At 41.4% G+C, this 72,089-nt stretch overlaps 2 protein-coding genes across 2 annotated transcripts in view; one reads left to right on the top strand and one right to left on the bottom strand.

Moving 5' to 3' along the window:
- The window catches only part of LOC118103010, a 14,141-nt gene extending 10,044 nt beyond the window's left edge, over nucleotides 1-4,097 (top strand). Inside the window, exons 12-18 of the mRNA XM_035149652.2 lie at nucleotides 1-237; nucleotides 574-682; nucleotides 806-821; nucleotides 914-1,005; nucleotides 1,130-1,174; nucleotides 1,644-1,706; nucleotides 1,944-4,097. The exon at nucleotides 1-237 is cut by the window's left edge and continues 5 nt beyond it. Of these exons, the coding sequence (XP_035005543.2) occupies nucleotides 1-237; nucleotides 574-682; nucleotides 806-821; nucleotides 914-1,005; nucleotides 1,130-1,174; nucleotides 1,644-1,706; nucleotides 1,944-1,954 (573 nt within the window). The 3' untranslated portion in view covers nucleotides 1,955-4,097. The remainder of the gene's footprint in view (nucleotides 238-573; nucleotides 683-805; nucleotides 822-913; nucleotides 1,006-1,129; nucleotides 1,175-1,643; nucleotides 1,707-1,943) is intronic.
- An 18,614-nt stretch (nucleotides 4,098-22,711) lies between these two features.
- On the bottom strand, nucleotides 22,712-71,315 carry acox3 (acyl-CoA oxidase 3, pristanoyl). Its single transcript, XM_035148726.1, has 19 exons — nucleotides 71,176-71,315; nucleotides 69,761-69,894; nucleotides 62,483-62,580; nucleotides 62,177-62,312; nucleotides 51,857-51,931; nucleotides 44,599-44,688; nucleotides 43,164-43,307; nucleotides 41,490-41,578; nucleotides 41,091-41,187; nucleotides 38,720-38,902; nucleotides 37,192-37,314; nucleotides 36,842-36,962; nucleotides 36,492-36,614; nucleotides 35,837-35,950; nucleotides 35,295-35,410; nucleotides 31,710-31,884; nucleotides 31,539-31,606; nucleotides 29,143-29,229; nucleotides 22,712-23,921 (listed from the first exon to the last, which is right to left on the bottom strand). Exons 2-19 carry the CDS (start codon nucleotides 69,881-69,883, stop codon nucleotides 23,802-23,804), a joined length of 2,082 nt encoding a protein of 693 aa, XP_035004617.1. The 5' UTR covers nucleotides 69,884-69,894; nucleotides 71,176-71,315; the 3' UTR covers nucleotides 22,712-23,801.
- Between the last annotated feature and the right edge of the window lie 774 nt (nucleotides 71,316-72,089).

The raw sequence follows: 72,089 nt of genomic DNA, 5'->3' as shown, positions 1-72,089 counted from the left end.
GGTCCTGTTATCCTGGAGAGCCCTGTCCATCCTGTGACTGAGGGACAGTCCGTTACTCTCCGCTGCTCACCGTACAGAAGAAGAATCCTCTATTCCAGCTTCTCTTTCTACAAAAATGGTGAACTCCTCCAAAGTGATGTCAGAGAGAAACTGGAAATCTCAGCTGTGTCAAAGTCAGATGAAGGTTTCTACAAGTGTGAATATTCAGGAGACTTCTCACGGGAGAGTTGGATGTCAGTAAAATGTGAGTGTGATCAATATGAGGTAGAAAAGGAATCTCCAGGTTGAGAAGTAGATTAAAAACTTTTCTACTCATGCAGTATTTTCACTGAGACGGCTTCTAAACACCAGGTCCACTTGGTCAATTCACTTATAAAACTTTTTCACATATTTCTACAACTACAAACCTTTTTTGCACATATTAAAATATTCCTTCAAGTACAAAACTTATTCACAAAGTTATTTTTTTTCACGTCAAAATGTCTGCTGAAGTTTTGGTTCTATATATTTTTCCAGGTCATGGATCTGCCTTTGCTCCTCACTGCTCCTCGTCTGATCCAGTTAATCCTGCAGCACCTCCCCCCCTCGTCTCCTGTGCCGCTGGTCATTGGGCTGGTTGGTGGCATCACACTGATTCTCTTCCTCTCACTGCTACTGTTGTGTTGGTGCAGGAATTCAAAGAGTGAGAGCTGCTCTTGTTCATTTCATTTAAATCAAAATTATTCCAAACTATTGTCACGATAGTCATGGAGTAGAGGTTGAAAAATAAAATCATGTAACGTGATCATTATTGTCTTTTTCACAGATCTGTGTTGTGACAGGTTGGTTCCACTCTCTCTTGTTTCATCTTCAACAAAACAGCAAAACTTTACTTTTTCTTTTTCATTCACTTCTGATTGTTTGACTGTTTCAGGCTCAGCCAGTCTCTGAGAACCAATCAGAGCTCAGACCCAACTGTCCACCACGATGAAATCCAACTGCAAGTGTACTCATCTCTTCTCCACGGTCAGCCTTCCTTCTCCTACTGAATGCCTTCACAGCTATTTCTAAGTTGTTGCTTTTAAGAAGAACCTAGTCACAAAGTTTCCAATTACATTTCATGTTGATTTGATTTTTTATTGACTCGTAGGTGACAACTGCATCTATGAATCAATCAGAGGAGACACGGAGGAAGGTACTGTATAAAATGTGCCTCCTTCAGAGAAGTCCTAAATGAAAATCCTTCTGATTTCAGGTGGACGGGCAGATGAGTACAGAAATGTCTAACACGATGTCTTGACATCAATACACGCGCGTGGTTTTCCAACATCTCATTTTAGTCACATGGTCCCAAAGACAGACATTTGGAATTTTCAGTTTAGTCTGAAGCAGAGTTACAGGTGGAAAGGTGCCTCAGACCAGGCTCCAGACCAATGCACCAGAATGTAGTCAGACCCAGATCAAACTGAACCAGGGATCGGTTTTACTGCGCCCATATAATGTTTGAACAACAAGGACGTTCATTTGCATTGGAACACGTGTGGAGCACCTGAAGCTGGTGATGCTGGTTGTAATAGAGATATTAGAGTGGCAACGAAATCAACTAAATGAATAAAACAGTGGTTCTCAACCTTCTCAAGTCGTTTTCTGTCTGATCTTTACAGGAACCCGAGGTGATCCAGAGGAGAGGTCTGACTACGTTAATGAAAATCCACCTTCAGCTTCAGGTACAAATATTAACAACTGGCTGTTAAGCTACTGGCTCATGTGCATTTGAAATAAGCCTCAACTGAAACTCCATCATATCATTATTAAATAGTTCTTGTACGATAAGTATGCAGTTCAGTTGGTGTCTCAAATTTCAAATCCTTTGTGTAAAACTATGAACAGCCTTGATCATGTTGTAGGGTTGAAGTATCAAGTGTGTATTTTAGAAATTTGCAGTTATTGTCACTTTGTTTCAGGACCACTATGAATGGTGCATCCTCGAGAAAACAAGAATATGAAAATCAACATTCATCCTGAAACACCTTCACATATTAGACTCACCAGTTTTGTAACAGCTCATTGGAAAGAACGACATGATCTGGATTGAATTTCAGTATCAATGAAAAAATAAATGCTGTGATATTTGCTTTTGTGTTCAATATTTCAATTGGCTGATATGGGCCTTTTAAGATATGCGCCGATATGAAAAGGTTTATTTTACAGGATAAACAACGTGCATTATGATTATATTTTACATTGAACATTTTTTTGTCTAAATTCAAGTTCTATATATTCTGTCGTATTTGTGTTTTCTTTCAATTTATCTTTATTTCTTTAAAAAATATTGTTATACTTAAGCTTTATTGTCAATTTTATATATAAGTGATAGTTTTTTACTCCTTGATATCGGTATCGTCATTGGTCCCTAAAAAAAGCTTATTCTGTATATTTTTGCCGCAGTCATGCAACAAAAGTTTGAATGCAACCTGTGATGTTTTCTATTCGTACGTATATATATGTCTTTGTTATTATTCACCAATGACTCAATGGAGGACGATGTCAGAAAGGACATCGTCTGGCTGTGTGTTATGTTCCATATACAGTCTGTGGTTATGTGTGATTATTTCCATGGCTCGTAATTCTCTGTTTGATGAATACACTCGTCTGCAGACAGTTTAGCTTTTTGTTTTGAAATGTGATGAACTGTAACAGATTATAATTCAAATACATAATTGAATGTGTTCTTTCTTTTATCTTTATTTAACTGTGAAATCCCACCTGGACTCTGTCGATATGTCCTGTTTTATTTTGAAATCCCTCACCTTAAGTGTCCTCAGTTTGACTTCCTGTCTGTGTGGGAGCTTGTTTTCTTTTGGTCCCACCAGTGTCTCATCAGCCAGTTACTCATGTCTGCAGTTGTCAGCTGGTCTTTGCACAGTGAAGCTCTGCAGCTGCTGGATTTTTCCTCCACATGACGTCTCTGTTCTGACCGATGACTCCGGCTTTCAAGTGAAGACAAGAAGGTTTGTGTTTTATTGTGGCAGGAAACCCTTCTGTTGTAAATTTAAACCTTTGTCTCAGTGGGAATACTTTTCTCCCACCTGCAAGTCTACATCATCAGCCACATGGTGGCGCTGCAACTTTTGATTTTATCTATGAATTATCTTTTGCAATAATCTCATCAAACCCTGATGAAAAAGAAATGTAATTGGGGCGTTTAACCAGAAACTTTATCCTAAATAGCTATAAATGAAAAAACACAAATGCAGCCAAATATATAGAACATGAATGAATATGTTCTGCTTATTCTTTAAGATAAAAGTTTTTCTTCTGTGTGGATCAGCAAATAAACACTGATGCAACACGTCACTGAACTTCTGATATCTGCCAATTCTTATCCAACCAATAAATCAGTTGAGTACTTATTGTCTGCTGCAAATTAGCTTTTACCAACATGAGGACATTGTTTTGCTGCTGTTATGTTGGTGGGTTTTAAAAACCAGTCTAACCAGTGGTGAAGGGGCTTGAGACCAGGGAGAGTTGTTTCTCATCTGTTGTTAAAGCAACATTATGCAATTTTCTTAACCTTAAAGCAGCAGCTTGATTAAAGTGAGTCTGATGTTTGAGTGTGAACGTGTCAAAAAGAGTTAATCAACACATGTGGCTGCAGGGGGCGCTGTTCTTCAGTAACAGTTAGAAAGTGTTGCTTTAAGAGATCCTTTCTGAACTGTGTAGACTGTTGCAATGAGTTCAAACCAGGTCATTTCATATCTATATCTATATAGATATAAAGATATATATCGAGTGAGAAAGTTCCTTTTGCATCCAGCTGTTAGTTTTCACACTGATGGTTTTATCTTCCCTGCACATTTGTATTTTCAGCCACTGGATGGTGCTCTGTTGTTTTCCTCTCTGTTGATGTGTGAGGCAGCTCACTGTGCTTCAGTGGCTGTTTGCATGTGAGTGCATGTGATGCATGTTTATTATCACTGGATGATGTTGAAGTGGTTTTTCCTTCCTTTTGGAAGAAAGCTCTGTTTTTCCTGCTCAGTTCTTAGATCATGCAACGTCTGTGTGTTGTCTTTTGTTTCATTGTATTTTAAATACAGACAAATGTAAATTGAAAACTTGAAACCTGATTGTTAGAAATATTGTGATGAAATAAACACAGTTACAGTGTTGAACTCTTCTGGTTATTGCTCCACACACGTCTCTTAAACGTGTCGTCTCTGTCGTGGTTCTGTTGACTCACGAGATGAAGAAATCGGACTTTGAGTACAGGACGAGCTTCATCTGGAAAGAACTGAAAAATGGAAACGTCTCGTTAAGGATCTCCAACCTGAAGCTGTCTGATGCTGGGAGATACCAGTGCAAGAGGCTTTGGAAGAACGGCCCTCGAGACAGCACCACAGTGGAGCTGTTTGTGTGTATGTCCAGTCAAACCAATGTTTCTACAGTTAGAAAGGCTTTGCTCTGGTTCTATAGAGAACCTTAAACCTCCCTGTTGCTAACATGTTGGAGAGAACGGCCTGAACTTTGTTCCTAGTTCCAGTTGATTCAGGACCCGACCCAATCCAGCTCGACTCCGGCCCTAGATGTCTACCTGATAGTGCTGTAGCTAAATTTAAGGAAATAATTCCGATTACATTTAACCCCGTATTATCCGTCGATATAACCAACGAATTCTATAAAAACCCTAGCTCCACTGAGATTGACTATCTTGTCGATAGCTCTGTAAAGTCATTACGATTAACATTAGACTCAATAGCGCCTCTAAAAAAGAAACATGTAAAACATAGTAAATTAGCTCCGTGGTATAATTCCAAGACACATGAGTTAAAGGGGACATAGCATGCCCATTTTACCACAAGTTGATATGGTTCCTTGGGGTCTTAATGAAATGTCTGTAACATACTTTGGTCAAAATACCACAAGGATCATATAAAACAGCACCCTTTTTACCCTGTATAAAACAGCCCTCCACAGAGTGACCTGTTTTGACTGCCTGTTCCTTTAAATGCTAATGAGCCAGCTCCCCCCTCCCCCCCCATGATTTTAAACGATATAAATTACATATTTTATATGATATAAATTATCAAATATGCATCCCATACTTTGTATTCCCCTTGTTGTCCTGGAGTTTTAATTTTCCCAATCACATAATTAAATGTCCCCCTCTGCCCATCCACTACAAGCACACAAGCAGACAGACAGAGAGAGAAAGAGAGGGGGGGGGGGGGCTATGAAGACCATCATTTACCCCCGAACCCCGACATTCAACGGGTACAACAACAAGCGGAGAAAGCAGAATCGCGGGCTGACCTTATATGTACAGTCTATGGGGCTGACCAGCGGAGAAATGCTCGTCCCGTGTGAACAGCCAGGCGGCTGCGCGCTGGAGAACGGCGCTGCGCTGCCTCGCAGCGGCACTTCCGCGTCCGGTGTACCCCGGCGTAACTACTGTAACCCGGCGGAACTACTGTAACCCGGCGGAACTACTGTAACCCGGCATACAGTAGAGCTGAACACTGCGGAAGTCTTCCACACAGCTGGCAGTGTGGAAGACGCAGCAAGCAGCGCAGCGCCGTTCTCAAGCGCGCAGCCGCCTGGCTGTTCACACGGGACGAGCATTTCTCCGCTGGTCAGCCCCATAGACTGTACATATAAGGTCAGCCCGCGATTCTGCTTTCTCCGCTTGTTGTTGTACCCGTTGAATGTCGGGGTTCGGGGTTACAGTAGCGCTGAACACTGCGGAAGTCTTCCACACTGCTGTGCGCTGTGTGGCGCTGACACAAATTCCAGCTCACGCACGGGAGAGCGGCGGTCGCTCCCGAGCAGCTGCTGCAGCCTCCCAGTCCCAACGATCCAGACAAATGCCACATGTGAGTGAATCGCGGGCTGACCAGCGGAGAAATGCTCGTCCCGTGTGAACAGCCCGGCTGCGTGCTTGGGAACGGCGCTGCGCTGCCTCGCAGCCTCCGGTGTAAACACGGAAGTAACGAGTGTGGGGGGACGGTGTGGGGGGACGGTGGGGGGGTGGGCCAAGACCATGTAGGGAGACTTCCAGTGTATTGTTACGACACAATACCCAGGAAGCGCAATCGAGTCGCTCAAGCATGACGTTTCTGACTTAGAGGAACTATAACAAAACGCGCGAGTGTTTTTTCCCCAGAGTTTTTGGGTTGGTAGACATGCCAGATACCCACATTAACCTGTAGAAGCACTAACAAAGTGGAATTTGCATGCTATGTCCCCTTTAAAACAAGTATCAAGAAAGCTAGAAAGGAAGTGGCGCTCCAACAACCGTGTTGAAAATCTCCTAGACTGGAAAAATAGTGTTAAAGTTTATAAGAAGGCCCTCCACAAAACAAGAGCTGTCTACTACTCCACACTAATAGAAGAAAATAAAAACAACCCCAGGTTTCTCTTCAGCACTGTAGCCAGGCTGACAGAGAGTCACACCTCCACCAAACCCAGTATTCCTCAATCCCTAAATAGCAATATCTTTATGATCTTCTTTAATGATAAAATTTTAACTATTAGAACCAACCATCTCCTGCCCTCAATTGGCACTAATACCCCATCAAGAACAGAAATCTCAGAAACGGCTGAGAATCCTACCAATTATTTAGACAGCTTCTCCCTGATCACCCTCGATCAGCTGACCAAAATAATCTCATGTTGTAAACCAACAACTTGTATCTTAGATCCCATTCCTACAAAATTACTTAAAGAAATTCTGCCCCTAATTAATAGTACGTTACTAAACACAATCAATCTGTCATTATCATCAGGATATGTACCACAGTCCTTTAAACTAGCTGTAATCAAACCCCTTCTCAAAAAACCCACCCTAGACCCAGAGGTTTTAGCCAATTACAGACTAATATCCAACCTCCCCTTCCAGTCCTAGAAAAAGTTATAGCCAATCAGCTGTGCGAGTTTCTCCAGGAAAGTAATGTATATGAAGACTTTCAGTCGGGGTTTAGAGCTAATCACAGCACGGAGACAGCCTTGGCAAAAGACACTAATGACCTTCTAATAGCTTCAGATCAGGGATTTGTGTCTGTCCTCGTTCTGTTAGATCTTAGTGCAGCATTCAATTCAATTGACCATCAAATTTTAGTACAGAGACTAGAACAGTTAATTAGCATTAAAGGAACCGCCCTGAACTGGTTTAAATCATATTTTTCAGATCGATTCCAATTCGTGCAAATTAATGATGAGTCATCTGTGCGCACCAAAGTTAAGCATGGTGTTCCACAGGGCTCTGTGCTTGGCCCAATTGTATCCTCATTATATATGCTTCCATTAGGAAACATTATCAGGACACACTCGTTAAATTTCCACTGCTATGCGGATGACACCCAGTTATACTTGTCAATAAAACCTGAACAATGTAATCAATTAACTAAACTCCAAGCATGTCTCAAGGACATAAAAACCTGGATGACCCGCAATTTTCTCTTGTTAAACTCAGATAAAACAGAGGTTCTAATACTTGGCCCTAAACACCTTAGAGATACATTATCTAATGATATAGCTGCGCTAGACGACATTGCCCTTGCTTCCAATGAAACAGTCAGGAACTTGGGAGTGATCTTCGATCCTGATTTGTCCTTTAATTCACACTTAAAATAAATCTCTAGGACCGCCTTTTTCCATTTGCGTAATATCTCAAAAATCAGACATGTCCTCACTCAAAAAGATGCAGAAAAATGAGTCCACGCCTTTGTTACATCCAGACTTGATTATTGTAATTCCTTATTAAAAGGCTCCAGCAGGAAGTCGTTAAAGACTCTGCAGCTTGTCCAAAATGCCGCAGCACGTGTCCTGACAAGAACCAAGAAAAGAGACCACATTTCTCCAGTATTAGCTTCGCTACACTGGCTTCTGGTTAAATCTAGAATAGAATTTAAAACTCTCCTCCTCACCTCCAAGGCCCTTAATAATATGTCACCATCATACCTTAAAGAGCTCATAGTACCATATCAACCCACTAGAGCACTGCGCTCCCAGAATTCAGGCTTACTTGTCGTCCCTAAAGTCTCTAAAAGTAGAGTAGGAGCCAGAGCTTTCAGCTATCAAGCCCCTCTCCTATGGAATCATCTCCCACTCTCAGTTCGGGAGGCAGACACCATCTGTACGTTTAAGAGTAGTTAAAACCTTCCTTTACGGTAAAGCGTACAGTTAGAGCCGGTCCAGGCTTGTCCTAGACCTGCTCTTAGTTAGGCTGCTATAGGTCTAGAAGGTCGGGGGACACATGACACACGGAGCTTCTCTTTCCAGCTTCTCCTTCCTCTTCTCAATCCTTATCACAACAAATAATTTCATATCTCATCAATACATGTTACTGACTTGACTTCTTCCCCGGAGTCCCTTTGCCTTATCGTCCACAGATCCAGGGCCGCAGCTGTGGCCACATCGTGGATTAGGATCTGTGGATCGCGTATCAGAGGTCGTAATGGTGGATCCAGTATAGCGGATTCTGTATCGTGCTGGCTGATCGTGATAATAATGGCGGATCCTTTATCGTGTTGGCATCCGATCTTGATGGTGGATCATGATCGTGGTGGCAGCTGACCATAGACTATGATTGCAGCAGGACTGCTCGATATATAGTATTTCTCCTCAGACACTTGACCATTAATGACATTAATCCACCAATTCACTGACCTTCAGTTATACTTCAAAATGTTTACCCTTATCAATGCTGCTAAAACCTTTATCTTGATGTTCTCCTTTACACGTGACATCTATTGCACTTCTGTCCGTCCTGGGAGAGGGATCCCTCACATGTGGCTCTCTCTGAGGTTTCTACGTTCTTTTTACCCTGTTCAAAGGGTTTTTTAGTAGTTTTTCCTTACTCTTGTTGAGGGTTAAGGGCAGAGGATGTCACACCATGTTAAAGACCTATGAGACAAATTGTGATTTGTGAATATGGGCTATACAAATACAATTTGATTGATTGATTGATTGATATAAAGACCTTCAGTGACTGTATATAAAGACCATCAGTTACTGTATATAAAGACCATCAGTGACTGTATATATAGACAACCAACGTCTGTATATATAGACAACCAGTGTCTGTATATAAAGAGGCAACATTGCTTCCTGTCATCAAAAAGTCAAAGACATCTTCCACAACATGAAATGATCATAATCTACAAAGATATTTTACACTGAAGACATATTTGAGGGAAAACTACATTAAATTTTTTATTGTATTAAATTTCCATCATTGCTATCCCCATTATTTCAGTTATCATATAATTCAAAATGTTCAGTAACTATAAGGACGACAGTTCTGTCTCGTGCAGGGACGTGTGGTGATTTCTATCACGGTGGCTCGACAGCAACAGAAACGTATTAAAGTACAAGAAACCTTAGTGTTGGGGTGTGAGGTTCCTGTGAAGAAGGAAACTGACTCAGAAAACAGAAGTGCACAAACACCTTCCTCTCTCATATTGATAAGAGATGTGTTCCACTGATTCTCTACCTGTCTTGAAGTGTGTCTGAGTGGCGGTGCTGGATGGGACCATGGGGCACTCTTTGCTCGGTGTGCTGTCGTTATTCTGTGAGTACATCAGTAACTTTTATTCTGTGAATGCAAAGTGTTTATTAGATGTTTGTCCAACCACAGCAACAGCCACTGAAACTGAAATGTCTTTATCTATGTGCAGAGGTAACTAGCCGCATGTATTCTGTTACATGCACTTAAATAACTTTTATTTGAGACTAAATTGTGATTGTTGGAGAACCGTTACAAAGTGGAAATTATATTTTCTTTACACCCTCCGCTTGTTCCACTTGCCCGGCATCCAGTCTGGGTTGATCTCTCTCCATATCACGAAGGCGTTGTAGGAAGAGACGTCGAGAATGTTGTGAAAGACGACCAGGGGCCAGCGCGCGGTCATCCTCCCGCAGCTGTACGTTCCAATCACCTTGTCTAGGTTGTCCACGCCACCTTTGTTGCGGTTGTAGTCCAGGACGATGACCAGTTTCCCGGACGTTGGCCTCGGCGTGCCGTGTGCTGAGGAGCACCATGTTCCTGTTTTTCTTTGGGATGTAGGACACCAGAGTGGCGGTGGGCGTGAATGCGAACTTGGATGAGAACACCTCTCTTCCCTTGACTGCGAGCAGCCCGGTCGGGAGATCGGGCTTGTTCTTCCGAATCGTGCCGACCACGGTGAGCTTCCTCTCCAGGAGCTTCCGCGCGAGTTCGTAGGAGGTGAAGTAATTGTCGCACGTGACGTTACGACCGTGCAGTCCCTCCGTTACATCGAGCACTACCCGCAACCCCTGGTTCCGTTCTGGGCGTCCGCCGCTGGGTTTTCCGGTGTACACTTGCATCTTCCAAGCGTAGCTGGATTTCGCATCGCAGGCCACCCATGACTTGATTTCACCGGCTTGCTGGGCATGTACTGACGGAACGGACACCGGCCTAGGGAGAAAAACAGGAGGAGAAGAGATGAGAGGAGATGAGATGAGGACGAGGACTAGCAGCCGCTATCTACATAACATAACATAACATAACATAACATAACATAACAAAACATAACATAATAATAATAATATAAAACGAAAAAAAAGACTAACCTCTGAATGGAACCAGTTGCTTGTCCACGGTCACTTCGGGGCCCGGGTTGTAGAGGCACCTTTCGCAGGCCGCCAATTTGTCCGTGGCTCGTCTCGTGCGTCTCGTCTCGCGGTCGTTGAAGCGCAGCAGTCTGGAGTACGTGTGGAAGAGTTTTAGGGGCATCGTGGCACGAAATATCGCCCGGCTGCTCTCTGCGTCCCACAGGCTAGCGGCGGCCTCGCCCCGGGACCTGTACACGCCCACTAAGATCAGCAGCCCTACGTAGGCGCACAGGTCGGTCTCGTCCATCCCTTTCCATTTGTCGCCATTTTTTCGACGACCCTCCCGATTCGTCATCTCCAGGATGATGTTCTCTACCGCGGCCCTCCTCTCGGCCATACGCCCTCGAGGACCATGTTATTTCCCCGTTTCTTGACGGGAAGGTCTCTCTTTCCACGAGTCCGGTGGTGTCGCCGTGGTCTTGTCCTTCTTCTTCTTCTTCAAAGGATGACGAATCTGCAGAAGCATCACCCACTGGGTCGTAGTCTTCGTCATCGTCTTCGTAGTCACCGTCGTCGTCTTCGTCGCCGTCGTCGTCGCCGTCGTCATCGCCGTCGCCGTCGTCACCGTCCTCTCTGTCTTCTTCTCGGTCTGCTTTTCTGTCTGCTTCTCGGTCTGCTTCTCCATCTCCTTGTCCGGCCGCTTCTCGGTCTGGCTCTTTCGCGTCGTCTTCGGGTTCAGAGGATGGTTGCTGGGAGAATAGCTGTTGGAGAACCTGTTCTCTGGTGAAACGCTCCTGACGTGACATCGTGCCATGGTCCGGGAGGGTGGCACATGGAAAATGGCGCGCCGGCTTCTTTGTGGGTCTAATGTACCCCCCTAGATTACAATTGGAATCAGGTGTGGGTCTAAATGACCCCACAGAGCACCACAACGCACAACAGCGCCCTCTCTGGGGGTCTAAATGACCCCCCAGGAGAATCGAGAATGACAATCCTTGGGTCACCCTAACCCTAACCCTGACCGGCCAGGGCTTGCGGATGATCACACGCACGCACACACACACAGACACACACACTCTGGGTCAATCCGACCCAGGAACAACACGAGGGTTAAATTTATTATTTGATGCCCGACACATGAAAAAAGAGCAATTTTATACCTGATTCATTGATTTATTTGCCAAAAGATAATTTAATATAAGAAAAGTTGATTTAGAAACAAATCAAACATTGTGATGTTCTAATGGGAATTATAGACTTTAAAGTTACAGGCTGTGAATATTGTCCCGATGATTATCAGAGAAACAATCATGTAATCAGCATGAATTCAAATAAATGGATCAAAGACAGTAGATTACTGATATTTTTAACTTCTTTTATTCATTGAGTTATTGATTCTCAAGCCATTTCATACTTTTGAACAATTTCTTTGATGGGTAGTTTTAATACTACTGCTCATACTCACTTTTACAATATAACAGTACTTACTAATAGACTTATTACTAGTCTGTACTGTGTTTGATTATATACCAGGTTTAATAATGTCTGATGAGATACCAATGTTTCTTTCAGTGCTGAATACACTCCTCTCCTGTGGACACACTGAATGTGAGTCAACTTTTTCTTTATTGCTATCTATCTTCATTAATATGTGTATTTCATCCCATTTTCTTCGTGTATGTTGTTACTAAGATTTAGTGAATAAACTGCAAACTTATAGAACAAAACTCTGGTTGGTATTTCCTCTAACTATGTTCTGTTTGTGCGGGGGTAGATGCTGAGCTGACCAAGTAAGCTGTATACCAAGCTGGTATACAAGTAAAGCAGTTCACAATAAATGGGACAGTAGAAACATGAAACTTATTTTCCAAATCGTGTCGACAGCCGGACAAATCCACTTTTCTTCTTCTAAATATATGCGTCGTTCAGCATCAGCAGCAATATTAACCAGTTCTCTCTGTTGGTTTTATATTTGTGTTTGAATGTTCAGTGTCCAACAGAAGCTTTGTCGTACTGCAACACAACTGGACTCAGATATTCAGCGGTGAGACGATCTCTGTCAGGTGTGAGATCCAGGGAGGAGGAGACACCCAGTGGGAATATGAATGGAGGACAACAAGCTCCCACCAACCAGTCACTGGTACAAACACAGCTCCCACACACAGTGAATACAGGCTGGGCACTGCCTCTGTTTTCCACAATAGAGAGTACTGGTGTAAGGCCAGAGCGGACTTGTATTCCTTAACAGTGGAGTGACGCCTTCCAGCTGTTTAAGATTCTGAGAGTAACACGTTCAATAAATCCTTGCAACTGTAAATTACATTGAAACAGATGATGAAATCAGCATCTCAGAGGAAGGCATCTACAACTGCAGAGGAAGGAGAGGAGACACAACTTTCTTCACAGAGGACAGCGAGTCAGTCACAATAGAGAAAAGAGGAAGTTCAGTTTAGAAATCCAAAGACTAGTTACCTCTGGAGGTTATATTTTGTCCCTGTACGTTTCTTTCTTTATTTGTTTGTCAGCAGGATTACGCAAAAACTACTGGATGGATTTCCACGAAACTTGGGACAGAACCAATGAAATTTAGATGGAATCCAAACATCCAGACTTTCTTTAACACGATGTAACTTTTACTGAGCAACAGCGCCCTCTGCAGCCACACGTGCTATTTTTTAATAACTTCTGAGTGTTTTTAACTGATCCACAGTTCAGCTTCACTCTTCAACTGGAGCTGATTGTGACAGTTGAAGCTGTGACTCTCAGTCAGTTCTTCTCACAGGAGATGGAACCCACTCACCAGAGTTACAGAGAACAGACGTTCAGGGAGTGAAGGAGGAAACTTTCTCCATATTAAGCCAGAGAATCATTAAATTAATTTGGAAGCTGCTGTTTTAAGGTTAAAAAGTTGCATAGTGTTTTGCTTTAAGATTGTGTGATTCTTTTTTTATTATTTTCTCTGATGAAAAGATGAGAGGACTGGTATCTGGTATAAATACTGGTACTGGTATAAACTAAAATGAAAGAAACCATGGTTGACATAAACTGCAGGCAGCCACCAGGGGGAGATTGGCTTCAGTTTTGGGGGCAGTCATGTCAATGAAAACAAGCATTTTAGAAGTTATTTGCTTTTCTTGTTTTGAACAGACATGAAAGATATGAAATAAGACTTTTTACACATTGGCATAGTAATGATTTCGGCATAATTTTGACACACCAATAATTAGTCCTACCGGAGACAGATGGACAGTCGCTTCGCAGCTGAGACAAAATTGCTGTAGTTTCTGTCCTACAGATCCTGCCCCTGACCCTAGCTAGCAGGTCATCAAACTGGCCATTGATCAGCCTCAGGGAGTGCTGGAAATAGCAGTCATTCAGATGCAGCTCCTGAAGAAGATGGTGAAATTCACCAAGCTGTGTGCAACTCTGAATGGTCTTGTGAACCCACACACATTGGCACTGGCTTCTCTGGCGTTTCCACAATGGGTAAAAGGCAGCAACTGTAGTCACGCCATCCGTGGTTGAACATGAAAAGCAACATTGGGAAGAGAAACCGCCGTTAGATCTTAGTGCTGAATTTTATCCCATAGATCATACGATTGTGTTACAGAGACTGGGACAACATGTAGGGATTAAAAGAACGGCATTAGGCTGGCTTAAATCACATTTATCAGATAGTTATCAATTTGTCAATGTTAACAATGACTCCTCCATGCACACACAAGTTAGTCATGGAGTTCCAAATGGTTCTGTCTTCGGACCAATACTCTTCACCTTATATACAGGTGCATCTCAATAAATTAGAATATCATGGAAAAGATTGTTTATTTCGATAATTAAATTCAAAAAGTGAAACTCATATATTATATAGATTCATTACACACAGAGTGAAATATTGCAAGCGTTTATTTCTTTTAATTTTGATGATTATGGCTTACAGCTAATGAAAACCCAAAATTCAGTATCTCAGAAAATTTGAATATTGTAAAAAAGTTCAATATTGTAGACTCACGATGTCCCACTCTAATCCGCTAATTAACTCAAACCACCTGCAAAGGTTTCCTGAGCCTTTAAATGGTCTCTAAGGCTGCTTCAGTAGGCTACACAATCATGGGGAAGACTGCTGACTTGACAGTTGTCCAGGAGACAGTCACTGACACCCTCCACAAGGAGGGTAAGCCACAAAAGGTCATTGCTAAAGACGCCAGCTGTTCACAGAGTGCTGTATCCAAGCATATTCATAGAAAGTTGAGTGGAAGGAAAAAGTGTGGTTGAAAAAGGTGCACAAGCAACAGGGATAACCGCAGCCTTGAGAGGATTGTGAAGCAACGGCCATTCACAAGGAGTGGACGGAGACTGGATTCAGTGCATCAAGAGCCACCACGCACAGACGTATCCAGGACATGGGCTACAACTGTTGCATTCCTCGTGTCAAGCCACTCCTGAACCAGAGACAATGTCAGAAGCGTGTTACCTGGGCTAAGGAGAAAAAGGACTGGACTGTTGCTCAGTGGTCCAAAGTCCTCTTTTCAGATGAAAGTAAATTTTGCATTTCATTTGGAAATCAAGGTCCCAGAGTCTGGAGGAAGAGTGGAGAGGCACAGAATCCAAGTTGCTTGAAGTCCAGTGTGAAGTTTCCACAGTCAGTGATGATTTGGGGAGCCATGTCATCTGCTGGTGTTGGTCCACTGTGTTTTATCAAGTCCAAAGTCAACGCAGCCGTCTACCAGGACATTTTAGAGCACTTCATGCTTCCTTCCGCTGACAAGGTTTATGGAGATGCTGATTTCATTTTCCAGCAGGACTTGGCACCTGCCCACACTGCCAAAAGTACCAATACCTGGTTTAATGACCATGGTATTGTTATGGTTTGTTTTTAGTTGGACCCCAAAGCAGAGACTGGAAACCAGATCGGAACTAAGGCAGAGTTTATTTGAACAAAGAAGGCAGAGAAAGGCAGGCTGTGGAGGCAGGGTGCTGGCTGGCTGGAATTATCCACGAGAAGACACGGACACTGAACACCAGGAACGGGAAGGACATGGCACGGGAAAACAAAACGCAGACGAGCAGCAAGGCACACGGGGGTCTGGGAACACAGAGGGAAAAAACATGGATTAGTAGCTTATAAACAAAAGGACTAGAAAACTGAGGGAATAACATGCAGATGCGCTACCGAACAAGACGGAATTATCTGGCAGCGTAGTGGAGTCAAGACCAGGCTTTTATTGAGAGGTGATGAGCTGAATGAGAGCAGGTGTGCCTTGTCAGCAGCAGCGGGGAAGCCAGCCACACCCCCTGCCACACACATGACCTGCAGGGGAAGAACAGAAAGGGGAGGGGGAGAGAGAGAACACCAAAAACAACCAAACACAGAATCATCACAGGTATCACTGTGCTTGATTGGCCAGCAAACTCGCCTGACCTGAACCCCATAGAGAATCTGTGGGGTATTGTCAAGAGGAAGATGAGAGACACCAGACCCAACAATGCAGACGAGCTGAAGGCCGCTATCAAAGCAACCTGGGCTTCCATAACACCTCAGCAGTGCCACAGGCTGATCACCTCCATGCCACGCCACATTGATGCAGTAATTCATGCAAAAGGAGCCCTGACAAAGTATTGAGTGCATATATATATATGAACATACTTTTCAGTAGGCTGACATTTCTGTATTAAAAATCCTTTGTTTTATTGGTCTTATGTAATATTCAAATTTTCTGAGATACTTGAAATATTTCACTCTGTGTGTAATGAATCTATATAATATATGAGTTTCACTTTTTGAATTGAATTATCAAAATAAATGAACTTTTCCATGATATTCTAATTTATTGAGATGCACCTGTATGCTCCCTTTATGCCACATCATCAGAAAACACCACGTACACTTCCATTGTTATGCAGATGACACCCAGCTGTACATATTTATGAAGCCTGATGAATCTAATCACTTAGTTCAACTTCAGGAATGCGGATGGCCCAGAACTTTTTACTTCTAAATTCAGACATAACTGAGGTCATTGTAATTGGCCCCAAACCTCTCAGAAAAACACTGTCTGACCAGATAGTCATATTGGATGGTATTAGCTTGGCCCCTAGCTCTAGCTTCGAGGGACCTTGTTTATGAGAATATAGGACGAGATGTTGAATATCCCTTGTACGTTTTAGGTCTTCTGCACAATTTAGGTCATCAACTACCAGTAGATGTTAGCAGATGTTAGTGGCCACCAGATGATGTTAGGGACACAATTGTGCACCTTAGCGCCATCAAGTGTTTTGGGCTTGTAATCAAAGATACAGGCCAACCTTGAGGGTACGAGTCTAAATGTAAATCTGACTGGCTACTGGTTTGTATGGCAGTACGATGAAAGCCATGTCTCAGTATATCAGACATCATTACCTCTATGCCTTTTTAAACTAAACACTTTCCCTTTTTTGAAGACAGGACAAGATGGAGAATACGTAATGGTCATTCTGCCGCACTAATTAATGCCTGCCGCCAGTTTATATAATCGGATGTTAGTGACCATCAGCGGATGTTAGGGACATATCTTTAGTTGTTTACCTTAGTGTCATCAGGTGTTTCTGCCTTTTAATCTCAAAACACCCTCTTCTAAGGCAGGCCCACCGCAGGTTGAACAGACCTGGGTGCATATCCCTAGCATTTTGGGGCCCATTTGAGATATTTCTTCTCGATCCAGAGCCATTGGCTGTGGCTGCGGCTGTATTGGTCTGGCGCAGGACTTGTCCATGGAGCCAACCTCCACAGGGCAAGCTATTGCTTTCCAACCTCATTGCTCTGCCTCAAATGCCATGCAAGGCATTTGAGTACCTGATGTCTGTGTCTCTGATACCTGTGTCTCCATGTATACCTACCTTGGGAGAGACGTATTTTACAACCAGTGAGGATGTGCCTGAGGGTAGTTGGAGTTGAGCATAGTGGGCAGGATGGATCTTCGTTCAGCCACTGCTATAGGTTGCTCTAAGCAGAAAGCTAATCCTGCTTGCTTCCATTCCCCACAGGTCCTTCCAGCTGATCTTTCTTTTCTCTATACTTTCCCATTTCTTCCACTGCCCCTGTCTGGCTTGAGTGACAGCCTTCACACATCTTGCTGCCTCTTCCTGATGCCGGATTTCAGGGCTACCAATTTGCTTTGTTCCACAGGGGTTTACTCTGACCTAGACCCAAACCTCTTCTCTGTTGAATGTGGCCCACAATGTCAGCGGGCTGGAGTGCTGCTTTTGCTTGTTGAGTTACATCTTTTGGTGTCCATTTCCGTCCTTTTGTCAATGATGGTCCAACTGCCCATATAGATTTGTCTCGGGACTCTGAGAGGGTCATCTCCAGCCTTGTTTTGGTGCATTTAAGCTCTTCTACAAGATTTGAGATAGGCAGCTCGAGAACACCGTGTCCATACAGGCCGATGTTGCTCAAAAATCTTGTGACCCCTAACGACTTTCTCACATAGGAGTTGATCGTTCTCTCCATGTTCTCAACTTTTGTGATAGGAACGTCAACTACTGTAAGTGGCCAAATCAGTCAGGGTAAAAAAACAGATTGTAAGCACCAGAGCTTTAGCTTGCCAGGAAGCATGGACTTGTCGATGTTCTTAAGACCTCTGTTGACATCCTGCTTCAGTTGCTGAACCTGCTCGCAGTCAAGCTTGCATCTTAGCCTCGTCCAAGGCTTTTTATTGGTTTCTCAGACAGTGTTGGAATGGGTTCTCCATTAATGTAAACCTATGGTCTGATCTCTTACCTTTGCTTATTGAGAAGACCCCCCAACTTTTGTTGCTCGCCACCTACAACCCATTTTGAAGCTCTAATAATCATCTCCATCACCATAGTGAACGCTAGTGGGGAGATAATAATAATAATAATAATAATAACTTTATTTGTATCGCACTTATCTAAGCACTTATCTAGATAGTGCAGCCAGCCATGATGCCCACTTCGAGATGCTGCCATATGGTGGTAATATCTGGTGTTGTGAAGCGGAATTGCCGATCGTCAAAGTAGGCTTTAATCAAATTTATCTTGGGCTCTGGTACTTTGAAGAAGTCGAATGCAGCCCAAGGGACACTATGTGGTACTGAAGGAAGTTCAAGGAAGATGATATGTAGATCTCTCTTCTTACTCTTGGCTGATTGGATTTGGTGCCAGATCATGCTAATGTGTTCTAAACATCCAGAGAAACCTGGAATTCCAGCTTTTTGGACCGTATCCACCAGCTTGTTTTTCACCAGATTACTTGTCAGCTTTTGGGCTATGACGCGAAAGAAGATCTTGCCTTCTACATTGAGGAGACTGATGGGTAGAAATTGGCTAATGTTTCAGGATTCCTCCTCTTTGGGTATCAGTACTCCTCCAGCTCTGCGCCAGGCTTTGGGTATTGTTTGCTTCCCCCATGCCACTCTCATTAATTGGTTTCATTAATAATTAATTGGAGACATGTTTGACCAGGACATGTCATTTGACCCACTTCAAAACAAGTCTCTAGGACAGCTTTCTTCCACCTGTGAAATATTATGAAAATTAGAAACATCCTGTCTCAGAAGGATGCTGAGAAACTAGTCCATGCATTTGTTACCTCTAGACTGGATTACTGTAACTCTATATTGAGGATGTCCCAGTAAGTTTCTGATACACCTCCAGTTGGTCTAAAATGCTGCAGCACGAGTGCTGACAGGAACTATAGAAGGAGAGATCACATTACTCCTGTCTTAGCTTCTCTGCATTGGCTCCCTGTAAAATTCAGAATAGAATTCGAGATCATGCTCCTCACATACAAAGCCCTTAACAATGAAGTCCCTTCATATATCAAAGAGCTATACAAATATTGTTCAAATAGATCATTTCGCTCCCAAAACACAGGCTCTCTTGAGGTTCCTAGAGTCTGTTAAGACCAGAATGGGAGGTGGAGCTTTCAGCTACCAGGTTCCTCTCCTGTGGAACAAACCATAACCCTAACCCCCCCACTATGGGTCTAGGAGGCAGACACCATCTATACATTTAAGGTTAAACTTAAAATGATCCTTTTTGATAAGGCCTATAGTTAAGGCAGGATCAGGTGAGTCCTGAACTATCCCTTAGTTATGCTGCTATAGGTCTGACTGCTGGGGGAACTCCCATCATGCTCTGACCAATTCTCCCCTTCTTTCTGTCTCTCTCTGCCCCCACATTTATTTTTTTTACTACATGTGTTCTGGCTATCGTTCCTCCTTTGCATATTAAGGCCAGTCAGACGCCATATGAGACTTCCAACAGGCACATAGTTATCATTTTCTTACCATGAGTTGAACTGATGCAGGTCCCGTTGCACAGATGAGGTGGATAAATGTTCGCATATAGTTTGAATGTGTGTATATGAGGTGGCCTTACGTTTAGTTCCAATCAAATGTAGCTTAATGTACAGTCAGTAAATTATGTAAAAGTTCAAAGTAGCAAAGTAATATACGGTAATTAAAGATAATCAACAAACTTAGGAGCATGCGGTTGAAAGACTGTTGCTATGCTGGTTCCATTAACCTTTCTCTCTCTCTCTCTGCAGATATCTCTGACTCCAGAGCTGCAGGATTCAGACACCAACTATTATTATTATATGAATTGATGCTGCTATTGTTAATAACATCTTTACATCCATAATTATCACTATTATTGTATTCATTATAACAACTAGTCAGAGCTGAAACCTGACGGTACACAACTGTTCCTGGTCTCCCTCTCCTCTCTCCCCCTCTCCTCCCCCTCCCCTTATCTCTCTCTTTTCTCTCCCCTCTCCTCCCCATTTTCCTCTGCTCACCCCAACCGGTCGAGGCGATGGCCGCCCACATTGAGTCTAGTTCTGTTGGGGTTTCTTCCTGTTGAAGTGCTGCTCATTGTGCAAACTATTGGGGTTCTCTATAATTGCACAGTGCAGATGATGCCGATGTGTTGTTGCTCCTAGCACTTGATGTAGATGACTTGCTGCCTGTTTTTCACTGTAGTGTTCTCATGCAGTGTGTCGTAACTCTGACTAAACACCAAGGTAAACCAGAGGTAATGAAGACAGACTCGTAGTAAGGTAGACCATTTACTTGTAGACTTCCTCATTAGCATGCTGTGATGAAAACTGTAAATAAACAATACAAAATATTCAGCGTCTGTTACATATTACATTGTACATAGTTGTAAATATACATTGCTGCTTTGCACTGCAGGTGGCAGTTACAATAGCTGCTAGCGTGGCTGGTAGCTGGTACACATTGGTAAATAAACAGTTTTTAAGTAACTTATCAAAAATCATTTTAACTAAATATTGGTTAATATATCATCTTTAACATGTCTAACAAAAAATAAATACACTTACAGCATTGGCTCTATGATGCTTTCGGATTGGATACAAGTGGATTATTTCTCAGAACATACACAACATGTCTGTCTGGTTTTTAATGCACAACCAGGAAGCCCTAAACAGGAAGTTGTTAAACCGGAAGTTGCTTAAACCATGACGTAAATGGACAAATTATATTACTTTTTAAGTTATTATTCATCTTTCATTTGTAACTAAAAATAGGCACCAACAAATAATTTAAAGAAAAATGAATGCCTTAAGGGCAACACATCATGAGTGCGTGTCTGTGGTGTTTTGTCAAAAATTCTATATTTTCTTGTGAAACATTATCCAATCTGCACCAAACTTCACGTTTGATAAAAATCCCGGCTTGAACACATCTACATGCCAATATTCAGTCATACTCATAGCGGCCCCACTAGCAACAAGAAATAACATGTTTTATACTGTGATGTACTCCTAACAAGTTGACCACATCCAATTGAAATTTGTTCAGAAGACTGTTTAGACATGGTAGATGATAGGTTATGAATGTTTTGCGTTTTTGTTGAAGGCTGTTGCCATGGCAATGCACTGATAGATGATGTTTAGTTTTTACAATTTATCACATTTTCGGGCGGCTAAACATGCTCGAATACTAATGAAACTCACGTTGGAAATGATAAACATTTACTTCCAATATGGGTTTTGTATATGAGTGTGGGAAAATGGCTCGATAGCACCCCCAACAAAATACATTTCACATTTTACCAACATGTATGAAAATCGGTAGGTATATGTACCATGTCTAGACTTACAAGAAAGCCTCTCGGACCTGTACCCTAAATTGAACAGGAAGTTGGTGATGTTGATTGTGGTGTACAATATTTGCTTGGTTTTTGCTATTGGCAGGCATTCAATTTTGGTTAGTGGAAACCGGATATAGTGATCAACCGTTTATATGGACCAAAGAGCTTGGGACAGAATCGTTCTTCTACAAATGTGTAACCAAGTACTCCACTTACACTGTTCATGTTGGGTCTTTTCATCCACATTTTTTACCAGTTCTGTCAGTAATTTAGTGCTCCTCTCTGTCTCTATCGTTCGCGCTGCACACTGCCAACGGAATTGAGCCAAACCAACAAATGCCCAGCTATGAAGAAAGATTTTACTCGTTTAAGAAAAGTATCGATCATTATGTGATGATCAGTGTGAATTTGTGTGTGTGTCAGAGAGAGAGAGACAGAGGGAGAGGTGAGAAGCAGAAGTCAGTGTGTGTGTGTGTGTGTGCGTACACATGTGCCGTTACCTTTCCTTTAAGTTCCAAGAGTTTCATACAGAAGCCACGCAATTCGGTTATTGTAATCGATCGCTTATAGTGAACAATTTGGCCCAGGAGAAACATGGTCACTTTAAGTGGTTTCCACTGTATAATCAAATAAGTTATTTGACTTCCATATCCCATCTTCTAACATGGATGGGGCAAAGTTTCTGACCTGTACTGCAGCCAGCCACCAGGGGGTGATTGAGACGCTTTGGCTGAACTTTTGGGAGCCGTCCAGTTGTACATCTAAATATACAGTATATGGGTGAAACAAATAAAACACCTAATAATTTATTTTGTGTGGGATCACTGCTGAATTTGCAAGCTGATAAAAGGTGAGGATTATTTTAACAAGTTGTTCTGGCTATGAACATGAAGAAATACTCTTCTCCACTCAAGACTGATGACTCAAACCTGGAAAACCAACCATAAGTAGCAAAATCACAACCATCTGAGAAGAGAAACAGCTTGAGCTATCACATTAGAGAGGTTAGAGATATGTATTCAATAATCTATGGGCCTTAAAGGATTTTATAAAAATTTTAATAACAGATTACTTCACACATGATTCAGATCACATGAAATACATGACACTTACATTTCTATTCAGACATCATTCAGATTTATATGGTTCAAAAAGCGATATAAGATTTGAGCTTGAGAAATAATGTTCTGGAATATAAGTTTGATAGTATACTTGTGTAATGTCTGAATACAAATTTAACACACAACATAGCGACTGTAGATAATAAAAATATTTTCTTTAAACATGTTTGTCCATATTTAATGAGACATTAAGTTCCAAAACACTGAAGTAATGTCACACAAACCAGTATTTACAGCCACTAATATTTGAGGATGTGTAATTTCCACAGGACACACTGGGAACTTTAAGGGCACTTGCAGTGATACTTGGAAAGGCCACAAAGACTACATAATCAGAGACTGAATTCCAGTGACACATCGAGTTTAAATCTACAAGTTTCTTTCTTATATATGACTTTTAATTCATTTAATTACAATAATTATTATACATAAATGCAGTAAAACATTAAATCAGTCCATCACCTTTGTAGTCTAAAATCATCAATATTTACTGTAAGGGTTATGGTATGTTTATCAATGAGAGGAAAAAAAGTTATTTGAGGATATACCAGAAATCTGAGTGGGTGTTCCACCGTGCATGTTTGATGAGCAAATAGGAACAATTCAGGTTCAGTGAATACTATCAGAATTGTACAATCACATGGGTTCATTATTTTTGTGACAATTAATTTAGTTGCTGATACATTTTCAAATAGTTCTGTAGTTAATGAATTGACTACTTGTTTCAGCTATAATGAACAATGTTGACAATTGCAAAAAAGTTTCTTAGCAACTCATTAGCACTTTCGGACTAGCTAATTAAATAAACATGCTAAGAGGCTTGATCAATTAAATCACAAATTTCCTTTACCAACATATTAACCACTAGGTAGGGTATTCGGCATGTAAGATTTGTAGCGCTTACAATAATGATCATTTTGTGCCTTCAATCACAGGTGTGTGGTCACAATGCAAAGTTTTACACTCGAAGACCATACAGACACTTCTCCTGCAGAATGTGTTTGGCTTCTAGAGTTTTGGACGCAGAGATCCGACCACAGGTTTGTCTGAGCAGAAATCTTTCCACCAGGAAGGACGGTCCAGCACCTGGCTGCCCTGCAACACTGTTGACCATAGGTTTTTGTAAAGCTGTGTGGAAGAGAAAGAAGTAGATGAGTCCGAGTAGTTTTTATGCTCTCTTTGTTGAAAAAGGTCTAAATGCCTCAACCCAACTTGTTTCTTTCACAGACACTGAAATAAAGTGCTGAACTGTCTACATTTCTTCTGGCAGATAGATACACTCTACACTCAAAAAATGTGATGATTGTTTTTTTTTTTCACTTTATATTATTTTTTAGATCAAGTTAACATAAAGTTAAAATTATAAAATTTATGAGGTTAACATATTTTTTTTTCTGTCAGTTAGGCTTGAGATACTTCTGGTATTCTGAAGGTGGCAGTGATGCAACCCCAGCTGCCATAAAACCCAAAAGAAGAAGAAAACTGCACGTGCGCAAGGGGCGCATGAAGAGAAACAACCCCCTGCTTTAAAAATGGGTTAGTGGGGACTTGCTGCTTCAGGTATTAGTGAAACTAAACAAAGACTCAGGAGGTCCGTAAATTTGCAGGACTGTTTGATGCCCAAACACTGCACAATGGTTTAAACTACCATGAGACAGGACTTACAACTTTGAAAAACTAATAAACTGGAAGCCACTGTTATATTTGTTGTTGCAGTGACGGCTAGTGTGCTACCAATGCAGCACCTTGGCAGAAGTTGTCACATTTCACTCTGGTAAATCTTCCATTATCAGTGATCTGTGAATTGCACCCTCATGTGTCTGGCTACGTACTGCAGGCTATTATGGCAGCTGTAATTAAACCTCTGCTTATCTTCCATTATGCTACAAAGTGTTTATTCTAATCAATGCTGCAAATACCCTTATCTTTCTGTTGTATATATTACAACAAACAAAAACAACAACAAAAACAGTAAACAAAGACATATCAGGCAAGACCCAAAATAAAAAAGTGAATTGAATATTGCACTTGCCCTAAGACACTTAAAATGAAAGTGTTAAATATGCTAGTCAAGTGCAAGGGTTATAAGTAGGGCTGTCAAAATTAACTTAAGTTAATTTTTTTAACGCATAAACGCATGCGCAGAATGACCCGCTCCATGTACCCATACCCGTCCCCACTCATTCACTCAGAGCGACACACGCAGTGAGATCATAGCTCGTTCACGTTAAGCAGGCGGTCAGTGACTTTGTAGAAGAACAGTGAAACACAGAGTTTCTCTGGTCTCAGCTGCTCAGTGATCAGCGCCGCTGCGTCATGATCAGAGCAGAAGCTGCAGTAGGTTTGTATCGAGCTGGAGTTTCTGTTTCCTCCTCCACTCTGCTCTCACTTGAACTAATAAACACTCATCACTAGTTATCAGGACCTGATCAGCACATGAAGTAACTTAGTGTTTGTTTGATTCGCTCCAGAGTTTATGAGACTGAATATAAACATCATGAAAAATGACTCGTCAACATTTTGTGCTCAGTACAATACGAGACGTGACGCTCACAGTCAGGACTCAGTGTTAAAATGAGTGGAGCGACACGCAGACATGATCCGACTCCATCGATTCATAACCAAACACATGACCGTACGTTTGTCCCCTAAATCATCCCAAGAAAAAATGAACTATGAACATGAACTAGTTCTTTTTAGGTGTGAACTGGCTCACCACTGCTTCTACAGATGGCCTCAGATTCAGATTTCACATTCACATTTAATTGTGTAAAGGTTTGGTTGTTTGTTTGATTTAAAAAAGAAAAGAAAAAAGTTTTATTCAACCATCCTATATTTGCTAAAAAAACCAAGAGCAAAGGCTAAGTTGCCCCAATTCTTCTCTAAAGGAGTCAATCTCATCCAAGTATATTGCAGGCAGGGCAGTCATACCGGTGTAACAAGCTGAAAATTACTGTATCATCAGAAAATTTGATAATGTGATTATTTGGCCGGCTGCTCCTACATTTGTTAGTATACAGTGTGTATGGGAAAGGAGAGCTCACGCAGCCTTGTGGTACACCTGTGCTACAGTATTTGACGCTGGAAAGTGAGCTATTTACCTTCACCTGCTGGGATCTGTTGGTTAAGAAAAGAATAAAACCATTTAAAAATGAAATGATTAAGTTTCATGTTGTTTAACATCTGGACCAGCAGGTAAGGTTGGATAGTGTTAAAAGCTGAAGAAAAGTCTACAAATAGGACCCGAGCGTCTTGGGGTTCTCTAAATGTTTAGTGATTAGATGCGTCACACTTGCGACTGCATCCTCCGTGCTCCGTCCCTGCCTGTAGGCAAATTGGAGGGGGTCTAAACTCGAAACAACATCCCCCTTGAGCATATTCACAATGATCTTTTCAAAACACTTCATAACCACAGATGTAAGAGCTACTAGTCTAAAGTCATTGTTAGTAGCCGGACATGATGTTTTTGGCACTGGAGTGATAATAGATTACTTCCAGAGCTCAGGGACAGTGTGGCTGTTCAGGGACTGTTGGAAGATAGGAACCCAACCAGCAGTTAGTTCTAATGCAAAGCTCTTTAGGAGGATTGCAGGCATGCCATCAGGACCTGTAGATTTCTTATTACACACTCTGCTAAAGACACATTGTACCTGCTGTGGTTCAATTATCCGACAGTGGGAAGCGTAATAGGCGGTTGTAGCGTCTAAGGCCACAGAGACTGGAACAACATGTACGGATTAGGAAGTCGTACTTATCAGATAGATTCCAATTTGTTAATGTTAACAATGATTCCTCCATGCACACAAAAGTTAGTCATCGAGTTCCACAAGGTTCTGTCCTTGGACCGATACTTTTCACTTTATATATGCTTCTTCTAGGCAATCTAATCACTTTGTTAAACTTCAGGAATGTCTCAAGAACATCAAGGCCTGGATGAGCCAGAACTTTTTTTTTTACTTATTTTTACTTCTAATACGGACACATCTGATCAGTGCCCTTAACACCTCAAAGAAACATGTCTGACCAGATGTCACCTTGTATGGTATTAGCTTGGCCGCCAGCTCTACTGTGAGGAACCTTGGAGATATGTTTGACAAGGACATGTCACCTGTGCAATATTATGAAAATTAGAAGGATGTTGAGAAACTAGTCCATGCATTTGTTACCTGTAGACTTGATTCTTAAAATTCTTTATTATCAGGATGTCCCAGTAAGTCTGTAAAAAGCTTCCAGTCGGTCCAAAATGCTGCAGCACAAGTGCCAACAGGAACAAGATGGAGTAGTCATATTACTCCTGTCTTAGCTTCTCTGCTTTGGCTCCCTGTATAATTCAGAATATAATTCAGGTTTCTGCTCCTTAGAAACAATGCCCTTAACAATGAAGCTCCTTCATATATCAAAGAGCCCAAATAGATCACTTCACTCCTAAAACAGAATAAGAATATCAGAGTAAGCCAAAAAGAGGCAGAGTAGGGCAGGTCATATCTGTGTTTATCTTCCTGTTAAAAAAATATCACCTTCCCTTTACCTGAACTACTGATTAACCAAACTCATTGTAAAACGTAACTAAATTCCGCCTCTGAGGACATTCAAATATGAAGCGAAATACCCAAATAAAAATATCAGCAGACGTTTCATGTTGTTCTGCTACCTCTGTGCTGCTACCATGAAAAATGATGTGAAGTTTATAAAGGTGGCACACTCTTGCCTACCCTGTCTCTAGCAAATTAACTGATGCATATGAGAGAACAAAATTACTGGCCCATAGACAAGTGAGTTGACTCAAACTGCATCATCATACAGCTGCATCATCCTGAAGTCTGTGGGCTACAAAATACTGACAAATACTACACAAAGACAAACACTACTATAACAGACATGTTTATTTTTTTGCAGCATTTAGTTTTAATGTTTACACCGCAGGTTTCCCACTGCAATGTTATCATAAAGGTTGACAGTAGCAAGTGTGTTGTTTGATGTTTTAAAAACTAGAAAAGCACTCACACACAATAGAGCGCATACCTCTGCCAAGGCCCAACAATTCCCTGAAATTCCATCAAGCTGCACTAAATTGTACACACTCATAGATATCAGTTCCATACCTTAAATACCTTATCCAGGCATTATTCCCTGGGACAATGGTGGAAACATCCAAAAATTCCCAATCTTGCAATCTTAAAGAAGGTGAAAAAACTAATTCCTGGATCCACACCAAAATTTAATAGATTCTTGACCCATACTGCATCCTTCCACAAAGTTTCATGGTAATCCATCCAGTAGTTTTTGTATCATGCTACTAAATAACAAACAAACACTGATAAAAACATAACCTCGTAAAAATGCAAACTTGTTTTGTTAGACCACAATGTTAACAAAAGGAATGTTGTGTTGGATTTATATGTGAATCAAGTGGTTAAGAACTTAGTGTTGGACTATGCTGATCTATTATGTTGCTTAAAATAATGTAAAATATATATTTACGGCTGCAACTAATCACTGTTTGTTGCTGCTGTGTTGGTGAAATAAGGAATTGACAGAAATATGTTGGATGTACAGAATTCATTTGTGTGGGACCTGTTGACAGACTAGAATTATGTAAAACTAGCAGGTATAAAATATCAAATTTGTTGACAAACTAATTAATTTAAGTCAACCTTTACATTTTTGGAGGTTAGGTGAATATGGTATATATCCAGGTCATTTTAAACACACCACATACTGTAGATAAACAAAAACCTAAATGAACAGTGAATAGTATAGACAGGATCCAATGCAGATTATAAATTATGATTTCCTAATTGATATACTGCATACACTCATTAGGTTTGTCACAACAAATGGGTTACTTTTCCTCTTGCTGAAGATAATCATCTCAGTTGTGTTCCATAAAAACCTTTAGGATTTGTGTTAGTATTGCATTATTTATAAAACTTTTCAAAGGAAGCTATTACCTCCGTTACATTCTGTGGTATAATCTTCTATATGTGCCCCAAATGGCTGATATGATTTTGGCCTCATGCAGTCTAAGTCTAGATATAGAGAACTAGTGGGATGTTGGTTGGTTGGTAAGGATCTGTAAAAGGTTTGAACACAGATGCTCACGGTTTACTACAAGAAACCAGAGATAATTTACAGCTGACAACTTCAGACTAACGTCAGCTTTAGGATAAAAAAATTCAGCTTCTATGCCACACTCTATATTCTCATCAGATATTTTTATATTTTTTCTTTCAGAATAATCAAGTTATGGTTGTGCCATATATTGACCAAATGAAAAAGACCACCTTTCAACAACACTCACTATGGTATGACATGACAGCTCTTTGGTTTCTGTGTTTGTGTGCATTACCTGTCCATCAGCATTACCAATGGGTGAGTTGAGGATGAAATCAGTGGGTGCAAATATGTCCACCAATGCTACTGCATCGTCTTTTAGCTGGAAAAGAAACAGAGAGCAGATCAGGTTAAGTTTATGTGAGGTGGCTGAGCCACATCTACTAGTGCCATAATTTCCTCATTTAGCTTTATGAAGACAGGTAGAAATTAGGTAGAGCACAAGGATTACGGAAGCGTATCACAAAATACTATACTAAACTAGTACTAAACAATTTACAGCAGCTTCAGAAATATCCCTTTTTGCGCACTTTGTGTTTGATCATTCACACCAACTCTTCCAGGATGTCAATTCAATTCAATTTTATTTGTATAGCGCCAAATCAGAGAGCGACCGTGACACGAGGAGAGCTACACAGGGCCGTAGAAGGGCATCAATCAGCAGCAGTACCAGTATCTGCTCCTGTGCGAGGAGGAACAGGAGGAGCATTGCCAGAGCCCTACAAAATGACATTCAGCAGGGTAATGGTGTGCATGTTTCTGACCAAACTGTCAGACTCCATGAGGGCCCGACGTCCTCTAGTGGGACCTGTGCTCACAGCCCAGTACTGTGCAGCTTGATTGGCAATCGCCAGAGAACACTAGAATTGGCAGGTCCGCCACTGGCGCCCCATTGCCTTTACAGATGAGAGCAGGTTCACACTGAGCACATGTGACAGGCGTGAAAGAGTCTGGAGACGCCGTGGTGGATGTTATGCTGCCTGTACCATCATCCAGCATGACCGGTTTGGAGATGGGTCAGTGATGGTCTGGGGAGGCATATTCTTGGAGGGTTGTACAGACCTCCATGTCATAGCCAAAGGTACCCTGACTGCTGTTAGGTACTGGGAAGAAATCCTCAGAGCGATTGTCAGAGCTTACACTGGTGCAGTGGGCCTTGGGTTCTTCCTGGTGCAGGACAATGCCTGGCCTCATGTGGCCAGAGTGTGTAGGCAGTTCTTGGGTGACGAAGGCATTTATGCCATTGACTGGCCCTCAAGTTCCAACTAAATCCAACTGAGCAACTGTGGGACATATATACATACACTCAACAAAAATATAAATGCAACACTTTTATTTTCAAAGATCTAAAGTTCCTTCTGTGCACACAAAAGGCGTATTTCTCTTTAATTTTAAAAACGGTCAAAAAATGTCTCAGGGAAGCTCACCCAAGTGCTCGTCGGCCTCATCAGGGCCTTGACCTGACTATAGTACATCGTCATAATCTTGATTGGGCAAATAATAATAATAATAATAAAAGTTCCTGGTTTACACTGTATCAGGCAGATGCCAGACAGCGGGTAAGGCATCGGGTGGGCAAGCGGTTTCCTGACTTTGATGTTGTCAACAGAGTGGCCAATGGTGTTAGTAGTGCTATGGTATGGGCAGGCATAACCTATGCACAATGAACACAGGTGTTTTTTATTGATTGCAATTTGAAAAACTATGATAAGGTCCTCAGGCCTAATGTCATGCCACTCATCTGTCGCCACTGCCTCCTGTTGCAGCATTATAATGCACAGTCTCATGTTGCAAGAATCTGTACACAATTCCCGAAGCTGAAAACATCCCAGTTCTTGCATGGCTTGCATACGAACCAGACATGTCACCTATTGAGCATGTTTGGGATGCTTTGGATTGCCGTGTTCGTCAGCGGGTTCTTATTCCTGCCAATATCCAGCAACTTCGCATAGCCATTAAATAGGAATGGACCAACATTCCAGAGACCACAATTAATAACTTGATCAACTCTATGGGTAGAATTTGTGTCGCACTGCGTGAGGCAAATGGTGGTCATACCAGATGCTGACTGGTTTTCGGCTGTCCCCTCCTTATAACTTATTAATTAGCATATTTTGATATGTCACACATTTTTTTTAACAAATGGATTTTTAGCAAACTTGAGAACAAGATTTGAGAGATATAAGCCTTTTGTTTGCATAGAGAAAACCCTACATCTTTTATTTCAATTCATGAAATAAGGGAGTGAAAACAAAGCTGTTGGGTTTATATTTTTGTTGAGTGTATTCACATACACATGCATGTTTCTTTTTAATATTTAAGATTTTGCTGAAGCTATAGGCTTGTGTAGATCAGTCACTCGTGAAGACCATCATCATTTACCCCCAAACCCCTACATTGAACAGAGCATACAACAACCAGCAGAGAAAGCTGAATCGCAGGCTGACGGCCCAGAGAAATGCGCTTCCGGTGTGATCAGCCAGGCGCCTGCTTACACGATAATTGACGCTTCGCAGAGCTTCCGCCTCCGGTGTGTCCCTAGTGTTAGTGTATCTTATGCAAATGAGAAGTACATGGATATGGTGAAAGACTGAGACAGACAGGAAGATAGAGAGAACAATGTTCCTGTACCTGGGAGCAGAGAGTGAGAATGGCCATCTGAACCAACTCTGCTGGCTTCCTTCCACTCATGTAATTACCTTGAAAAGAACAAGTGCCATGTCACAAATACTGAGTCAACACAACCGAATCGATCATCTTCATTTCTGTGTATAAATGCAATATAAAGAGGACAGTACATACCCTGATACAGTGTGGCCATGTGGTTGCTGAGGCTCCACAGGCCATACAAGGCACACAGTTTGCTTAGCACTGGTCTGAGACAAGCTGGCGTGGTCGGATCCATTGTCTGTTCATGAAACCTCCGGAGGCAGTTTTGTTCGATGTAGGCAATGGCAAGGGAACGACAGTAGTATACCTAAACACAAAAAACACAGGGGATGAATTTGTAGAATAACATTTTTATTTCCACTCACTTTACTCAAGTGAGGAAATAGAAAATAAAGCCACTCTAATGCCACAGAGTTAATGGGTAAGTGGTACTTTTATGGTAATCAGTTTACACAGCAACATGGGTCTGAGTTCAAACCCAGCTCAGAAACAATTCTGTATGGATTTTAAATGCTCTCGCCTTGTTTCCTCCCACAGTCCAAACACATGCAGGCTCATTTGAGACCCTATTTTGCCTGTAGGTGTGAATGTTTTTTTGACTGTTTTTTTAGATTCTTCCCTGTGATAGACTGGCGACCTGTTAAGGGTGTCAACCCACCTCTCACCCAGAGTCGATTGGGGTTAGCTCCAGCTGCAATGAAAGGATAAGCGGCATAGCCAATGGACGGATGGATTAATGGATGTCACTGTCATTAGTATCCAGTCTCAAACTAGAGCATCCAGCCTAGTAATGATGAGCGAGTAACGCCATTATCTGTATCTGTATCTGTTCAACTTACTTAATTATCTGTATCTGCCATTGGGAGGGGCTTAAACTTGAAGTGGGAGGGACCTAACTAAAGGTTGGCATTTTAAGCCTGACATGGATATGGGTTGATCAGAAATTGCTATATTCAGAACAAGTTTTTTATAAATTTCAGTGAATAAACTTCAGTTAATCAATGAACACAACACATGCATTATTAAGAAGTATTAAGTAAAATGCAGGTTTTCATGCTCAACAAACTCAACGAATTTTTCATACTCATACTCATACTTTCATACTTTTAATGATTTAAATTATTATTATTATTTTTAATTACATTTAAAGATCACTTTTTTACTACCTGTTGTAGTTTATTTTTTGGGGGGTGCTGTATTTCGTATTTCTATACAAAGTAAAACACTCTGTGGTGTGGTTGTGTGTGTGAGTGAGAGAGCGCTCACTCCGTGTGCGTCTAGCCTGGCATGGCCCACTCTGACTCAGCCAGTGGAGCCGCCTGGCTCTCACTCACTCGGCTTGTGGAGAGGAGCGCTAGCTCCGTGTGCATCTAGCTGGGCTGGGTGCACTGAACTTTTTATAGGCTCTGTAGGGGAAGAGCTCTGTGTGTGGCTGGCCTATCAAGGAATGATGTGGACACAGCTATTCAATGAGGATTTTCATTCATCACGAGTACGGTTATCGATTAGTCAGACTAGCTGCAGTAGTTGGGATAACAATAGCCATGTTAGCTACAGCTAGCTCTTATCTCATCTCAGAGTACAATTAGTTGAATACTTAAAGCATAGGTCCACATATCCTTTATCTGGAGTGATCTCTTCAAATGCATCGCACACATTCAGAGAACAAAACGGAGAGACACATATTAACATTCCTTTCATTAATGTGCTTTGTTTCCCTGCACATCTTGGCCAGTCGGACCACCTCTCACTGCTCCTCGCCCCAGCATAAACCCCCATCAGGAGGAAAACAAAGCCCATAACAAAAATCATCAAACTTTGCCGGAGACAGCTCTGTCTCAGCTAAAAGACTGCTTTGAACACTCCTCAGGACAAAGAGGAGCACACACTGCATACACTGTAATGTTCTGTATCACAAGCTGTGCTGATAATGTCAAAGTTAACAAACTTATCCAAGTTTTTCAAAACAAGAAACCGTGATTGATGACTGAAATACAGTCACTCATCAGAGACCTCCAACATTGCTTTCAGGTCTGGTGACAGAGCTCAGTACAATGTAGCCAGAGTGAACCTGAGGAGAGGCATCAGAGCTGCCAAAGAGGGAAATAGAGGACCTCTTTAAGGACAGTAACTCACGGCGGCTGTGTCAGGGAATCCAGAACTTCACAAATTACAGGGGCAGCAACACCACAAATGTTAAAGCTGATGCCTCACTGGCAGAGGAATTAAATAACTTCTCTGCAGTGTCTGAGATTAAACATCTCATCACATTTATTATTCTTGTTATATTTGGAGAGTACCTTGTGTATATGTTCATTCCATGTGAGCTGAGCAACAAACCACATACCTAAACACCTCAAGACTTCCACTTGCTCTATTCTTTATACATACTTACTGTGTATCAACACCTCTCTTTCTAGTGAACACTAATGCCCCCATGAATATGATACTTTTTCTACCACATCAATTGCCTCTTGTATTTTTCCCATAATAATATTCCTTCCCCTTTTCCACAAGGCTCCATCATCAGCAAAGAGCAACCGCCCAATATCACCCTGAGCTTGAGAACACATCATTAATCATAATGGAAGACAATATTGTACAAATGATACTGCCCTGAGGAGTACCATTTTCCACGATATATATTCCTGATAAAGCTGTCCCAATTCTTACTTGAATAAATCTATCAAATAAAGAGTCTCTGATCCAATTATATGTCCTACTCGCTACAAACCATATCCTATGCCTTTTGTACATCAAAAAACACTGCGATCACAGACCCTTTATTAACTTGTGCTTTCTGTTTCTAAGCATATGACCGGGTCATAAGATTCCTCTGCTTTTCATATAAAACGCTAATCTTTTTGTAATCATCTTTCCCATTACCTTTCCTATATGTAATGTAAGTGCTATTGTCCTATAGTTCATTGGATTTGATGGATCCTTCTCTGGCTTAGTATTATCCCTTCTCTCAAGAAATCCCAGAGATCAGCTGATCTTGTCCTCTCTTGCTCTCCTCAGTCAAGTTATTAGAACTATGGATTTGAATAAGTGCTTTCGCTATCATCTCTACCAATTCGATTTCTTCCCTTATAAATGTAGCACATCCACCTCCTATTACATCTAGTAGTATATCCCATTATTCTGAAATCCAAATTAGGTCTCAACCATGTTTCCTGTTCACAAATAATGTCTGGTTTACCGCTTGAATGTTATATTAAATTTTAATAAATAAGAAAGAAATAGTCTTGAGTTTTCAACAACAATGCTGTGAAACATTCACTGCATGATCAGACTGCCTCTGTATGCGAGAGAAAACGTCTGCTATAAGATTTCTCCTCTGCTCTTATTTGTGCAACAAGCGTGAACATGATAGCAGAGCTGGGATGTCGATGTTTTTGACCGATGGTGTAGGATGTTTGGTTTGTTTTGCACCTTAATTCTTGTTTTAAGGCAACTCTGATTTTGTCTTGTTTTTTAACCTGTTTAACTTGTGCATCACCTTGTGTGTAGCTGCTTTCAGACATGCGCTAAAGACACATTTACTGAAAACTTCCCAAGAGACTTGGGAAGTTTTCAGTAAGAGTTTGTGAGAATGCAAATGTATTTCGGAATTCCAAAGTTCATGCCTGAAAACAGTGTGTGTACTTGTACAGATATCTTTGTGAGGACCATTTTGAGCCTACAACCTACAGTGTGTGCACTTGTGTGTGTTACCTGGCTGTTGTTACAGGCCTCAAACTCATCCTTGCCTAAAGCCCTCTGCTGTTCTAGCCTCTTCTGACTCTCTTCCAACAGGAAACACACCAGCCAATTATATGCTGCCAGTGGCACTGATATGAAAGACAAAAAGATAACACAGTATAATGAGAAAGAAATTTGAAAACACAATTAAATTGAATTTTGTATGAGCAATACTTCTGTACTGGGAGAGATCAATTTTTCATTAGATATAATTAGAACCTCCCAAATTTAGTAACTGGACTTTCGCACCATTTCTTACATTTCAACATTTTCTCGTATAAAATACTTTAGATATTGATACACCTCTTCATTTATATTAGACACTTTCTTTTCTCATCGACATTGTTATTTAATTGATTGCTCTGCAGATGAACAGATGTTTCTGTCAATACCTTGTTGCCTCAAGTTCGATTTTTACAATGAACAATGTTTTCTGAATTCTAGTTTTGTCAAAAAAAGTTTGTAGTCAAAATTTCAAGTTAAACCAATCTGCACCAGCTGAAATAATAAAATACCTGCAGAGTCCATACACTCCTCCATTGTTGTTTGTGTAAATTTGCTTCCCAGAATCTTCTGGAAATCATCAAGGAAATCCACAGTATGAAAGGGAGACTCAATCCGCATACCATCTGTAACCAGACAATACAGAATTTGATGCTGTACAAACTAATCGAAGATTTCATGTTAATTCATCATGCATTATGAAACTGATAAGCCAGTCAGTATCACAGGCATGTGGAGCCATTATGTGGCTGTGTTTTTGTTTCCACTAAGGTCTATGTATCGATGTAATTGTACTTACATTTGGTCCAACAAACTCCTGAGTAAAACAATTAGTGACCTATTAGTTACACCAATTGACTAAAATTTGAAAAGTGCCTCACCAGACTTGACATACTGTGGAGGGACACAAATCCATTTCTTCATTGCACTCTATAGATCCGACCGTGAGTGTGATTTACGACATACACAAAATATGAATGTGTACATAACATTTGTAAATGAGGCCACTGGTCTCAAATGTTGTTTTAGAGTCCAAAAACTGCTTTGACATTGTAAACCACAGCAGCACTAGTAACTGGAAAGCATCATGCCAATGAATAAGCATTATAATCACCAATCGGCACAGTAACTTTATATTTAGAGTCTCTCAGTGAACTGAGCACTGACCATGATGCTTGGCATGGAGCCAGCTGAGCAAGTAGTTGCTGGTCTGCTGCAGCAACAGATTATTGTCTCCTTCATATGTGCAGTTTGGGTCATTGTCATCCCGAAGATCACCCAGCCGATTCACTGAAAGACAGACAACTCAAGTTAGGCATTTGAGTGTGTGTGTGTGTGTGTGTGTGTGTGTGTGTGTGTGTGTGTGTGTGTGTGTGTGTGTGTGTGTGTGTGTGGTTAAAAAAATTCAGAATATTATGAAACTGTGGCAGGACAAATAAGACTATAGGGGGCCTCCACTGTCTAGGTAATGAACGAAAGCACTGTTATATGTGAATATGTGTGTGATTGAGACTGACTGGCCAGGTATCCATGTCCACCGCAGGCCTCCCTGCATTCTTGAATCCCCTTCTGAGCAGTCCATGAACCCAATGGTTTACTGGAGCAGCCTATGGCATGGATCTCCCTGCCCATCTCTGCCTAGTAAACACATACAGCCAGGCCAGACCATAATTATTTTTGCTCCTCAGTCTCTGAGCTCAGCACAGTCAATTTGAACATAGTGGCTACTACACAAAAGTGCCAAGTCTCAGCATAAATTTGTCAAGGTTAACTTCAATACAGAATGTGAAATACTAGCATGCACAACTGTTAAACTTATATTAAATGGAGTAGGATACTCCATAGAAATATATATTATTTTACTTACTTGAATGTCGTCTTTGTTATTCATCATCTGCCCAATCTGGAACTCAACAAAGTTCATGAAGATAGATTTGGTGAAGTGTTCAAGAGCATACGCTGCTGCCAGATACGGGATCAGACGCCATTGCTAGACAAACACACAACACATATATATTGCGGTTTAACACTCTGGCACATGGCTGCGTTAGACCATTTAATGGTTCAGGATCTTTTGGATGGGTCAGAAATCAGTGTTCAATGAGGCATTGGATATTCCATCAGCACAACCCTTCCCCTGGATATACTAAGTATACTTAACCATCCGCAACTGAATAATAATAATAAATCACAATAAACATCTGCGTATGCAGTGGCCATTTTACAATGGGTAGCTATACAAATGTTTATTGAAAAAATTGGGATTCTAAGATAATCTGGTGTTACTGGTGGATAGGGTGGGATGATTATCTTTCTCCCTGGCCTTCATTCTTCTGTCTACATCTGGTGGTTTGTATTTTTTGCTTCAGGTTTTTAAGGGTTGTGGGTGCATGATTTCCGACCTAACACCCATTCAGAAAAAGCTGTCAGTCAAACTCTTGTTTGGAACAAACTATAATTAGCGCACTGTGGTTGTATGCCTCCTTCAACAAGTACAGTTTCTGTGTACATATTTCTACAATTCTTTTTTCGGGATTCAGTGACCTTTGATCTTTGACCACTGAAATACAATCACTTCATCTTTAAATCCAAGTGCCAACTGATCAAAAGTTGAAGAAATTCCCTTAAGCATTCTTGAGATATTGCATTCAAAGGCCAAAAACAAGTTTTTTGAGGCCAACTTTGACCACTGAAATCGAATCAGTTAATCAGTGCAGTGTTGAGATTTTTCTGGGATATTACATTCACAAGGTAAAACGTGTTTGAGAGGTCACAGTGACCTTTGACCACCAAATTCTAAACAGGTCCTCCATGAGTCAAAGTGAATTGTGCCAGATGTAATGAAATTCCCTACAGGCAGTCATGATATATAACATTTACAGGAAGATGAAATGATTCCTTGAAGGCATTAAGGAGATAGTGCATCAACAAGGCAAACAAATTTTCTTTGTGAGGTCACAGCGACCTTGACCTTTGATGAAGAAATTCTATCCAGGTCATTTTTCAGTCCAAGTGAATGTTTGTGCCAAATTTCAAGAAATTCCCTCATGGTGTTCTTGAGATATCGCGTTAAAAAAAATGAGACGAACAGGCAACCAGAAATGCCTGCGACCACTGTCAACGGTGCGGAGGCATTACAAATCTTTTGACATCAATTACAAGGTGTACCTGTAATAGGTGTTAGTTGTCTAGTTGGGACCATGGTAAGAACTACATGACAAACTCAGTGCTTCAGTTTACCTTAACTGCGTTAGGGTCGGGTCAAGTTTGGACATTAAAAACAAAGCGCCTGACAGGTAAGGACTCAGGTTTGATTCAGACAGAAATATGCAGCTTAAATGGCACTAAAACATGTCTAAATTATCGTCTTTGTCCATCATCTATACAATTCTGACCTGCAACTGGTACTCCAAAACCGGAATCTCATCCGTGTCCTTTGGTCCAAACTGTCTCCTGGTTGCTGAAAAGCGGATGGCCACAACCAGAGCTAGCTTCAGGTTGGTCAGAGCCATCCTGGTGATGTACACCCTGCCCCCTGACAGGGCACCAAGAGATGCTCCGAAACGCTTGTTCGAGTCCTGGTGGAGATGACAGACAAAAATGAGAGACACAAGAAGCAATTAAATGAAAAAGAGAAAATAGTTTATATACTCTGCAAAACAAAAACAACTGTGACATGCATCATCATGCAGGAATCCATACCAGAGAACCTGCATTATTCTGGACTTCAACAACGACTCTTCGTTTCACTTTTCAATCAACCAAGCGTTCACACCCAGATGTGCCAAGCTGTTAATCATCAGATGTAGTCTTTATTTACTCTGTTTTTTTCAAGATTAAGACTGTACTCACTATTTACAATTGGCTACCAGAGCAATCAGTCCAGTAGATTGTTACCGCCGGCAGCCACAAAATAAGCCTCAAATTGTTGGGTATTTGCTAACAGTCTGCCAACATTACATCTACAGCCATCTATAAATGTGTGGCTCAGGAGTTAGAGCGGTTATCCTCTAACCTGGTCGGCGGTTCGATTTTAGTCTCCTCCAGTCCGCATGCTGGAGTCTCCCCAAATGGCCCCTTCTTATAGAGAAAGTCCTGCACACTTTGAACAGAAAACTGTACTGTAGTCCTCTGGACTAGAAAAGTGCTAAATAAATATAGACAGTTTATATGCCCAACCTTTAAGATAAACACATAACAGACATAACAGTCACTATGGGATTACATTGTTTAATATTGCAATGACGATGTAACTTGCGATAAATAAACACAAACAGTCCCTTGCTAAGGACCCAGAGACCACGGACAGCTCCACAGCTGGGAGAAGGCACACAGCCTGGTCACAGCTCCATCAAGTTGGGTGCAGACACCAGGGAGCCATGCACAGCTCCACTAAGTCCAATCACAATGTTAATTTGGGGGCTTTTCATACATGTTTGGGCCGTGAAAAAAATATATATTTTTCCCATTTCAGCATCTCTGTTTGTAATTAACTGTTCCTCTTTGTGTCTATCATTCGCATTGTGCGCTGCATCAACTGTGTCAAACCAAACAGAGCACATCTCCTTCAGCTCCATACATTTACTAATTTTATAAGGTCTTTTGTTTTTACCCAGACTGAGTTTATACATGTGTCCGATCACTGACTGTGTGTGTGAGAAAGAGAGAGAGAGAGAGAGGAAAAGAGCGAACGGGACAGCTGATGAATGCGCTGCTCTGAAGAAAGATTTAACTCATTAATAAAAGTATTGATCATAATGTGAGACACGCACGCACGCACGCACGCACGCACGCACGCACGCCACACACACACACACACACACACACACACACACACACACACACACACACACACACACACACACACACACACACACACACACACACACACACAGTAGTGGCGTCTGTGAACCTGACTCGGGGCAAATGCGATCAATAGAAGTTTCCACAATAGACTTTAGTCAGAGGAGGCGGAGCAATCTATGTTATAAAAATCTCTGTTTTTTCTGTTTCCTCTTCTTATTCCCTTCTTACGACAATGACTCAGACAGAAAACCCTGTCAATGATCGGAATGTCTTTAAATTATCATCTAGGGCAGCATAGCTCCATCTGATTGGCCAAATATATTGGTACTCAGAGCGTGGCTGCGTGGCGCATAGAACACTATTTATCGCAGTTTTTGCCGTCTTTTGCAATGTGTCTATCACGCACATTGATATCGCAATGACGATTGATTTTTTCCTAACAGACACACAAATTTGCATATATGCTTGTTTGCTTTGAATACAAATATGTAATAGTGAATTGAACTACAGCCTTTTTGTGTAGTGCTTGATTTTTTGTGATTGTGGGCATGGAGGGGGCTCAGAGAGAACCCACAGGTGAACACTCCCTGGTTTCAAAAGGCAGCAGCTGAGCTGCCAGAGCGAGACACATGGTAAAGACACAAGGAGACACAGAGATGGGAAGGAGAGAAGCACAAGAGCCTCATGGAAAAGACTGAGCTGTGCTGCCAGGCCAGCAGAAATTGCTGGACACTTTGAGTTGAAGTTGTTGAATTTATGTAGGTGAGCATTCTTTTATTGAAGAATGCTCACCTGAAAGCAACTGGTTTGTCTCTGGCTGTTGTGGTGAGACCCCTGTGGCATCGTCAAGTGCCATAGTGACTATTATTACTCATATTATTGTTTTCAATGTATTTTTTTTTTATTTAATATTTGTCAGACGAGACTCTGAATGGTATTAAGTGAAAAATCCTCACTAACCTTGAATGGTGTAATGTAGTGGCCATCAGAAGTAACATCTCCTGTCTTATTCAGTAGGTTCTCCCGTGGGATCCTCACATTGTGGAACATAACAAACCTGATAGGGAAAGACATTGACAAAAATGAAGTGCATTTAGTAAATGGACTGTATTTATATTGCACGGATCTAGTATTCCCGACCACTCAAATGTTTTACATAATACTCACACACTATTACACACATGAGCGAGTGGGCGTATTGATAACGTCCCAACACACAACGGAAAAGAACTAAAAGAATTCTCTCTAAAAATTAATGGAAATTATTTATCAACTTGCAAAGCCTTGGACTATATCTGCAACTGTAAACACTAACTAAAGAAAGATAAAGTGGGCAAAAAATCTCTCTCAGTCACCTACCCATTATCCAGTCCATTCTGGCCCAGCTTCTTGCCAATATCTCCAACCATTACACCCGGCAGAGGCAGCAGGGTCTTTGTGTCCCTCAACTGTAACACAATGGTTATAGACTTAATAGTTTTCACTCAGGGTACTCAGTCATTTAACCTGTACTTTCTATTTCTAGGATAATTACTATCACTTGGTGGCTACTAAGCCTTGTGGCTCTGCAACTTCCAATCTCTTTTCTGAATTTTACCTTTATCTTGTGTATCATTAAACATAGTAACAACAATTAAATCTAGAGTATTGTTTGATCTGGCCCGCGAGGTGATTCATGAATACAAAAAAAAACATATACACATGTGCGATTATCTGTGAAGTACAAATAAGATTTTCCCTGCTCGCACCAGTTTGCAACTGTGCCTCTAACATTTAACTGGTCTCTCTCTCATCTCTGGGAGCGATGCAGAGTTTACACTCACACACACAGGGAGAAACAGAAAGTGAAGCGGAGATGATGGAGGAAAACTCGTTAACGTGAACAAGCAGTTGGTTTGTTTCGTGTCAGAGTCCTTACTCCTGCATGTCGGCAAGAAGAGAGAAGGTGGAAAAAGGACCAACTCAGAGTATCATATGAAATCTTACAGAGCAGTCTATCTGACTACCAGAAAGCGGTAAAATCGGCAAAAACTACGTTTATATCTAACCTGGTCTCCAATAACTATCACAGGCCTCAGGTTCTTTTTAATATTTTTAATAATATCATAAACCCCCGGTAGTCCTACTCCTATTCTGCCTACACCTGTCCTCTGCGATTCCTTTCTTAAATTTTCCAAATTCTCAAATTAAACAACAATAAGACTGAGGTTATCATATTTGGACAATCAGAACTGCAAGATGTGGACAACCTTGGGCCTTTGGCTCCTAATACTCACTCCACTGTAAAGAGTCTTGGTGTTCTTTTTGACAGGGCTTTAAATTTTGAAAAGCAAATTTCCTCAGTAGTCAGAGGTAGCTTTTTTCAACTAAGACAAATAGCCAAGGTAAAGGCCTACCTCCCACAAAAGACCTAGAGAGAGTTATCCATGCGTTCATAACCTCCCGTCTTGATTATTGCAATTCCCTGTATGTAAGCTTAGACCAATCCTCCATTAAACGCCTGCAGCTAGTCCAAAATGCTGCTGCTCGCTTGCTGACTACGAAAAAAAAGAGACCATATCACACCCATTTTGTGCCTCCTACACTGGCTTCCTGTTTGTCACAGGATCGTTTTTTCTTTTCCCTGTCATTTGCATCCAGGGCCACATATGAAGGATCACCTTCACAACTGACATCCTCTGGCACACAAAAGTTTGTATTTGTTCGTGACCAATACCACAATATGAACACTGACCAGCACATAATATTGATACTTTTCTTAAACTTGTAATAAATATGTATTCATAGCATTGATTCACTCAGCCCCTCTTGACTACTCTCTCACTCTACCACTCTCTCATTCGCACCGGCACAGACACACAACACTGACGCACATAATTACAACAACATCTGATACATACATACACAGACTGGGTAAACACTGGTCATCGGATCTCTCAGGACAGATGTTAATACAAGGTCTAAACATCACATCAGATGACAGCATCTAATAATGCAATCAGTTATTACTCGGTCAGTGGTCAAAGGTCTTACCGGGACGATGAAGGAGTGCAGGCCGTGGCAAACCTGGTCAGGGGTGTAGAGCTGGGCAAACACCACTGCATGGGTGGCAGTCTTACCAAGGTTCCCCACCCAGAACTTGGCAGCCTCAACGTCTGGAGAGTTGATCACAAATTCCTACAGACAGAAAGGTTACTGTTTGCAACAGTGATGTAGAATCCTGATTTCCCAAATAACTTCCAAATTAAATTTTTACGAGGCAAAGTATCCAGTAAACCAGGAAGGGCTGCACGATATATGGAAAATCTATCGTCATCGCGATATTAATGTGATAGACATATCGAAAAAATACATAAGAAATTGGGATAAATCTTGTTCGATGCGCCACGCATTCACGCTCTCCATGTCAATATATTTGGCCAATCAGACGGAGCCCTGCTGCCCTAGATGATAATTTAAAGACATTCAGATCATTGATGGGGTTTTCTGTCAATTAATATTGAGAAGAGAATAATAAGAGAATAGAGAGAAAATAGAGAATTTGAAAAAAGAGATTGCTCCGCCTCCTCTGACTAAACTCTATTTCTGGAAACTTTTATTGATCCTGTTTGTCCAGGGTCAGCACTATGATTGGTTGATTATATAAATTAATTGTGAAGCTTATTTATGATCCCAGAACCTGAGGCAAGTAACAGCGCACAGACACACACACACTCTGAAGCTCTGTGTGTATCTCTCTCTCTCACTCAGCTGACGTCTCTGACACGCTACAGTTTAAAAGTTGATTTGCTTTCCCCAAAATATCAACACTGATCATCACATAATGATCAATACTTTTGTAAATGAGTTCAATCTTTCTTAAGAGCCGAGCATTCATGAACCACTCATTGCTCGCACGCACGCACGCCAGTCTGGGTAAAAACAACTGGAGCTCTCCGTGGTCTCTGAGTCAATAGCCAGGGACTGTTTGTTTATTTATTTAAAGTCACATAGTCATCGCAATATTAAACAACGTTATCGCATATCGCATGTTTACCTAATATCATGCAGCCCTAGTCTGAGGACCAAAATATGGTAAGTAACATGGACAAGTCATTAATAGTTAGCACTGATTTTGGGAATCTTTGCTATGTAGTATTACATTCAGCTAAATAAATTAATTTTCAGTTAATCTCAGTCTCAGTGGTTCGGTAAGACCATCACTGTTATAGTATAATTATAGAATCTTAAGTTTAACATTTCTGTATTTGTAAAGTTTGGGAACCACTGGTGTAAAGACTGATAGCCCTCTCCACATTGACATCAACTTGTTTGAGGAGAAATCGTGAATCCATTCTAATTTTAATTTTAATCGTAAAAGTAATATTTAAGGATACCAAATCTAAAAATCAAAAAATGTCAGAATCTGTCTATTTAAAGGACAGACACAAACACAATGTTTAAATCCTCAAATAGTGTATGTGCAAACCTGGGTAGACGGGTCATACGTGGCTGTGGTCCTCATGGCTCTGGTGTTGCTGCCATGACTCAGTTCAGTCAGTGCAAAGCATCCAAATGTCTATAAACAGATACATGCAGTAAAAGGTAAGGTTGCAACAACTGTGTAAAACCTGTAAACTGAAGCCTGCACTGACATCTCCCTGCAAAATCTGTGAAACAGTAATATGATGTTACATTACATGACATGTAATTTAGCTGACGCTTTTATCCAAAGCACCTTCCAATTTGTGCATTCAACATCTATGAGGGGTCCTTCAGGGTTCAGCATGACGCTTCGGCATGCAGATGGGGAAGACTGGGAATCGAACCGCCGAACTTCTGGTGGAAGAGTGACTGCTCTCCATCACCGCCACCCCATTAGTTACCAGTGCAGGGTGAGTGAGTGTTTGTGTGTGCTAACAGGCACCATGCCGGTGCCCCTCGGTGGCATGTAGTGTGGCGGAGGCCGCGCTGGCTGTGTGGGAGGTGGTCGGGTGTGACTCGGTCAAGTCGGCCTCTAGGATGAACGGCGCCATTGTAATGTTCCTAGAGAATACGGCGAAGGTGAGCGAGGTGGTGGAGAAAGTAGTGGTGATAAGGTGATAATCTCCAACACACATTCCTTTATAAAGAATGAAATTCTGGTGAAGAAACTTTCCCGCTATGGACAAATTGTGTCAACGGTTAAAATGGTGTTTGAGAAATAACTGTGAATGAAGGGAGGGAAATGAACGCAACTCAGGAAAAACCAGCGTTGAAATGATGGTGTTTGAGGAGTTGGATGAAGACATGAGTGATGATGAACTGTTCAAAATTTCACAAAAAAGAAAGAACTCAGGGTCATGGCATAGCGATGCCAAAGCCTGCAAGGCAATCCTTGGGGTAAAACTATTTCCCCAAATGTTCCAGCCACTTCCCTGGCATTGGATACAAAAGAGTCTTCTGGGCCTCTGTTGCAGCCAGCTCACCCTGTCTCCCTGGAGGGAGCTTCCGGAAAAACCTTTTACAAACTAATGGTGAAAACACTAAACAGAAAGAAACTTAATGGACGAACTGACACTCCTTGTAGGAGCTATCTGGGTCTGGACCAAGGATCCGGACCTCAGTGGAGGTCGTTGTACAAACCTCCACAGTGGAGGGTGCTCCACGCCATCACGGCACTGAACGCTTTTGTCTCCTTAATTAAACAAACAGTGGAGGACAAATGCCCATTCTGTGGCAGGAGAGAAACTGTCTTTTCACTGTTTTTGAATGTCACCGTCTGTCAGAATTGTTTCTGTTTTTACAAGTTGTTTTTTATTTATGGTTTTAGATATACTCGCCAGCACTAACTTAAAAGCCACCTTTAAACTTTGTTTTAGGGCAGGCCAAGATGGCAGTGTATATTACCAGGAAGAGGAAGGTAGAGGAAAACCTTCACATTGAGTTGCTCCCTGTCTGTGTCAACATGATTAGATCCAGTATTGGTTGATTTTAGTTTTTACAAAGCATCCGGTGACCTGGACTCTTTTAATGATCTCTGGTGTTTTCAAAAGATTTTATGTTCTGTGGCAGCTGGAGAACATGTTTATGCTGATTAACTTGTTTGAATTATTTATTTATTTATTTATTGCCGAAATGTGTTTATTTAAATAATTTATTAGGTGTTGACTGGTACAATGTATACAGTTAAAAATAGTGCCTTATAAAGTTGTTGTTTTCTCTCTCTCTCTCTCTCTCTCTCTCACTCACACACTCACACACTCACACACACACACAGAGAGAGAGAGAGAGACATCAAAGGGGCTTGAGCCCCTGCCCTTTTTCTGGGGTGCTTATTTTTATAAATGAATATTAAACTCCAAATTAAGGGTACACTTAATCATCACAGTATAACAGCAATTCAGTTGAATTCCAGGGTTGTCAATCTGTCCATTTAGGAAGCACAAGTGATAATGAATCAGTTTCACCTTCTTTGGTGCAAAATTAAAAGGTCTTTAACCCAGCAGCAGGACCAGTATCTAGTTCTTTGTGCGACGAGGAACAGGAGGACTACTGCCAGAGACCTACAAAATGACTACTAGTGTGCATGTTTCTGACCAAACTGTCAGAAACAGACTCCATGAGGGTGGCACGATGGCCCGACGTCCTCTAGTGGGACCTGTGCTCACAGCCCAGCACCGTGCAGCTCGATTGGCATTTGCCAGAATTGGAAGGTTTGCCATTGGCACCCCGTTCTCTTCACTGAGAGAGCACATGTGACAGGCATGAAAGAGTCTGGAGAAGCTGTGGTGAACGTTATGCTGCCTGTAACATCATCCAGCATGACCAGTGATGGTCTGGGGAGGCATATCCTTGGAGGGTCGCACAGACCTCCATGTCATAGCCAACAGTACCGGGATGAAATCCTCAGAGAGACCTTACTCTGGTGCAGTTGGCCCAGGCTTCCTCCTGGTGCAGGACAATGCCCGGCCTCATGTTGCCAGAGTGTGTAGGCAGTTCCTTTATGACGAAGGCATTGATGCCTTTGACTGGCCCTCTTGTTCCTCTGACCTAAATCCAATTGAGCACCTATGGGACATTATGTATCGGTGCATCCAACGCTGCCAAGTACCGCCACAGACTGTGCAGAAGCTCACTGATGCCCTGATCCAGGTCTGGAAGGAGATCCCCCAGGACACCATCCACCAACTCATCAGGAGCATGCCAAGACATTGTCGGGTGTGCATACAGGCACGTGGGGGCCCTACACAGTACTGAGTAACATTATGAGTTGCTATGATAAAAGTCACGCAAGTTGGATCCCCCTTTGATTTTAGTTTTTTTCTTCGATTTTCGGTATGATTTTGAATCCAGCCCTCAGTGGGTTAAGGATTTTGGTTTCCATTGACTGTTGTTGTATAATTTTGTTCTCAACAAATTATAGAATGTACATCAGTAAAGTTTTTCAACTTGAATAATTCGTTCATCAATATCTGATGTGTGATTTAAGTGTTAAGTGTTGTATTTTTTTGAGCAGTGTATATTGATTGAATAAACAATCAAAATATCAAGCGCACAGTCAGGACATCAGGGTTAAGAAGCAACGCTGTGTTTTAACTTCTTTGTTGCATTTATCCAGGAACATAAATATGAATTCAGCAGGTTTTTATAAAGATCAGTTCTAAGTGTGAGTGATTAGAAAACATCAGAGGAGCAGAGTCACTTCTTGACCTACGGAGTAATGCACCTCAGTGCAGTGGCGCTGCCAAGGGGAGGGGCCAGGTGGGGCCATCTTGATGCAGTAAAGGCTATAATCTAAACTGTCTTAAGTCTAAAGTCTAAACTGAATGAATGTCAAATCAGTGTGGAGAGCACTGACCACTATCATAGACTCACTAGTCTGATTTTTGAATTGAAAACCTTAATTTTTTAATTACAGCACACGTGTAATAACAGTAACAGTCTAATACTTTTTAAAGCCCTATCTATATAAAAAAAGGGCGTTCAAATTGTCTGATTGTATTAAGTGATATTAACTGATGCAAAAGCAGCCATGTGCAGTAATATAAGAATTTGTGGATGTGATACATTGAAATCCATCGAGATGCATCGTTGTGCATTCGAATCGTTGACTGCTGAATCGTAATCGAATCGTGAGGCTAGTGAAGATGCACACCTCTAGTGAGTACACAGTCATCGGCAGTCATGTCAGACAGGCAGGCAGCACCTCCCTCCTCCTGTTCCAGCTGTTGTGGGTTTTTTGCTTGTGTGGAGAGGTGATGAACAAAGGACTAAGCTACCAGTGCCTCCAGTTTACAGCAAATTAGCCTAAAGACAAATATAGTTAACTTGTTTCTTGCTAGCAAACAGACATCTAAATGTGGTTTTTGGGAAGTTCTTTCCATTAGGGAGAAAGAAGACATGGGAGCAAAATAGACCAAAATCTCAAAATTGACCAGCACACGAAAAAACTATGTTTTTGCCTGTAGTGCCCTGCCTTAAACTGCATAATTTTGATTGTAGGCTCCTCATCTAATAACTATTTATTCTACTAGTTTGTTGTTTGCTGATAGATCTTTATTAATGATGCATGATGTACACGATAGACAGCCCTCCCTCAAATGTTAGAGGGAATTGTAGGTACACTGAAACTAAGTCCTTGTCACCGTCAGTTATTGTGTGTGTTATTTTAAATATATACTAGAAACTATTAGCATAGAAAACATTCACATTGTGGCATATTTTCCTTTGCTGTTGCCTGCTCTTGTGATAAACCTAGTGAATACTAAAGAAGACCATTGAATTGTGAACTGTTAGGTATTTAACAATTGTGTGAGTGTGACGGTATTACCTTTTTTTAAGTAGGTCAGAGATGTGATACTATATTTAACTTTTGGTTTTAAAACATTTTTTATATAAATAATTAGAAGTGCCCTTTTTCTCACTTGAGCCCCTGCTCCCCAAAATGCCCCCTCACACACTAGAAACTGCAAACCTAGACAATGTATGTAGAACTGGAGGAGATGGCGGCGTGTTTGGTTAGGTGTGACGCAGTTGGCGCAGTGCGCAGGGCCAATGATGAAAAGACTCCGATTTAACACTGTAAGTGGACTTATTGGAGGTGTGCATGGCTCTCCTTCGGTCTGTGGAGCTGTCCTTGGTCCTTGCATCCATAGCCAGGGACTGTTTATGTTTATTTAAGGCAAGTCATATTCTCATCGCGATATTCAACAAGGTTATTGCATATCGCATGTTTTTGTAATATTGTGCAGCCCTAAGGGCTAGTGACGGAGGAGGCTGTGTGTGATGAGGAGACTTTTGGTGTCCGCTGTTTCCGGCTCGTGCAGACAGAGGAGAAGAGGCATGAAACCCGGTGGGAGTCGGTGAGATCCTGTTGAATGTAAACGCTAGCGATGCCGTGGTATTTGGACCACTGAGCCAGGCAGCTCAGCTGAGACGTTTGGCATTTGCTTGACTGAGTGATGGCTGGAGGATAATCGGCTTCGAACAGGGAGTCATACAGGTCGTATTCTGATGAAGGTACGCTGATCTGCAATTCGGGATCCATTTTAATTTGCCGACTTTAGTGTCGTTTTTTTTTTTAGTGAGATCTGAGACAAACGGAGCAGGATGGGTTGTCCATTATAAGAAGGGTGGATGGGTAATTAGAGGAGTGGATCGTGGCCTGGTCCTGCTCCCAAAGTAAAATTATTAACTTCATAAATGTTTGTCATTTCTGATGTGTTAATGAGTTTCATGCATTTTTAGCCTCTCAAAAATGTGAGCAACTGTAAAATACACATCAACGTTCGATGTGTGGCCATGGCAATAGCGCTCAATGCAAACAGACAACATTCACAAGATGTCTTCATCACACTCTGGATCTGGCCTGGAGAGGTTTTGCTGCAGACTGGATAATATATAGTGAAGTTGAAAGAACTCAAGCCAAAACGTCAAATTTTGACGTCACGCCGAGGACATGTTATTCAACTAAACCTCATTAAGAGTACAACTCTTCATTTTGCCAGTTTTTGGATTACACTGACCCAATATGAAGGAGAACTGAATAATCCTGTTCGGTTGGTTTAATGTACAATGCATGAAATGGCAAACCTATTAACTATTTTCATATCTCTCCTGAGATGATCACTCTCTTCTACAGAAGTTTTATTGAATCTGTTTTAACCTTCTATATAGTTGTTTGGTGTGGACACTTCAATCTGGCAAGTAAAACAAGACTCGTGGCCCTTGTTAACATCACCAGTAAGATCACACAGAGTCAGGCCACACTCTCTGTCATGTATAACAGACAGGTCCTTCGGAGGGCAAATGCTATATTGGACTGTTTTCATCATTCTCTCAAGAGGGAGTTCGAACTTTTGCCCTCAGGCCGTGGGTTACAGGGCACCTATTCGGAAGAGAGTTACAAGGAAAAAACACTCAGTTTTAACACATTTAAAACAAGTCTCTTTTACTGTGTGTGACACCACAAAAGCCATTATTTTCTCTATTTCTAAAGTTCATATAGACGTCTCGTTGGAATTGCGTCTGTAACATTTGCTTCCTCCACTTTGCTGGCTGGTCCATTGATAAAGTCCGGTTCCATCACACGTTGTTAAAAATGTGTCTTTCATTTAATCAGCCAGTGTTTTCTGTGCAAAGAAATCACGTAACGAGTCTGAGCATCATCATTAGTGATATTGTGTCAGAATTATAGGATTTTATTTTTTTGTTTAAAAAAAAAGTTACTGCGCAATTACACATTCTTGAAAATTGGCATCTGTTTCGCATATTTGTAAGTTTGACATTTTTTATTTCCCTGTACTTGCTGACATTAGTTTTTATTTTGGATGCTTTTGTGGCAAAGGAGGTTGCCACCGGGGTCTCCCAACAGCCGTCATACACAAATCATTCGCTATTCAGTATCTTTATTTGTCGAACACGGCCGTAAACACAAATTTAAATAACTAAACATAAATTGTCCAGGACTTTCTGCTTGGCTGCTCAGCTCTGTCCAGTCTCTTCCTGTCATACAGTATGTCTCTCTTCTCCTTCATACGTTTCTCTAATGTGCATCTCTTCCTGTGGCAGCTCTCCTGCTGCCTTTTTCAATCCAGGGAGAGCTAATTGGCCCACTAACCTGGAGATCAACTCTCCCTGGTTCACCTGGAGGCGCTCCGATGAGCCACCGCCACACTGTTGTTGATGTTGTCTGTGTGTTTTTGTCTCCTTGCGAACTCTTGATGCACACCAAATTTCCCCTTGTGGGACAATAAAGCTTACCTAACCTAACCCCAGACACGGTCACCGAGCTGGACAGACTCCAACTGACATGGCTGGACAGGACTGTGGGAAGTGGAGGAAAGGAGGAGGGCTGGTAGTGTTTGTGAATGATATATTGTAGCCAGCAGTGCTGTCAGAAAATGTAACTGTTGGCAGTTTGGTTTTAAGGAGATGGCATCCCCTCTCATTCTCCTTCACACTGCCTACTGGTTTCATTATAACTTTTGCTTTTGAGATACATTTTCTCGTTAGTTATTTTTTTATTCTTAGGAGATTTTGAAAGAAATCTATCACTAATTTGTATGAGAACATTGTACAGTTTACTGTTAACATCATTCCACACTTGCCCTATACAAATCTATGCGAGAGCTAAGGAGGAGAGATGTGTGGCATCCCTGTAAACTTGCCACACTGGATTTTTCATATTTAGCCATGAATAAAAACATTGACACAACAATAAGGTGGTGTTACTTGCAGTGTGAAGCTGTGTTGCTTACTCTTACCGTCATGTTGTCAGTGTTTTCAACATATTTGTGATGTCTCCGTGATCCAGAGTTGGCAATAGTTGCTCCAAACATCTAAAACAAAAGATGTTCTTTTATCAGAATTCAACAATAAGAAAAGTTCTAGCAGCCATGAAGTGTTGGATTAATAAACATTAATGTTAGGATGCTAACCTGCTGATTTTAGCAGGCAATTTTATTGTTCATCATCCTACTTTAGCATGTGCCTTTGACTAATTAGCGGAAAACAACAAATTATTGCGGAGGCTGATGGGAATATCATGAATTCTCGAAGTACTTGCATTAGTGAATACATTTTAATTCAGGCTTTTACTATCATGGCTGAAAGCTTCCTCTAATTGACAGTTCCATATTAAATCAGATAAATATGTTTTTGCTAACCGGCTACATACCACAAGCTTTTAGGGTAGCGGTAATTAAACCTCTGCTTAAAAAGCCCACTCTTGATCTAGAGGTCTTAGCTAATTATAGACCCATATCAAACCTGCCCTCAATTTCCAAAATCCTTGAAAAAGCTGTTGCTAACCTATGTGATTACTTAGATAGTAATGGTTTGTTGGAAGACTTTCAGTCAGGATTTAGAATCCATCACAGCACAGAAACAGCACTGTTAAAAGTTACTAATGACCTTTTCATGGTATCAGATAATGGACTTGTCTCTATACTTATACTGCTAGATTTTACTGACGCATTTGATACCATAGATCACAGATTCTGTTACAGAGACTTTCCTTTAGAATTCAAGATCTTGCTTCTCACATACAAAGCTCTTAAAAATCCAGCCCCTTCATATATCAAAGAGCTCATAACATTGTCCAAATAGATCACTTTGCTCCCAAAATACAGGCTCTCTTGTGGTTCCTAGAGTCTGTAATACTAGAATTGGAGGTGGAACCTTCAGCTACCAGGCTCCTCTCCTCTGGAACCAGCTCTGGGTTCGGGATGCAGACACCATCTCTACATTTAAGGTTAGACTTGAAACATTACTTTTTGATAAAGCCTATAGTTAGGGCTGGATCAGGTGAGTCCTTTCTGTCTCTGCCCCCACATTTATTTATTTTACTACATGTCACTAACTTTGAGTCCCCCCCATGCAAATCAGATGGATTCAGATCAGATTAACATTAGACTCCATAGCACCTCTAAAAAAGATGCGTGTAAAACATAGTAAATTAGCTCCCTTGTATAATTCCAACACATGTGAATTAAAACAAGCTTCAAGAAAACTAGAAAGGAAGTGGCGCTCCAACAATCTTGTTGAAAATCACCTAGCCTGAAAAGATAGTCTTAAGGTGAATAAGAAAGCCCCCTATTACTCCACATTCATATAAGAAAATAAAAACAACCCCCAGCTTCATTGAATCCAGTATTCCCCCATCCCTGAGTAGCAATGCCTTTAAGCACTTATTCATTACTAATAATAAAATTCTAACTATTCCAAATAAAATCCACCATCTTCTGCCCTTAACTGATGCTACTATATCATCAAGCAACGAAATCTCAGGAACAGCTGAGAATCCTATATCAGCTGACTTAATTATTGTCATTGACAAAACCAAAACTTGTATCTTAGATCCCATTCCTACAAAGTTACTACAAAATTCTGCCTGTAATAAATTGATTTTATTTAGTAATGTACTATTGTTAACATCAGGATATGTACCACAATCTTTTAAGATAGCTGTAATTAAACCCCTTCACAAAAAACTCACTCTGGACCAAACAGACCTATATCCAACCTCCCCTTCTTGTCTAAAATCCTTGAGAAAGTTGTATCCAATGTGCAGTGTGACTTTCTCCAGAAAAGTAATCTATATGAAGACTTTCAGTCAGGGTTTAGAGGTCATCACAGCACAGAGTCAGCCTTGGCAGGAGTCGCAAATGACCTTCTCATAGCTTCAGATCAAGGGTTTATGTCTGTCCTTGTCCTGTTACATCTCAGTTCAGCATTTTTCTGAGCAAACTTCTAGAACTGCCTTCTTTCACTTATGTAACATTTCAAAAATTTGAATGATCCTGTCTCAAAAAGATGCAGAATGTGTCCACACCTTTGTTACATCCAGACTTTCCTTATTATCGGGCTCCAGCATTAAGTCGTCAAAGACTCTGGAGCTTGTCCAATATGCTGCAGCACGTGTCCTGACAAGAACACAAGTATTAGCTTCACTACACTGGCTTCCTGTTTAATTTAGAATAGAATTTAAAATTCTCCTCCTCACTTACAAGGCCCTGAATAATATGGCACCATCATACCTTAAAGAGCTCATAGTACCTTATCACCCCACTAGAGCACTGCGCTCCTAGAGTCTCTAAAAGTATGGACACATGGAGCTCCTCTTCCATTTTCTACCTCATGATTTATCACATTAATATCTCAACAACACATATTACTGACTTGACTTCTTCCCGGAGTCCTCGTGCTTTATCGCTTGCATAATCAGGACCGCAGCTGCGGCCACATCGTGAATCATGATGGTGGATCGCGAATCAGATCGTGGTGGCAGCTCATCATGGATTATCATAGAATCAGACTCTTTCTTTGCATGCAACTAACTACTTTCTTTAACCTGGCATCAACAACTCAAACACTCATCTCCCTAAACTTAACACATACATGTGACCTCAGCCACATGATCCCAAAACTCCAGGGGGCCTTTTGTCGTTATAGCTCACTCTCACACACACACACACACACACACGTATACTGACATACACATGTATATAGTAAGTACACTTAGTTTGTGTGTTTATACTTTTATTATTTTCATAATAAATGTGTTTCATAAATGCACATGCTGTCTTCATTAATGTTGCATGAGTGAATTTTGCCAACCTCTACACTGTCAAGAACTCCATATTGTTCAACTCTGCTAACTACTGACGTGGAAATTTTGTAGTTCCAAATTTGTAGTTAGAACTTTCATGAGACTTAATCAATAACTTGGAGTCCTTTGAAGGGTTATGCCCCGAGGTAGCTTTAATGTAAATTAAAGTTATTATTTAATATTAATATTAAGTTATTGTAAACCAGTTGTTTTTAAGAAGGTTGAAGCTTTCCCAACTAGGAAACAGGATGAGAAATACAAAATGTTGCTAAGTGCCCTTAAGTGGATGCCTTTAGCTATAAATAGCTCAGATCAGGGTGAGAGAATTAAATCCACAATAAAAGAAACAATGACCAAAACGATGATGATCACTAGTTTTATGTGATACATTGCCTATTGTGCTTTATTCCATTCAAAGCACACATAGTGCAAGCCCACCTTTGATACCCCATAAAAAACTACTCTGCTTTGGACTGATGGGTATATGTCAGAGTATGTTAATAAAACTAACTAAACTAAACCAGACCTTGTGTTAGGACCAGGTTTTCCACCTCCTTCTTGTGCTCAGTGTTTCTCCTTCCCTGTGTGGCTCTACCTGGAGCTGGGAGGGGCCTCCTGTGGAATACCTGCGCAGACCTCAGACCTCAGCTCATCTCCCCTGTGGTCGCCAGATCGTCCGTTCACCAGTGTGTTAACTTATCTCGGCTTTTGTGACTACATCTCTCTTGTTTTGTGATACTTATTTTGCCTGTGCTCCCTTTTGCCACAGAACCAGCTGCGCCCCTTTCATTTGTTCAACTTAGTCTGCTCCGGCCTTACCCTGCCAGGACCTTTGGATCCCCACCGTCTGCCGCCACCACCACCCCAGCTCCAGCTTTGAACAAAAAACCTTTTTTACTACCATCTTCCTGCTGTGTTCGTGTTCTGCACTTTGGGTCCGCTAAAAACAGATCATAACACCTTGTTTCATTTACAGGTATCAAGCAGTCTGCCAAAACCTTCAAATGAACTCATTCATCCGTTAATGTAGGAGGTTATGTACTAATCAAATCTGGAAAAGTGTCTATCTCATATAGGTGAATAGGCCTGTTCCAGGTGCTATTAACAACCAGAACAGCCCTGAAGGTCTAGGGTAAAGCAGAATGGATCCATGCTTAAAGATACATGCAAGCCCTACCCCCCAGACCCCTGTGAAGAGGTGATGTAGAGGGAAACGAGTGGTTCTTCATCCTCCTCCTTATGAGTGGTCTCGAGAGGAGGAATTTGTTCTGGTTACTTAAATGTTCCACACACAAGAAACACTCTTCAAAGTGCACACAAATAGAATAAAAAAGAGCTAAATGAACTGCTAAGGAGAATAACTTATGACAATCACACTGACGTGGTTTAGAGGGGGCGAGACGAACAAAGCCGACTTGACTAAAACCATGCACCTCTGAGTTCCTTATGAGCAAAGAGAAACATGCAGATAATGACTGGATCTGTTCAAATATGCTGAGTTTGATGCATTCTCCGATGTTTAATCCCATTATTTTAATAAGGCTGATTACAGACCTCCAAGTATGTAAGTGTGGCTGATAAGATACCCTACCCCATTGCTTTTCAAAGTGGGGCCGCGGAAACTGTAAGGGAAAAGGGTGGACAATGTGACAATAATTATTAAATTAAATGGTGTGTGCCTGAGAAATAGTTAGCTACCTCCAGCTAAAGGCAAAAATGGACATATTCGATCCCCTATCCTTATGACGTATTTCCTGTCAAATTAATAGGATCACAAGTAAACAATAAATAACAAATTAACTGAATAATACACCCAAAATACAGACCCATTGCATCTTATATCATAACCAACAAAATAATAACATCTTTCTTTATTTACGGCTCCTACACAACAGCCCCTAATTATTAGATTATCACACATAATAATTACCCACATTCATATTGATAGGAGAAATGAGACAATTAAAGCTTGATAGTCAAAGTCCACCCCTCCAATCGTCTTCTTTCTTCTTTTCTTCTTGAGTCACAAGTCAGTAAATGTCAAGGAATCCTTTTATGTCACGTCTGTCAGTCAAAACAGAGTCAAAGTTGAGCTCAAAGCGTCATGACGTTCAGCTGGCACTTCCTCATCTGGCTTCAGCCTCCTGTAGCAAGCAGATCTTCGTTATTGGCCGGTCCAAGCAGCTGCTCTTTGTTTTGATCCGCAGCTGACGCAGAAATCCTCTTCTTTCTGCAAAGGTTTGTAGAACTTTTCCCATAACTCAGGAATTTCAAGGTGCTGAGTTGTCCACGATAAGCACAATATCTCCAGGGATGATATTGCGCCTCACTCCCAACCATCTCTGTCGTTCCTGCAGCTGAGGTAAGTATTCTTTAACCCATCTTTTCCAAAACAAGTCTGACATGTATTGCACCTGCTTCCATTGTCTGCGAGCATACATGTCTGCCTTTTGAAAGTCTCCTGGTGGTAAAGACGGTAAAGTTTTCAACAGCAACAGGTGGTTCGGTGTCAATGCTTCCAGGTCGTTAGGATCCGTGGATGCTTTGGTAATTGGCCGACTGTTGATGATGGATTCCACTTCACAAAGAACTGTGTGTAGGCCCTCTTCATCCAGATTTTGCACATTCAAGGTGGAGTTGAGGACTTTTCTGACCGATCTTATTAACCAAGGTCCTCCATGATGTGAGCCTGTTGGAGGGTTAAAAGTCCATTTAATTCCTCTCTGGATAAGCACATTGTTTATCTGTGACTGGTTCCACTACTCAATGTCTGTTCTTAACTCACACTCCGCTCCTATGAAGTTTGTCCCATTTTTACAATGCATTTCCAGAACTTGACCACGTCTTGCAATAAAGCGTCTGAGTGTCAAGTCCGTCTCTAGTGAAGGTGCCACTTCAATGTGGATTGCTCTTATGGCCAGGCAGGTAAAAATGACACTGTACCTCTTCACTACACTTCTTCTGCTCTTCACTTCGAAAGGTCCGCAATAGTCTACTTCGACTCGAGTAAACGGCGGTTCATCTGGAATTACTCTATCAGAAGGTAAGTCTGCCATCTGTTGAGACAATGGCTGAGCATTTAACTTTCGACAGATGACGCACTTAGACAGAACTCTCCTAATGGCTGTACTAGCACCAGTGATCAGTATCTCTCACGCAGTTTTGACAACACATGGTTACGTCCACCATGTCCCACTTCTTGATGGATATGCCTCAGAAGTATGTCGGAGATATGGAAATACTTAGCCAGTATTATAGGATGTTTAGCCTCCGCAGGCATAGATGATCTGCTCAGTCGACCACCAACTCTTAGGACGCTGTCTTGCAAAAGTGGACAGAGTCTATAAATGTGGCTGCAGCCTTTCACACTTTTGCCACCTCGCTGCCTGGAGAATTCCTCTGGAAACCTCTTCCTTTTGGCAGAAACCGTTGATCTCCAGTTCAGCTTTACAAGCTCCTCCACTGACAGAAAACTTGGAACAGTCCTCCATCTTTGTTGTTCCACATCCAGGTCGGACTGTGCAAGGGCTCAATTGTCTCCTTTTCTGACAGCGAGCCAAAAGCCAGCTCTTAAACCTCAAGATCAATGCAACTGATCTTTTCAGACCGGTCCAAGATGAGAAATGAAGGATAATGCGAGTCACAGCATCGACTTCTTCAGTCGGTACAGCATTCACTACAATAGCGATCTTGACCTCAGGGTCATCTGATAGAAGTTGAGGTACATCCTCGGGATTCTCAGGCCACTCACTTTCAGTTTGTAGGAGAAAAGATGGACCTGACACCCATGTTGCATTCTTAAGAAATGCATCTACTTTCAACCCTCTTGATGCCATATCAGCTGGGTTGCTTGCAGTGTCCACATACCTCCATTGGGAAGGCTGTGAAGCCTTGAGAATTTCCGAGACTCGGTTGGCAACAAAGACTTTGAACCTGGAGGTCTCATTTTTGATATACTTTAGAACAGATGCACTGTCAGTCCAAAACAAAGAATCCTGAAGATTCATGTGCAACTCCTAGTAAAAACATCCATGCGACTTGCAATTGTGGCAGCAATGAGCTCCATTCGAGGGATGGTCACAGACTTAAGTGGAGTCACCCTAGCTTTTCCCATGACAAAGGCACTGTGTACTTGTGAGTGTGGATTACATGACAGCAGCTAAGTCACTACTCCATAGCCATCCTTGCTTGCATCACAGAAATGATGCAGCCGTGCTGTTTGTTTCTCCAAAGTCCAGTGGATTCAGACATCTCATGACCTTAAAGTCCTCCAAATGGCTGAGTTCCTGCAGACACCTTATCCACTCCTTAGCAATGGATTCGGGCATGATGTCATCCCAACCAAGTGTTCTCCTGCATAGATCCCTTAAGATTTTCTTAGCTGACAATACAATGGGACTCAAGATTCCTAGGGGATCAAAAATGGAGCTAACAGTTGAGAGAATTCCTCTCCTGGTCAAAGGTCGGTCCTTGATCTTCATTCTAAATTTAAAAGGTATCAGACTGAATGCACCATTCGACACCGAGCACTCTCTCCACAAGTAGCAGATCCTGCTCCAGATCCAGTATTTCCAGTACATTTGCTCTGTGATTTTCAGGTATTCCAGCCAGAACATCACGCCTGTTGCTTATCCACTTCCTAAGCTGGAAGCCACCTTTAGTACAGATGGAACCAAGGTCATAGTAAAGGGACACAGCTTCCTCATCCGACACAACTGACACAAGACAATCATCCACATAGAAGCAATGTAAAACTGTATCCACTGCCTTTTTGCTGAACTGTTCTTTATTGTCTTCCGCACATTTTCGCAGGGCAAAATTGGCGCAGCTGGGAGATGAAGTTGCCCCAAAGAGATGCATCATCATCCTGAAGTGTGTGAATTCTTGATTTAAATCCCCATCGGGCCATCAGAAAAATCTCAACAAATCAGTGTTTTCAGCCGGTACTTTTACCTGGTGAATCATGGAGTCAACATCTGCCATGAGCACCACTGATTCTTTCCGGAATCTGGTCACCACTTCAATCAATGAGCTGGTCAGGTCCGGTCCCTGTAAGAGTTGAGCATTCAGAGAGGTTCCTTGGAAGCTTGCCCCACAGTCAAAAACAACTCTGATCTTCCTTTTAATGGGATGGTAAACACTGTGGTGCGGGATGTACCAGACCTTGCCATCAGTCCGTTCCAATTCCTCCTCTGGCACCCTTTCAGCAAAACCTTTGACACAAAGGTCATTCATGAAGGCACTGTAGTCTGCATGCAATGATGGATCCTTCCAACGCCTCCTCTTCAGGTGCAAAGCACGCTGCTCAACAACTGTCCTGTTATTTGGTATATTGAGTTCCTTGTTTCTCAATAGCAGTCGGATTTGATAATGCCCATTTATTAACTTTGCTGAGTTTGTCACCAGATCCATAAACTTATTATCTTCTCTTGACATTCCAGGTTGCTCATCCATAACGCTTTCAGGAAAATCTGTCTTAAACTGCTGCTGCCAAAGCTTATCCAAATCAACAACTGTTCACTGACAATTCTGGCAACACGCAATCCATTGCATTTCCACTTTCTCCTTTCAGTGGTCCATTCCCAGTCCAGCCCAGCATTGTCCTGATTGCATAGGGCCTTTTTCCCAGTGAGGCCGAGCTTGTGAATCAAAGCTTCTGTACAAAATACTGCTGTGCTTCCTTGGTCCAAGAAGGCATAGGTGGTAAGGATCTTGCTGCCCTTCTTTGACTTAAACTTGTACAGTACTAGTAAGACCACTCAAGACTAGGGTGCTGTCCACTGTTAAATCTGATTTCCTTTCTGATTGGTCAGAGTTGTTTCTCTTTTCTTTTGAAGGAATGTGAAGTATATTTGGGATGCTGGAGACCACATTTTGCACAGGAAATCTGTTTTCTGTATTCTTTACTGATGTGTCCAATACACAAACAGCCAAAACAAACACCCTTTTCCCTCAAGAAGCCTATCTTCTCATTGTGAGGTCTTTTCTCCAACTCCGGACATGCATCCAATATGTGTCCTCCTCCACAACAAATACACATCCTCCTTTCACACTCAATTTCACTTGTGTTCCAGAAAATTTGTGATGTCACTGAATGTGACGCCGCCTCTCCTGCAGCTCACAGGCTACACTTCTCCATTTGTCCCTGAGTTTATAAGGCAATTTCCTTATGACTGTCAACATATTGGCAGGCAGATCTAGCTCATGCAAATATTCGACTTCTTCTATTGCGTTACAGCAACTTCTGAGGAAAAGGCTGTAGTCCTGAAGAGCTTTTACATCTTCTCTTTTAATAGGATACCATGAAAGAGCTTTGTCCATATATGCTGATGGAACTTTCTGCTCATTTCCAAAATGCTCCAACCATAAAGCTTTAGCTTTAACATATCCCCTCTCTGGATTTAAGTGCTGGCAGCTTCTCACAATTTCCTTGGGGTGACCCTTGGTGTACTGCTGCAAAAAATACAGTCGGTCACTGCAGTTTTCAGTGTCCTATGCGGCCGGCATTCCTTCCATATTTGGCTTTTTTTGTGCACATCCATCCGTAAGCTTACCTTACTGTGGTTTGCTTTAACTCCGGCTCTGAAGGCTGTTTGAAAGCCAGTGCTTACCTCTGTGCTTTATCTCCAATGTTTGCTTACTGTTATCCTCTTCCTCTTTTCGTTCAATTGATCCGATTTATCCGTTGCGCTGTCTGATGCTTCTTTGATGCCTGTTTTTTGTTGACAAATTGTAGCGACTTCGTGAAAACAAACGTCGCTGAGAGGCTGAGGTAGGGCCTAATAAATTGAATGACGCACTGATCCAAAAATCACTGTAATCTGTAAAAATGCGTTTAAACTATTATTAAAGAAAAAAGAATATCCACTTGATTGTCCATGCACAAACTCATTGATTAAATCGATCAAACGGAAAACAGCAGGTCAACAAAAAATACACCGTCCCCACTCTGCCTTTTTCCTTCCTACACAGGTGAACAGGTGCTTAAATCAACTATGACTCCCGCCCCTATCCTTATGAACCATTTCCTTTCAAATTAATAGGATCACAAGAAAATAATAAATAACAAATTAACCAAATAATACACCCAAAATACAAACCCATTACATCTTATATCATAGCCAACAAAATAATAATCTCGTTCTTTAACTTTTTTACAGCGCCTACATGTCTGATTGAACGTTCTTTACAATTAAGTTTATTGCTCTTTGAAAAGGTGAACTTGCATGATTATGCTATAATATTATTATTATATTAGTAGTTTAAAATGGACTCATGCAAAGACTCCATTTTGAATCTCAAGACTAACTGTTCGAGAAAGCTTAACTGGAGTTTAGTAAAAAAGTTATGTAAATTGTCTCTGTCAAACCTAACAGTTAAGCAGCGAACACAACATGGCCTTTGAAAATGTGATATTTTCATCATGTCCAGTGTTACATATTGCATGCCTCCCATCACAGCCATGCATACTCACCCCTTTGTTGAGGGAGTACTTAGAGGTCATGGACCAGTCATACATGCCCAGACAGTCACTGAGAACAGCAGTCTTCCAGGGATTGGCCATTGCCTCATCCTTTGTTATGAAGTCATAGCGGAAGAGCTGCTTCACCCTGCAGATTTTCACAAGCTTTATTTTTTTCCTACATGTACAATACATAAACATCAAACACAGCATATAACAGATTATGTTTCTCGTGGTAAAAACACATGTAATTAAATTAAAAACAATATGCCCTAAATTCACTAGCTACAATAGTGAAACTGCATCTTATGTTGATACCTGAGAAAGGTCAGCTCTCTCATTTTCTCCATAGCAATGTCTTCACCGGATTGACGAGCAAACAGAGGATCATTCTCCAGCGTCTTGAATACATGTTGCTGTAGAAAAACAAGAGTATAAACAAGTTAAAATGTTATAAAATATAAAGTATTTGCATGTTAAATGTTGAGGCCGAAATTGGTCCCTGAAATAATTTAAAATTTCAGTTTCAACTTTGAGGCCCTGTAGGAAGTTAAATTGTTAACTTGCACACAAGAGCTGAAAGCAATCCGAGGTTTTGGATTACAACTCATGCTCTGCTGCGATATCACAGTCAGACAATTTTCTTGTCTTGCTGTTAGTGTTCGAGTCGACATCCCATCTGTCAAGTTCTGTTTTGTGTGGCTATTGTGAGTTTGTGAGTTATTCCCACATTGCTGATTCGTCCATGTAAGAGAGGGAAGCAAGGAGGTGTGCACACAAGACAGGAAGTGTCCCACAAGGAAAGATAACATTCTGGATTTGTGTTATGGAAACATAACCGGTGCCTTTAGCACTCGAGAACAGCCTCCACTTGGGTTTGCTGACAATGTTATCTGTGTCAGGATTTGTGAAGCAGTTGGACCCAGAAGCAGAGTTTAACAAAAGAGTGTTTTTAATGAAAAGTCTTTAACAGAAAAAATAACAAACGCAGGAATCTCAAAAGGTAAAAACTGAAAAACACAGAGCACAAGGGGGAACCTTACAAGAGATGCAGAGGACGGGAGCTCAGGAGACACGGGATACAAAAACACAGGAGATCAGGACAGGACATAACGACGACGATCCGACAAGGACAAAGGGGAGCACAGAGACTTATATCCACACACAGGGAAGGCAGGAAACATTCCGTTTGGGGCACTTTAGAAGTGCTGAAGGACCAGTTCATGTCCAATTGTTCTGTCAAATCTGGTGTCTTGGATTATGTGTCAAAGTTTCGCGAGCGCATGTACCAGGTCCGGTCCATGGCAAAAGAAGCTCTTTCGCGCTCTCAGAGTAAAATGAAAAGTCACTTTGACCAGAAGGCTGTTCCCCGAACTTTCAAACCAGGTGACCAGGTCCTAGCAGCTCGTTTCTCTGGACCTTATCTGATTGAAAGGAAGATAAATGATTTGGACTATGTGATCAAAACCTCTGACAGGAAGTGTAAAGCTCGTCTGTGTCACATTAATATGCTCAAACCATATTATACCAGAGACGATCCCTCTTGCGAGTCCCCCGAAAAGCCTGCTGACCCCGATGAAAGTCCTGTACCCGTCTCCACATCACTGTCCTTCGCTCCAGCTCCGGATGGTATGGATGAGGATGGTCTTGAACCATATGATGCGAGTCGACAAAGTGCCAGACTGCTCAACTCAAAGGTACTGTCTGACATGTCTTCATTTCTTTCCCACCTCTCTGAAGAACAGAAGGCTGATATTGAGACTCAGGCCCATCCAACTCTCTTTGGTGATGTTCCTTCCCGCACAACAGTAATGGAGCATGGCATTAATGTTGACAATGCAAAGCTAATCAAACAACATGCCTACCGTGTCAATATGACCAAGAGAAATGTGATGAGAGAGGAAGTAAAGTATCTCCTGGATAATGGTTTAGCTAAACCTAGTTGCAGTTCCTGGAGCTCTCCCTGCCTAGTAACACCCAAGTCAGATGGAAGCCCTCGCTTCTGCACAGATTTCCGTAAGGTCAATTCTGTTACAGTATCAGATTCCTTCACAGTACCATGCATTGAGGACTGCATAGATAATATTGGATCTGCAGCTTTTTTGAGTAAACTAGATCTTCTGAAGGGATACTGGCAGGTTCCACTAACTCAGAGAGCATCAGAGATCTCAGCCTTTGTTACACCTCACCACTTCCTACAGTATACAGTGATGGCCTTTGGAATGAAAAATGCTCCTGCCACATTCCAAAGACTTATGTTCACATTGCTGCGGGATGTCCCTAATTGCAATGTGTGCCTCGATGACCTTGTTATATATTCATCCAGTTGGCCTAAGCAGCCTTCCAGCTGCAGAGTCCGGTGTTGATCCACACAGCCACGTCTCCGTGAAACACAAGACGGAAGATGAACAAAAGTCTCTGTCTCTAGCCACCAGGAGCTGAAGTTCGTCCAGTTTGTTGCTCAGTGAAAGTATGTTGGAGAGATATATTCCTGGAAGAGGTTAACAATATCTGCGTCTGCTGAGACAAACAAGCACTCCAGCTGGTCTCCCCCTCCTCCTGCGTTTCACTGTGTTGGCAAAGGTGAGTGCACCTTTGACCAGAATGTCCAATATTTACGGATGAACACAAAAATTATGGAAATAAATCTGCTGGAGATGTGCCTTGATGTTTTCCGGATGTTCTGGTGAAGGAGCTCCAGGTATCACAGCAGAAAACTGAGTTTAAACACAAAACGACACGAAAAAGTGCACACAAACACACCGAGACAGCTGTCCATCTTGGGAAAAGTAAAGCTATTCCTGTACTGTCTGGGCTTCCTGTACCTCCTCCTGTTCTGCTTCTGGATGGATCTTCATCCTGCACGGCTTAAGGAGAGGTTCAGCCTTCGCCTTGAAAACCATCTTCTAATATAAGGTTAATTGGAGTCAGATAACAAAAAGATAACTTGGGTATGTTGTACTTACTTCATTGTACAGGCACCTGGGACAGTAGAGCAGCTACTAGCAGCCTGTGGTCAGACTGTGTTTTCAGCTGCTTAAAGGGATAGTTCACCAAGAAATGAAAATTCACTCATTATCTATTCACCCCTATGCCGATCGGGGGGTGGGTGAAGTGTTTGAGTCCACAAAACACTTTTGGAGTTTCAGGGGTAAACAATGTAGCTGATTAGTGACCTATCTTCAGACATACTAAAACAACAGAAAAAACACAACATGCCTCCATACTGCTTGTGTGGTGTCATCCAAGTGTCTGCAAGCCCCGACATTCATGTTCGACTCGAAACAATGTCATTTACACCGTGTTTTAAGCCTAGTGGCTGCAAGGGAGTAATCAGTGGACTACCTCTCACAGTAAGCATGGAAGAACTTGTGGAGAACTTGAGGGTGCGGAATAGGGCAGTGAAAAATGCTAAGAGAATGACAAGGGGAGCTGAGAAAAAAGAGACGGAGACTATAATGATTGAATTTGAAACAAAGGTGCTACAAAAGGAGTTATACTTTGGATTAATGAAGTATAAAATTAGGGCGTTCGTACCAGAGCCAATGAGATGCTTCAACTGTAAAGAGTTTGGGCATATAGCTAAGATGTTTAAAGGAAAGAGGAGATGTGCGAGATTTGGTGGGGAACATGAATACGGGAAATGTGGGGAGGGGGTGAAACTTAAGTGCTGTAATTGTGGAGGAAATCACAGTGTAGCTTATTGGGGATGTGAAGCACTGAAAATGGAGGGGGAGTGCAGAAAAAGAACAGCAAGGGAAAAAGAATGCATGGATTGAGAAAAAAAAATTGGTGACTTTTATAGTAATAAATGCAACATATTAGATCAAGTCTAAAACTGAAAGGATCCAGGTTATTGTGAAAGCTGCAGAACACCATCTAAGGTCTAAAATGGGAAGAAGGGATAGATGAACTCAGGATACGGGCAAGAAACAGTATGTGTGGGCTGATAATATAAATTTTGTTAATCCTTCAGTGGAATGCAAGGTGTTTGATTGCAAATGGGCAGGAGTTCAAGCAATTTATTGGTGGTAGGAAAGAAAAAAAAAGAGTCCAAGAGTCCTGGTTAAAACCTTGATTTTGTAATATATGGATATGTGGCAGTGAGGATAGATAGAACAAAGTGGGCAAGAGGAGGATGTGCCACTTTTGTGAAACAAGGTATTCCCTACAGAGTACTAGGTATGGGAAATGAGGAAGAATATGTAGTATTGAAAGTTTGGGTGGAAAAGAAAAAGCTGGTAATTGTAAATTATTATAATCCTTGATAAAAATTAGAGTTGAGAAAAGTGGAAGAGATAGAGAGGCAGAGTAATAGTACAGTTGTTTGGTGTGGTGATTTTAATGGGCACAGTGCAACATTGGGGAGTGATCGAACAGACGCTAATGGTCAGGTTATTGAAGAGTTGCTAAATGAGAGAAATTTTGTATGCTTAAATGATGGCAGCTATACAAGAGTCTGTACTGGACCTCACACTGGTATATCAAGTAACATTGCGGCAAGATGTGATTGGACAGTGTATCAAGAAGGAACTATAGGGAATGATCATTATCCAGTCTGATGCAAGATAAATATTGCTTCTTCACAGCTCATAGACAGTACTGGTGGAAAGTGGATCTTGGCAAAAGCAAACTGGGAACATTTTTTGAAAGAAAGTGAGAGACGTCTAAGCCAGCTTAATGAGGAAATGAGTATAGAAGAGCTTGACAGCAAAATAAAGCAAGGCATTATAGCAGCGGCCTTAGGGGCTATTCCAAAAAGGAAAGGAAAGGTAAAGAAGAAAATAGTAACGTGGTGGGATAATAACTGTAAAGAAGCAGTGAAAAATAGGAACAAAGCATTTAAACTAGTCATAAGAACCCACAACTTTCAGCACCTGATTCAGTATAAGCAAGCTCAGGCAGTTGAGAAGGACAATAAGACAGGCTAAAAGAACACATTGGAGGAATTACTGTGACTCAATAGGAGGCAAAACAAAGGTAGGAGAAGTGTGGGGGATGATTAAGAAGATGGGAGGGGGCAGGAGGGTGTGGAGTTACCCTGTTCTGACAGATGGAAGTATCATAGCAGTTACAAATAAAGAAAAGGCAGAAGTGATGGTAAACATCTTTGTTAAGGTACATAGTTATCATAAGAAGGGAAAAGAGGCAGAGAGAGAACAAAGTCTGAAAATAGACAAGCATTGTGCAGAAAAACTAATTTTGATGGGCTGGAAAATGTCCATTTCACTATGGATGAGCTGAAGAGTGCACTTGATAAGACAGGATAGATTGCACCTGGAAAAATCTGTTACTGTATGTTAAAACATTTAAGTGAAAGGAGTCTTGGGAAATTGCTGCTACTGTAAAATAAAGTGTTCAACTGGATTATGCACTTCTTAAATGGATGAACTATTCAGGTGATGGTTGGAGCAGAGTTATCAAACCAGCACAGGGGAGTGTAGTAAGTCCAACCATATTTTCATTAATAATTAATGACATATTTGAGAATATCCCAGCTGATATGGGGAGGTCATTGTTTGCTGATGATGGAGCTCTGTGAAAAAGGGGAAGAAATGTTGAATATATAGCTCAGAAAATGCAAGAGGGAATCAATCAAGTTGAAAATTGGGGGTTTAGATTCTCAGTGGAAAAAAGTTATGTTCTTTACAAGGAAAAAACTAAAGTTATGTTCTTTACAAGGAAAAAACTGAAAGAATGTAACTTGAAACTGTATGGAAGTGTATTAGAAAGGTTTGAGAGATTTCGTTTCTTGGGTGTACATTTTGATCTTGGAGAGAACACATCAGTCAGGTGGTCAATAAGTGTAAAAAAGTAATAAGCATAATGAGATGCCTTGCTGGGCTGAAGTGGGGTGCTGACTTTGTGTCGCTGAGATATATTTACGTAGCTCTAATAAGATCCCGATTAGACTATGGGAGTATAGTGTACGGGTCAGCAGCAAAATTAGTGCTAGCAAGCCTAGATACTCAAGCTCAGGCTCTTAGATTGTGTTTAGGAGCAGTCAGAACCTCACCTGTGTGTGCTCTTCAAGTAGAGGCAGCAGAAATGCTGTTGTGCTTGAGGAGGGAACAGCTGGTTGCCCATTACTGGATCAACCTAAGTGGACATGGAGATGCTCACCCTACTAAAGCAGTGCTGCTGACGTGTTGGGAGAAGGAGAGAGTGCAAAAAGAGAGTTTTGGGTGGAAAGGAAATGAAATAGCTAAAAGTAGGGGGGTGTCTGATAAAGAGTTTGGGGAGACTGTGCTGTGGCCTGCATCAGCCATCACAAGTATCAAAACAGGAGAAGCAAAAGAACATCAAGATTTATTGTGAAATATTATTTACAGTTACAAGAATGGGGAAACAGGGAAGGGATATAATGTTCATGAGTGTGCCAGCTCATTTAGGCATTTTAGGGAATGAGAGAGCAGATCAATTAGCAAAGGAGGCAGTTAAGAGAGAAGCTGTTGAGGTTAACATTAAGTTGTCAAAGTCAGAGGGCAGAGGCATAGTGTGGAAAAAGTAATTCAACAGTGGCAGCAGAACTGGGATACGGAGACAAAAGGAAGGCATCTACAGTCAGTACAGAGCAGAGTAAATCGGTTAAGAAGCAGGGGAAATAAAAGGAAGGAGCAAGTAACAATAAGCAGACTAAGGATCGGGCACAGTAATTTGAACGGCACACTACACATTATGGGGAAACACCCAACTGGATTGTGTGGCAGTAAAACACATACTCATGTCATGTGGGAAATTCGTACAGGAGAGACAAATAATGATGGATTATTTAAACGGAATAGGACGGGCTGTGGGCAGTGTAAGGAGCATTTTAGAATGTACAGATTGTGCACAAGGGAGGAAAGGCATTTTACATTTTTTTATTATGACTGGACTGGACAAACGGATATAAGATAACAGCATAATGAGAGAATGGAACCTGAAGGTGGCAGTAATGCAACATTCTGGATGCCAACTGCCGTAAAACAACAAAGAAGGAGAAGAAGAAGAAGTCAAACATGATGTAAATGAAGTCGTTTCGAGTTGAATATTAATGTCGGGGCTTGCGGACACTTAAGTGACACCACAGTAGCAGTATGGAGGCATGTTAAGTTTTTTCTGTTGTTTTATTACATCTGAAGAAGGACTCACCATTGACTTCAATTGTATTGGATACTGCTCTAACAAAGTTTACCCCTGAGACCCCAGAAGTGTTTTGTGGACTCAAACATTTCACCCATCCCTCGATCGGCATAGGGTTGAGTAGATAATTAGTGAATTTCATTTTTGGATGAACTATCCCTTTAATCCTAGTTCAAGAATGAACTCTAAGCCCCACCTTGGACAAGAAAGTGCGCTCACAATTATCACCTTCAACCATTATCACCAATGGTTATTATTAACAGCTACTAAATTGATCTTGAGGTGAGACTATTTTCTTAAAAGCAATGGTGAGACAGTTTTATTTTGACACTGTCCTGCTGGCCAACATTCTAGAGCACCAGAGGTTCATTAATCCAACCTGAAAATGCAAATGCAATATTTTCTCCTGATTGAATAACAGTCACAACAAACTACAATGACCTATAATTACAGTCTTTGAAATGATGTTACCTTGAATGTCATTATATCCTCTCCATCTATGAAACGGACCATGTCCTTCCAATTGAAAGAGGCTTTTTTCCTGTAGATGTCCAGGGGGCCACAAGGGAGGTCAGCTACTTCATGCTCCATCATCTATGTTGAGACTGAAGGGTTGGGCATACAGATATATAAATGACAAATCATGAATTGTTTGAACATCTAATTTCACTGTAACAGCAGTTGAACCAGAGTTGGTTCAGACTTTTGCCTGTGGCTCCAAAGAATGTTTTACCCACACTACTACCACTACTACTGCCCTTATATATTTTTTTATTTACACTATATATATATTTATATAATTTGTTGATGCTAAGGACATAAGCGAGGTTAGCCTGCACACATATTTGCATTTAGGTGACTGTCTGTGTACCTTTTAAATCATCTCCACTCAACGTATCATGATTTGTTATAGCAACCGGACTCGTTCAAGGTGTCACAACCCCCCTTCCCAGATTCCCATCTTTTCTGAACGTAATGCAGCTTGTGTTGCATCTTCTTGTAAGAATAGGCATTAGGCAATCAGAACACTGTATAACAGCATCAAAGCTGGTTAAATATGGGATCAAATTGGTCATCAATATTTTGAAATTGTGAAATAATGTTGTACATCTCCGGGTAAGTGTAGTTGTGGAAATATGTTTTTGCATTACTGAAAGGGTTTTGTGTAAACACATTTAATATCTAAATGCATTCAAAAAAGGTTTTGTACACTACAGAGCCAATCAGCGTCAGTGTCATATGCAAAGGTAGGAAATTTGTTTATCTGTCTCTCACTCTGTTGAAAATAATCCTGCATAAATTTGAATTACACAATACTTCGACTGAAACAAAAAAACTCTACACACTCTCTGTTGACAAGTAGTTTTGCATGCACACAATAGGTGAACTACAAGCATAAAATATTAGTGACCTTAATTCGATACTACAGGAATTAAATGTAGCTCATATTCTGGCCCCTGGAATACTAGGGCCCCTTTGCCGTAAATAATTAAACTCTACAGCACAGTAAATGAAACGCTGTAAGACCTTATCTATCAAAACTGAACAGGTAGACATACTATTTGCGTAACCTCTGTGCTTCAACTGCTCTCGATAACAGAGCAAAGGTCGTGGCTTGCAGTGTGACGCCTCCTGCTTCGATCGGCTCACTGTCAGTTACAACCCACACAGCTGTTTCTGATCCACTGGTGGCGATTCATATTGAACTATTACATTATAGCTTGTCCCACTATCCCCACTATAACCCTGACCCTGACCCACGCTGCTGTCCAGTGCGGTGAGAAAAGAGGCGTTACTAAAGTGCGCTTACAAGCTTGTTCTCCTTTCACTTGTCAGGAAAAAGCTAATAACTTCATTAGCAGCTGACCTGGGCCGTTAGGTCTTACCTTATACGTCAACCTTGTTCTGTTAAAGTGCTTGTTTCTTCTTCTCCAGCTGTCAAGTTGACCAGCGTACCGCTCTGTTTACAACTTTGAAGCAGAGACACGCCTCTGTTCTGATGTCAACGATATTACTTCCGGTTCACGTCCTTCATGACAAGAGTCACGTCTTCGCCACAGCCTGTGGTCTTAACACGTCAAATGAATTAAAACCTGCCTCCCTGATTAGCTCCTACAGTGACAAATTATGTAAGTGATATATATTTTCAGAACACGACTAATTAATGAATCTGTATAGCAGCTATGGAGTTAAGACTATAAATTGCTCTAGAGTGCTTTTATTCTGAAAGCACAAAATGAATACGGGAATCCTTTCGGTAAATAAAGAAGAAGTTGTGTTTGCATATATGTAGGTTTGCATATTATGCATTTTTTAAGAGATACATGGTGCAGAGTCGCTCTGGTGACATTTGGGGGAACAAAATGATGTAACCATGGAATAATAACGCATGGGAATAAGATAAGTCTTGGCCACAAGTTATTTAGTCATGGTAACGAGAACAAGTATTCGTGGTCAACTGTGGTGGAAATGTTTGCAATTACAAGTCAATAAAAACACAGGGCCCTATTTCGTGCGCCATGATGCACAGTGAAAACGTTGGGATCTATAAAAACAAACTTGACGGGAGACTGCCACTCTAACTGTGACCCATGAGTCCAGAGTCATTACAGGGAGGTCACTATTTGTCCTTGAAAAGCAAAGCTGAATCATGGTGCCCCTCAGGTACACCAACCTGTGTACAAAGATCAGTTTATGTATATAATATACTGTGATGTCATGAGAGGGGGTGTCATCGAGGGGAGATACATCCCCTCCCAGTGGCTGCAGCAGGGACTACAACCCATCATGGCATCTGGTT

Source organism: Hippoglossus stenolepis, chromosome 23, assembly GCF_022539355.2.
Source record: "Hippoglossus stenolepis isolate QCI-W04-F060 chromosome 23, HSTE1.2, whole genome shotgun sequence".
NCBI lineage: Eukaryota > Metazoa > Chordata > Actinopteri > Pleuronectiformes > Pleuronectidae > Hippoglossus > Hippoglossus stenolepis.
This window is presented reverse-complemented; position numbering and strand designations above follow the sequence as displayed.

Excerpts from the sequence above, each read along its gene's own strand:
- acox3 (XM_035148726.1), bottom strand. The coding sequence starts at position 69,883 with ATGATGGAGCATGAAGTAGCTGACCTCCCTTGTGGCCCCCTGGACATC. Across the intron at positions 36,963-37,191 it reads ATAACAAAGACGACATTCAA|GCAGAGATGGGCAGGGAGAT; the intron begins GTAAGTAAAATA and ends TGTGTTTACTAG. Across the intron at positions 35,411-35,836 it reads GGAGTGTATGGACTCTGCAG|TGCCACTGGCAGCATATAAT; the intron begins GTATTTTATTAT and ends CTTTCATATCAG.